Source organism: Lissotriton vulgaris, chromosome 4_1 (genome assembly GCF_964263255.1).
Source record: "Lissotriton vulgaris chromosome 4_1, aLisVul1.2, whole genome shotgun sequence".
Lineage (NCBI taxonomy): Eukaryota > Metazoa > Chordata > Amphibia > Caudata > Salamandridae > Lissotriton > Lissotriton vulgaris.
In genome coordinates, this window is record NC_141691.1 from 2,132,974,399 (window position 1) to 2,133,046,487 (window position 72,089).

The 72,089-nt window shown below is 43.3% G+C and overlaps 1 protein-coding gene across 1 annotated transcript; it reads right to left on the bottom strand.

Moving 5' to 3' along the window:
* Positions 1–10,382: 10,382 nt before the first annotated feature.
* Positions 10,383–35,492, bottom strand: LOC147725214 (vomeronasal type-2 receptor 116-like). The gene is made up of 3 exons (XM_086967139.1): positions 35,271–35,492; positions 22,588–22,711; positions 10,383–11,284 (listed from the first exon to the last, which is right to left on the bottom strand). The coding sequence occupies exons 1-3, from the start codon at positions 35,490–35,492 to the stop codon at positions 10,383–10,385; spliced, it is 1,248 nt and encodes a 415-aa protein (XP_086823265.1).
* Between the last annotated feature and the right edge of the window lie 36,597 nt (positions 35,493–72,089).

Below are 72,089 nucleotides of genomic sequence, written 5' to 3' on the forward strand. Positions count from 1 at the left end.
CTTCTGTAGAATCTTAGGGCCACACAGGCCCTAATATTCTACAGAATAGAATTACTTTCTATACCCCACCTAGATGCCTATAGTCACGCTCTTTAGCACCAGCTGAGACTAAAAAATTAGTACTTGTAGGACAGGTGGACGTTCCTTTTCACACCTCGCAGCACTGCATTGGAATGAGCTGCCTCTGGAGTTACGACTAACCAACGAATTCACGACGTTCAAGAAGAAACTTAAAACATTACTATTTCCCTAAACACCGTCTGCCATGATCCCATCAAACACAACATGTTTCACCATTTCTCTGTTACTCCTAGCGCCGTGATATCCCTATGGGATGAATGTCGCACTTTATAAATACATAAATAAATAAAATTCTGCTCAGGTCAGGTGTGGTTGTTTGGGTGAAGGGACCGAGGCTTTCCCCATCAAGAGGAGGGTGGGACATTGCTGCGTTCTTGCCCCGCCCCTTATTCACGCTGTTTGTAAATGACCTGACAACCCATCTTAGCTCACGCAGGCCTGATGCCCCAAGACTAACTGCTATGAAGGTGCCAGCTCTAATGTTCACAGATGACAAGCTTTCACGTCCAAATCCCCAATGGGGTTACAGAACCTTTTAGACAGGTTCAGTAGTTTCAGTGAAATAAGGGGCCTAGAAATGAATGTGTCAAAAACAAAATAAATACCAACCCTTCCTTGATTGGAATCTCCCTTGAGCGGATTCATACTATTGACTAGCTTGGGATTCTCCCAATGGAGTTCATATTCAGGGCCAGTCTTCTGGGTGGTACAGGTTTATAATCATCAAGCCTTGGGTCTGCGTTGTATGGCGCAGCGCTGTGGGGCCATAAGGATATGAAAGCTCCTGAGGTTGCAGAAAATTGGTCCCTAAGACAATTGCTAAGTTTCCCTGTCAGTACCTCACTGCTGTCCCCAAGGCTGGATATGGGGCTCCGATCAATCACTGAAGGGGTGGGCATTGGACCGATCTCATACTGGAGAAGGATCTGGGCCACCCCAGAATTGGAGTTCTATTGATTAGGGTAGAGGGAAAAACTCAATCAACCCAGGTCAAGAAATCTACCCGGCAAAAAGTTTATGGGTGAAACCCTGAGGGCAATGAGTACTGTTAGTCTTTCGGGGGGCCCCTTGGGAGGTTTCTGTGCCTATCCCTAAAAAGGTCCTCGAGAGACATAGTTAGCAGCTTAAACTGAACTCCTTGTTATCTAGGACAGCCCAGGGATCCCTGACTGACATTTTTCTCCAATTGAAGGATGGTCACAAAGTAGAGGCGTGTCTTGCGGAGTTGTACCCTGCACAGGTGAGGAAGCTGTGTAACTAGTCTCGGTTTGGGACTTTGCAGCCATATTCATTCACTGCTGGGTGGGCTGGCACCACAGGAGGCACACGGCTGCCTTCCCGTCTTGTGGAAGGTCTTCAGAGGCAGTCCATGTTGCATATAGGTCGGGAAGGGACAAATGGTTTGGTTCCTTTATGACATAATTTAGGAATCCGGAGGCACGGGAAGGCGTTAGGATTTTGCAGTCTGTTACAAGCCGAACCCCAGTGTACCTCATGTCAAAATTATTATTTTGGCTGTTTAAAATTAGTAGCAATCATTTATTCAAACTGAATATTAACACATGCGTCGCCAGAGGTGTCATCTCCTTTCTCCACTTGGTACCTTGACTAAACTTGCGCCGTTTTGTAAATTTACCGGGACTGCCACTTATAGTTGGTTCTTTTTAGTCACATCCTAGCTTCACATTTTGGCACTGATTTTTAGTATCTTAAAACAACTGTTTTATTGATTTGTTTATGTTTTTAATGTATAACCAAGTTGTATCAAAGTTGAATATATTAAATTGGTCTTTTATTGATGATATGCTGAAATAAAGATCATCTCGCACACTCAATACACCCAAAGGGTTCTTAAACAATATTGGAAATCTTGAGCACCCCTCATACAGGAAGTCCAAGGAAGCATATCACAAGTCCAATTACCAGTTGTCACACTTTCATGTCTATATTACTTCTCTACCAGTTAACACAGCGTGTACTCTCCAAACTGCAGACTACACAAAGGTTTTGATATTCTCTTTATTTTTGTGATAATGACGTGTGTGAAGGATTATTGCCTAATCATCTATAGCAAGCACAGAGTGATACTAAGCCCTGATGAAGTCTTGGGTGATACGCCTTTGTGACAAAACGGTAAATCCAACCACTACCCAACTAGTGTTGTAAACCTGTGCGAATAGTAGGTTTGAAGTTAGGAATAAGTTAGCTGTAAAGGAGAGGTGAGACAGGCCCTTTGCTGAAATACTGAAATACGTCTTCTCTAGATGAATATTGAAATGCCCTTCATCAGGCAAGTACACATCCTTTCAGCTTCACCCACCTGTAGCTCTTAAAGGAAGAAATCTGAGAATCTGAAGGCTGATGCCAGGGACGCACGTATGTGAATCTCCACTGTCCCTTCAAAGATAACTACAGATCAGTGTATGATCAAACACACCTGGACACAAATAGACTTACAGGCCCACATTTCTAAAATGTTCTACAGGGGAATCCTAAACTGATATTTTGGACTTCTGTACAAATATGAACCAATATTCCTGTATTTAAAATCCTCCTCTCCAATGCTGGACACAATTTTTACCAGTCAATGGAAACAAAGCACCTACATGTGACCAGTTCTTGTGCACTTTGAACCCGGCCCTTAAACTTTGACCCAGCCACTCTGCAGATAGAACATGAATGTTAAAATGTCCTGAGCTGTCATTCCGTCTTCCACCTATAGAGGCGCTATAGACTTATTGGTCAAACTCTGACCTTGTCCTAACACGTGATCTAGAACAGGCTCCAATTATGACTTCTTCTTCTGAGTACATCTTCTGCTTGTAGCTTTCAAGGCAGCTATACACACTTTGATGCAGGAACAATATGGGACTTACACTACCAAACTTCAGTACTAACTCTTGAGGCATTAGCAGAACAGTCAAACAAAATGGACATTCAAATAGATATTCTGGGATTTATGGCCAACGCAGTTGCCGGAATTGAGAATAAACTAGGTCTGAATTAAATAACCTAATAATAAAAGCACAATGGGAATCAGCACCAAGTTACATCCAGTGCTCATGTGCTCCAATAATTAACAAACTGGTAACTATACCGGAAGTCATGAAAACAATCTTGGAGGATGTCAAAGAAACTGCCTGCATAAGAAAGAAGGATACCTGTAAGGAGGATGGCCATCAATCTAACTTTAGTGAATTTACACCAGTAGAAAAACAGCAGCAATTATTACCTAAATAAGTACTGATAACGATAACATATCAAATCGGATCAAACAACCAAATATAAACCGAGAAATAAAAATTATTAAAGATAGTAAAACATTGTTGAACTCACAATATGAATTGAATAAAGACGGAGTAAAAGATGAGGACACGGTAGCCTTTGAACCAACAAAAAGACAGAGAAAAAAGCTGTGTAAAGCAAGAAATAAGGCAATAAAGGAAAATACTTTGCAAATTAATATCGAAATTTTCTCAAGCGTTTTGATGAGTTCCTCTTTGCTTCCTGTGACTGATGCGTTGTGTCCCTGTCTACAGCGCCATGAAGCCCCCGGGCGAACGAGCGCTTTACAAATACATCTCAATATCAATATCAATATCAATAACAAAGAAAGAGGAACAACAATAGACACTAAATCAGACTCATTGCCCACTAGGAATGAAGTAGGAAAAAACATATAAAAATAAAATTAATAGATGGTAACAATAATGGGATGAATCAAACAAAAGGTAACACCAATGGGATGAATCAAACAAAAGGTATAAAAACTAATGATGGAGATGACAAATATTACGAGATTTTTTCAAAACCAATAGTTTTCAGTAGTAAACAAAAACTGGCTCAAGTTAACATCAGTGCACTAACTGAAAAATCCCGTGAAGCCAAACAAAACAAAGTTCAGGAAGAACAAGTAAAGCAAAAAATTAATGGAGATGGTTGCATAATAAAAGATTCAATACCAAAAAATCCCTGTACCCTGGACGTTAGTTAGCATCTGTCTACCAGACATGAGAACATAATGTACTGGAACAATATATTATTTAACCCCAGACCCACCCCCTCTCAATTTATGGTTAGGTGTGTATTCTCTAACGCCTTACTGTCCACAACAAACCACTGTTTGTAACTGCAAGCAGGAGATTCCGAGAAGGATTCAACTCAACATATCCAATGATGTCTGCCCCACTGAGACAGTCCATCCACCCACACTTGAAAAATAAATGAAAACAAAAAATGTGTGGCGGAGAGGAAAGCACCTCACGAACAACCCTCGGGGAACTTGGCAGATGTTACCATTTATATGCCCCTTTCTCATCATCGGTTGCCATTCCTTTTCCAAGAAGAAAACAGTGTCAAAGCAAAATGTACAAACAGAAAGGTGCTGAGCAAGAAGCTAAGGAAATAGCTCCCTGATGTGACAAACAACGAAGAGTGAGATTAAAATCAACAGACACACCAATTGTACAACTTTATTACTAACTCAGGTGTGTACTGGTGAATTAAAAAGGTTGGTAGCTTACTGTCGCATACCACTACCTGTAACCAACATGTTTCACTGCCCGGTAGGCTTTATGGCAGATTCATCAGGGTTCACCACTTTGTCACCGCACCAGTGTTGGACATCTTTATATAGGAAACTGTCGAGTTGAAAAACAAGCCCCACTTAAAACCAAATCTGGACCAAACTCATCTACTTATTACAGCAAGTAGTGTTACAAAGGGAATTATAACACAGGGGTCATTACCCTCAACCAGCCATGTCCTTTCATACCAGCTGGTCAGCAGATCTATACAAAAGCTGACCAAGAAGGCGATTGTGAAATCTTAATAACCAAAACTCAAGTGGCCAGACTGATTAAGAAACAAAAGGATGGGGCCCCTGGTCCCAATGGCATCCCATTTGCACTATACAAGGAAGCACATGACTTCTGGTCTACTTACCTTACAGATGTTTATAGAGAAGCAGTCGAAAGTGGTCAAATCCCTAAATCATGGAAAGGATCGCTTATAACACCTATCTTGAAGAAAGGAAATTGGCAACTATGGGAAAACTATCGCCTAATTACCCTGTAGGATACGGATGCAAAGTTGTTTGCTGGAATCCTACTGAAGAATTTAACGGATTGGGAAAAGGAGAAACAGGTACTGCCCTCGAACCAAACAGGCTTTATCAAAGGCCTTGGTACATCAACAAACATTTTAATACTAGCAATACTAATTGACAAAGCAATAACATCTAAAGAATCATTATACCTGTGTTTTGTAGACTTTTAATCCGCTTTTGACAGTGTCGACAGAGAACTTCTATGGCAAAAACTTAACAGTAAGGAATTCTGCATAACCTGTTAAAGATGATCTGGCTCCTGCACTCGGAAACTTGGGTAAGGGTGAGGATTGGTGAGGGAAAAACACTAACCAATACAATTCCTTCATCGAGTGGTCTGAAAAAAGGGTGCGTTCTGGCCAACTTACTTTTTAATTTATTTTTAGCTGATCTATCTACTGACCTAAATGAAATCAATGCACACCCTCCAAGGTTAGCTCACAAACTAATATCTAACCTATTATATGCAGACAACGTTATACTTTTAAGTCAAACCAAAGTTGGCATACAACGATTAATCAATGGAGTTTTTAGGTATTCACAGGAAAATGGTATGCAAATAAATGAAGCTAAGACCAAGGTAATGGTCATCTCAAAAAATGTGCGTCTTAAATCAAAACATAAATGGTTTTTGGATGACAAAAATTGGAGCAAGTAGTTGAATATAAATACTTGGGTGTTACTTTTAACGACAACTGCAACTTCCAGACACAAAAAATGGATATTACAAGGAAAGCAAACTCCCTTGTAGGGGCATTTAGAATCATTCAGAAATCAATAGGAGATTTGTCTTATCACCCTTTATTAAAAATAATTGCCGCAAAACTATTGCCTGCCTTAACTTACGGTAGTGAGGCACTCAATGGTAAAGATGCTGAGGTTATTAATACCGCCGTGGCCAAACCGTTCTAGAATTTTATTCTCTCTCCCAAAGAATGCCTCACAAGCCCAGGTGAGGTTGGAGTTTGGGCTAAACTATCAATGGTACGCTAGGAAAGGGCACATACGGATAGTATGGAATAGAATAAAAAACAACCAAGACAATTAAATGTCCCGTTTATTGTGGCAAGAAGTAAAAAATAACATAAACACAAATGTCAGCACCTACTTAAATAGAGCAATTACAGAATTGGATATAACACCCTTCTGGAAGACCACAATCGCATCGGAGAGCTTAAAAAAAACAATAAACAAACTCACTAATTACCTCTCCCTGATTAAGGATAAAGATATTTTTGTTAAACGAAACCATGCGTGGGCAATTGTCTCTGGGTTTAAGAAAAAAAGGTTCAAACTTACCTGGAAACACCATGGTCTAAGAAAAATAAACACATTTTTATTAATGCTATATTTCTCTCCTTTCCAGGTTTATGTCACTTTGCTCCATGGAAAAGATTACAAGAAAATAAATTATGCAGGCTTTGTAAACTAGGACAAGAAAACATTTTACATCTATTGCGTCTTTGTTCGGATCTGGAAATCGAAAGAAAGACTGTTTAACATACGTAAGGACATGTAGACAGGCCCTGATTGCAAGTTTAAATCCAGAAGATCTGCCAATGAGTTATGCACTTGTCAAATTCCTTTGTGCTGTACAGAGAAAATGAAGCTTTCATTTGACTAAACAACTGACTGTGTGAATATAGATTTTATATAATACAGTTTTTAAATAATCATAAAGGACAGACTATTAGATAATTAAATGTGTATGATATATATTTAACTCTTTGGAAATTAATTGAAAAACTGATTGTTTTTTAATTTAAAAAATTGGTGATGTTTTAGCTGCTCTTTTGTAAGATTTTAATTAATCAAACAAATAAAATAAACTTGAAACTTGAAACTATATGACTTTATTTTCTGTAGCGATGCTGAAGATTATACCTTATATGATGGGATTTCAACCTCCCTGACCTTGGGTTAGTTTTCTTGAGGTGTATTGGCTGAGCAAACCGTTCCACTCTTTCAATGCTTAAATCATTTTTGTTTATTTGGAGCTCTGGAGCAGTTCTTCAGTGTTCACAATATTTTATTGAGTATTATTGAGACAAACAGTTAAAACACCAAAAAAATAATACAGAAAAGTAAAAAGTAGTGTACATCGTAGGTAGTTGCACAGTCATAATGATAAACATACATAGTAATGTAATACAGTCATACAACTCTACTTTGAAAAGTGAAACCTAAAAACAACTTATGAAGGCCTAGTTTTACATGAGGTATTCATAATAGTCAATATGTAGACAATGCAATTTAGCAACATAGGAATCAAGAGATGTCCACATGTTAAAATAAAGAACATGTGCGTTTTTAGGGCTACAAAATGAGGATAACTGGTGACTGTTAGGAAAAATTAGCCTATGAGTAGACAACAATTTGTTTCAATAAACTATGTTCTATTAGAAGCCATTCTGGAGGAGCAGACAGGTTATTCTTGTGAAACCTCAATTAACTCCGTGCAACGAGGAAGTAAGAGTGATATTTTTTTAAGTCAGGCAGATTATTGCCACCATTGGTTTTAGTGAATTCCAAAAATCTATAATAAATACAAGGAGCTTTGTTATTCTAAATAAACTAGATAATCAATGTATTCAGATTAGTATTCAAGGCAAATGGTAAACATAAGCAAAGCATCAATAATGTTTATAAAATGATTAATATTCTAAGTGTTTGAAATGGCTCTCTCCGCAGGGTCACCCCCAAACCTTTTGCCTTTTCCCTTTGTATTTTGCTGAGTTTTGATTGTTTGCCTTAGGGCTCTGTGCACTTTACCACTGCGCTGCTAACCAGTGATAAAGTGCATGTGCTGTCTCTCTAAAACATGGTATGATTGGTACATACCTAATTGGCTCATTTAATATACTTATAAGTGCCTTGTAAAGTACACTTCATGTGCCCAGGACCTGTAGATTAAATGCTACTAGAGGTACTGCATCATTACTTGTGCCATCCACTTAAGCAGCACTTTTAAACAGGTGCCCTGCCTGCCTGTGCAGCCTGAAGACAGCATCCCTTAGGGAAGGGTGCTGTGTAATTAAAAAGCAGGACATACACATTTACGTTTTACATGTCCTGGAAGTGAAAATCTCCTACATTTTTATTTCAATTCTGTGAAGCCTACCCCTCCCATAGGATAACATTGGAGATTCTGTATCAAATTTATCAAGCTGCAAATCCTAAACAAGAGGAGATAGCTTTATCATGTTTGGTACCTCTAAACGTGTAGTTTAATGCTAAAGTCAAAGTTATCATTACAAGTGTCAAAATGAAGCCAACCTTAGGTCACATGACTGGGTGTACCTGACAGTTGAGACTTTGTGAATTCATCCCAGACATTCACACAGTAGTAGGATTAGCCTATCCTAAATGGCCTTTCTACTGCCAGGATGGGTTGTGGAGCTATGTACAGCCCTACTTGCACCTGAATAGGCGAGGCTCTGCCACCACATAGGCTTAACGACCCTCTATTGTCTCTGCAGCCAGATAGGAGGCATGGCACTCCTGGAATGTCAAAGAACATTCTGGAAATGTATCTAACCGTCTAAGAGCAGGTCATCAGGGTCATAAAAAGGGCTCTCAGGCCCACTCTTCAGTTCACCACTGGACCTCGGAAGGACTCTGAGAGGACTGCCTGCTGTTGTGACCTGCTGTGCTTTTTGCAAGACTGCCAATGTACCTGGAAGGACTGCTTTGTTGCCTGAAGCCTGCATTGAACCCTCCAAGGCCAGCACTGCTCTTGAGCCTCGCATCTGTACATGCATGCAGGTCTATAAGAAGTGACTCCAAGGGCTAGTTTGGTGGCCTCTTGTTCAGAGCCAGAGAGACATAACAGGTTCCTATGATTTGGAGCCTGCACCTGGGCCTAGCCTGAGCGAGTCCTGAATGCCCAAGAGGTCTCCATCCACTCTTGGACCCTTGATTGTGGTGCTAAAGGTGCCCATGTGGCCATTCCCTAACACTGAACCGTAAGCTAGACACACATCATAATTCCTGTTCTACGGATTGGATGTTTGTCATTTTAGAGTTAAATCATGTATTAATTTTATAAATTGGTTTGGGATTTTGCTTGTTTTGTATTGTCACGTTATTACTGTTTGTGTGGTTTATAAATACTTTACACAGTGCCTCTAAGTTAAGCCTGAAATTTGGTGCCGCGGTACCCACGGTTTAGCAGAGGTTAATTTAGGGACCTTTTGTGGTTCACCCTGCAAGGGATTGCAGCTGTTGCTTGTGCAGGGCTCACACCGCAGTCAACCAACAACCCCATTTCTAACCATTTTGACCACTTCAATGTTACTTCACCAATTTAATGAAGTAGGAAACGCTTGATCAATAGAGGAGGAACAAGCAATATCAAGATATCTGTTATCGTACATTTTACAGTCTTGATTTGATGAGCCATATTGGTTGATAATTAGCCACTACGGTATGATTGTTATCTTGTTTGGGAAGAACAGCAATAATCACTTCTTTGAACTAAATAAAGAAAGAATGGAAGATAATTGTTTTAAAACATTGTATATATATCAGCAGAAACACCATCTGGACCAGGTATTTTTCTTGAGTTTAGGGATTTAATTGCAAAAGAGATTTACTGGAGGCTAATAGGGTTTCCTCACTTAAGTCTATCTTCTGTAGTAATTGGAGTCAATTTACACTATGATAAAAATGTGTTAACAGCATCCTCTTGTACTATTGGTCTCTCATGAAGGTTGGACTAAAATGATAAAAATGTATTTGCAATCTACTAGACGGTTAGTAGTAATTTACCATCATGTCTTGTGTGGCATGGTTTTGATTTTGAACTCTTTTGATACCTAAGTAATTGACAAAAATTCCTGATGAGTTGGAGTTAAAATAGTATATGGCTTTTCCCTTCCTTTTCTTGTTTACTTACAAGTTGGTTATATTCATACCTAACAATTTGGAGTTGAAATTTGCACATATCACTCCGGGAGGATATGAAGTGTCTTTCTTTACTTTAATCTTTGGGCCTGATTTAGAATTTGGCACAGGGGGTTACTCCGACACAAACATGATAGATATCCTGCCCTCCGAATTACAATCCATTATAGCCTATGGAGATCATGATATAGCGGACCGGATATCAGATACGTTTGTGACAGAGTACCCCGTCCCCCAAATTCTATGCACCAGTGGCTAGCAGCACCACTCCACAATGTTTCTTCAGTGACTACAAATTACATTTAATTTCTAAATGTTCTATCCTATTTCTATCCATCCTAAAAATAGTAAAACATTTAGGAAAGAATATACAGCCCAGCAGTCCGCCGCTGGAAGCCAAGATGGCAAAGATCTCCATGGCCACCATGTTGCGGCCTTTAGTGCTGAGGTAGGCAGGAATGAAGGAGACCCAGACACTGCAGAACACCAGCATGCTGAATGTGATGAGTTTGGCCTCGTTGAATCGGTCAGGGAGGTTCCTGGCGAGAAAAGCCACCATGAAGCTGGCAAAGGCCAAGAGAGCCATGTATCCAATCACACAGTAGAAGGCAGTGACAGAACCCTGGTCACACTGCAGGATTATCTTCCCAGTCTCAGACTGTGTGTCAGTGCCAGGGTGAGGTGGAGAGGTGAGTAGCCAAGACAGACAGATTGTCACTTCTCCCAGTGTGGACAAGAGGACAATAGAGCCGGACACCCGTGATCCCAGCCATCTGCTTATTCTGCTCCCAGGCCTGGTGGCATTAAAGGCAATGACAACGGTGATGGTTTTTGCTAAAACACAAGACACAGCAATAGTAAAAACAATCCCAAATGCAGCTTGCTGGATCAGACAGGTCCATGTCATGGGGTGTCCAATAAATAGGAGGGAGCAGAGAAAGGCGAACATTAGGGCAGCGAGGAGTGTGTAGCTGAGATCCCGGTTATTGGCCTTGACTATTGGTGTGTCTCGGTGTCTAATAAAGATTCCCAGCACTGCAGCTGTGGCTATAGAGAAAGATACAGCTGTGAAGACCAAAACCTCACCAATGATATCACTGTATGAGAGGAAAACAATGGTTTTGGGGATGCAGCCGTCCCTCCTGTCATTGGGCCACTTGTCCTCAGGGCACTTCTGGCAGTTTTCCACATCTAAAATGAAGCAGATATTTTATAAGTAAAAATAGAAGCCATAAATCCTCCATCAATGCTACATGTAGCAGTATGTTTACAACATTGGCAATGAGATTTTGATATTTACAGAATAATTATATTCAAGGGGGTAGTGCTTGTTGTGATTTATTTACATAATAGTATGCGTTTTTGATGTCTCATCGCTTTTGGGCCCTAAATTCAGATACTGAGTGACATAAATCCATTGGCCCTCTCTGTTTCTTTTTATTTAAACAGCAATGTATTCATAGATGATAAACAAACCTTAAGCATTCTAATTCTAATCCAATTCCACTCAGATATATCGCCAACAGGGAGTTAACAACCATGAGGACAAAGTTCAGATACTTTATAATTGTCACGAAAACAGAGCTGCCTACTCTTGACAACACAAAATGTGGCTGTGCACAGCGTCTATTTTATTTCAAATATTTTATGAAAATATTTTCCCAGCAGATCAATGTTGTCTGGCTGATTGGTTGAAGTTCAGGCAGTGATTGTTGTTGCCTTGGCCAAGGTTGCAAAGGACCTTGTTGGCATGGGTTATTTGCTTGAATTGGCAACTCTTCTGTACTGGGAATCAATGGAGTTGTTTGAGGTGGAGGGGGATGTTTTGCCATCAAGGTTGGAGGGGTTGAGCATGAGTCTGGCTGCAGTGTTCTGGATGGCCTATGGAGGAGCATTTAGGGACCCTGTACTAGACGCCATAGTTCAGCCTGCTCGTGATGAGGGCTTGTCTGACAGTGCATTTGGTGTTAGCAGAGAGCCACTTGAAGATCTTCCGTAGCATGTGTGGAATGAAGAAGCTAGTTGATGAGACTACGTCGACCTGTGATTTTACTATACAGCTTGCAATCAAGTATGATGCAGAGGTTCCTGGCGTGAACGGACTGGGAGGGTGCTGGTCCTAATTCGACTGGCCCCCACAAAGTCTTCTAGTTGGTGGAGATTTTGCAAAAGGTCAGTACTTTTGTTTTGTTCATGTTGATTTTCAGGCAGATGTCTCTCAACCAGTTTGTGATGCTCATCATGCCCCTGTGGAATCTGGCTCTCGTGGTGTTGGGGTTCCAGGAGAGGTAGAGGATAAGCTGAGTATCATCTGCATTTGAGTTGATGTTGACCCTGTGGGATCTGACAATGTTGGCCAAGGATGTCATGTAGGTGTTGAAGAAGTTGGGGCTCAGGGATTAACCCATCGGGACACCGCAGATGATTTCCTTGGGCTCTGAGGTAAACGGAGGTAGACAGATTTTCTCGGTTTTTCCGGTGAGGAAAACGTGATCCATCTGAAGTTCCTTTGATATCGATTCTGTGTATCCTAAAGGGTATGTGTGCTGGTGTCTGTGTGTACAAGAGATGTATGGCTGAGTATATGGTGTCTCGTTGTGTTTATGTGTCTGTGAGTATTTGTCTTTTTTATACTGGCCGTCAGTGTGCATTAACGTGTGTTGCAGACTAGGTATGTCTGTCAAAGTCTATGTATGTGAGTACAGGCATACATATAGGTCGTTTGTGAATGTTTATATGTCTGGAAGTAGAATGGGTATCCTTTGATATAGACAGTATGAATGTGGTTTGTTTGTGTTTCCTAACGTGTGTATTTGTGTCTTTCTGTTTTTGTCTGGGTAGATCTGAGTGTGTGTGCGTCTGTCAGTGCCTCTATTTTGCAAAAGCGGTAGCATAATATAATTTACACTTCTTTATAAACATTACATATAACTAAATAAAAAAACAACATTCATTAGCAATCAAAAAGTAACTGTGTCAAATTATTTCAGAGCCAGGTGTTCTTCTGCTTCATCAGTGTATCCTTTTTCATCTCATAGACTTTTAAATATTTTTTGTTTTGAAGATATTTTTGACAGTTTTCCTTATCTACAAGTGATAATTTAACATTTTTAAAAATGAAAGCAATAAGGTTCATCATTGGTTTTAAATCTGTGCAATAAAGGATCAGGGTGTGCAAAATTATCAATTTCAGGAAATGACTTCAACACTCCTCTGTTTAGAACCTGGGGTGAACTAATTCAAAATATGAATTTGGTTTTGCCATATAGACTAGACAATCTCAAGTGTCCACAGGCTTCAAAAGATCACATTTACTTGTGGGAAAGCATCTTCAACTGAAACTATAGAAGTTATTTGTTCAAGATTTTTCTGCAGAGATCGCTTTCCAAGTTTTTCATTTCAGTCTTTTCAGACTTTGTAATGTATGATGTAACATATCTAGGAAAAACAATGGAATTGTCTGCTACAACTTGAGGGGCAGATTTACGAGAACTGATGCATCTACGCTTTTTAGCACAGAACCATCAGTTTAATTGCGTCACGCAATAAACCCTTGCGCCACCATGGATACATCGTATATACAATGTAGTGAACCGTGGTGCAAGGATTGACAGATGCGTCACGCATCTGAAGGCGTAAAGGTAATGCATTGCTGGAGTCATGTTGCAAGCAAGACGCAACTCCAGCATTGCTCAGGAATGCCTATTCCTATTGTGCTACATCACTCCTTACGAGAGCTTCAAGCAAGTGTAAGAGTTTTGAAAGCAGTGGCGTCGTAAAAGTGACGCAGTGGAATCTTGTAGATCTTGTAGGTCACTTTTATGAGGCTTTCTGGCGTCAGAACGCCCACTCTGCAGACATTATACCTGACCCAGGTATAATGTGATGCAGGGCTTTACAATGTGATGCATCTTTCTAGATGCGTCAAATTGTAAATTTGTTACAATGTGGTGAATTGTTTACGATGCCTAAGCATCACAAAAGTGACGCAACAGCAGAAAAAAAGTGTCACAAGGGGCTCCTAAATCTGCCCCTGATTTCCATATTTGCATAGACAAAATTACAGAGCTGTAGTCATCGATTGGTTTTGAAGCCTTCCATTGCTGTATGTATTCTTTGAAGATTTGCCTTTCCCTTTATGCGTGACTGCAGACATGAAACTATTCACTGTTCCTTCTGAGATAACAGGCTTAGGAAATCCAAAACTGACCGTTTTATAATATACCGTTTGGCTCTATATCCGCACCAGCATCACTTTCCGCATTTTTGGCATTGGGATCGCTACACTTGCTGCCTAAGGGCCGGATTTCAATGTTGATGGTAATGGTCCTGCTGTCGACTTTTTGAATGTAAACCGGCCGCCACCGCGGGGATATACCCACCATGTTTAGGTGTTGGCTTTCTCACAGAAAAAAGACTTCATACAAGCCTCTGTTTCTGCAATGAAACATCGGCCGATTGATTGATACGCTTCCCTCCAGAAATCCTCAACTACTTTACCTAGAGGAGGATTTTTTTGTTGGCGATAAGTAAGTTAGTAAGCTTTTTATTGTTGGGTTGATTAAAATTACAACTATGTTACATAAAAGTCTTCAGAATGATATCAATATCAATATAAAGCCATAGAGGGCAATAAACCTCCATGGAATGTCATTTAAGAAAAAGATTTACAAAAATTATTATTCAGTATAGTAGAATCATTCCATCTTCCTATTGAACTTTAAAACCTCCATGTAATGTTGGTTGTGTTGGGTAATGGCTAGGCTGTATTATTTTTTTCAGTTATTAAAGGGAAAGTTTGTGGAACTTTAAAAACATTAACAACTTACATTTCAGTTGGGGATCTGAAGGGTTGAAACTCGGAATATTGGCCACCCTGCATGTCCTGATCCTTCTTGATTTAAAATCAGACATCTATACAGTGACACATGCATAATAAAAATATGGACAAGTGTAAATCAAAAAAATAACGTCCTCTTTTTTTGACCAGACAATTTGCATGCTGTGGGACTGTTGTATTTCCACCTAGGTTGTTTTGTACTGTTGGAAGTTCACCCAAAAAAGTACCATCAAATATTTCTTTAAAAATACCAAAAAATACCGAAAATGTAAGGCTCAAGTAAGCTCGCCCTGATCAAGAAACCCTCCAACAGTCGCACCAGCAAGAAAGCCAGCTGGTTCACTGAAGACCTCCGGACCTCCAAGCAAACCTGCCGAAAGCTGGAGAAGATCTGGCTCTGTGAAAGAACACCGGGCATCCAAACAGCCCACAATAACACTACCCGCAGACACCATAGCCTCATCAGATCTGCCAAAAGGGCCTCCTTCAAATACCGCCTAGACAACAATGCGCAAAACAGCAAAGAGCTCTTCAACATCGTGAAGGAACTCTCCAACCCCAGCACCAACACCAACGAGGTCCCACCCTCGCAAGACCTGTGCGACTCACTGGCCATCTTCTTTCACTGCAAGATCGCAGACATCCATGACAGCTTCAAAGCCATGACCACCCTGACAACCACTGAGACCTCCTCCCCCACGACCACCATCTGCACCAACCGCCTCCTCTCCTGGACCAACATCAATGACAAAGATACCATCAAGATCATGAACACCATCCACTCCGGATCTCCGTTAGACCCATGCCAACACCACATCTTCAACAAAGCCTGCACAGCCATGAAACCCCATCTCCGGAAAGTCATAAACACCTCCTTTGAGACAGCAACCTTCCCGGAGATCTGGAAGCATGCCGAGATCAACGCCTTACTCAAGAAACCCAAGGCGAACCCCAAGGACCTCAAGAACTTCTGGCCCATTACCCTGTTCCCGTTCCCGGCAAAGGTCATTGAGAAGACAGTCAATGAACAACTGACCCTCTACCTTGAGGACCCTTCCCAGTCCGGGTTTCGCAGTAACCACAGCACTGAGACTGTCCTCATCGCCGCCCCCAATGACTGCAAGTCCCTGCTGGACAATGGAGAAACGGCGGCCTCCTGGTCCTGTCAGCCTCCTTCGAGGCGGTGTGCCACCACACACTACGAACATGCCTCCACAACACCGGGATCCAAGAGAAGGCCCTGGAATGGACCACCTCCTTCCTCTCCGGCAGAACACAGAGCGTCCGCCTTTCCCCCTTCCGCTCCGAAGCCACCGAGATCAGATCATCTGCGGCGTACCCCAGGGCTCATCCCTCAGCCCAACTCTGTTTAACATCTACATGGCACCGCTCATCCACGTCGCCCATCGGCATGACATCAACATCATCTCCTATGCCGTTGACACCCAGCTGATCCTCTCCCTCACCAAGGACCCCCACACCACCAAAACCAATCTTCACTATGGAATGAAGGCCGTTGCTGAATAGATGAGGAACAGCCGACTGAAGCTGAACTCGGACACAACGGAGGTCCTCATCCTCAGATCAACCCCTTCGGCCTGGGATGGCTCCTGGTGGCCGACCGCTCTGGGAACCGCCCCAACACCCACTGACCACGCACGCAACCTAGCGGTCATCCTAGACTCCCCTCTCCATGACTAAACAGGTCAACGCCGTCTCCTCCTGCTTCAACACCTTCCGCCTGCTCCGAGGATCTACAAGTGGATCCCCACTGAACAGTCACCCAAGCCCTCTTCAGCAGCAGGTTGGATTACGGAAACGCCCTCTATGCAGTAGCCTCGGCCAAACTCTTGAGATGGCTCCAACGCATCCAGAACGCATCTGCACACCTGATCCTTGACATCCCTTGCCGCAGCCACATCACACCCCACCTGAGAGACCTGCGCTGGTTCCCGGTCAACAAGGGGATAACCTTCAAGCTCCTCACCCACGCACACAAGGCCCTCCAAAACACCTGACCAAGGTCCCTCAACAGACAACTCAGCTTCTACACTCCCACCCACCAGCTTCGCTCCGCCGACCTCTCCCTCACCACAGTCCCCCACATCCGAAGAGCGACCTTCAGTGGCAGATCGTTCTCTCACCTCGCCGCCAAGACCTGGAACACCCACCCCATCCACCTACGGCAGACCCAAGACTTGCTGACCTTCAGAAAACTCCTCATGACCCGATCACCTCCCCCTCCCTCCCTGGGGCACTGTACAACCGTTTAAAATTATTGATCAGTTGTCTAGTATATTCAGTATACCTAGTTCCATTGTGAATTAAACAATGTGGATGCATTTATTGTCTGTGTAAATAATTTTTTGAATTGTTCACATTATATCACACTCACGCTGGGACCCCTTCCTCTCAGTAGGTATAGAACCCAGGTCTAGTGACTGTGTTTGGGTAAACCCCCCTATTCATACACCTCTTCGAGGAAGGACAACTTAAACCCTTCCAATGCCTGGTGAACGAGTACGAGCTCCCCCCGGGTCAGTTCCTGCGGTATCACCAACTCCTCGAAGGCTTTCGCCCCCATCACAACCTTCATACTGGCAAACCAGCCACACACCCAGTCATACACGCTATCCTGCCTATGAGGTTGGGCCGGCACCTGGTCACCTGGTTGTACAAGGCACTTCGTGAACTCGTGGACACACCCTTGACAGCCTTACGTACCACATGGGAGGACAAAATCGGACGCTCACTACACAACTCGGAATGGGTCAAAGCCCTCGAAGCCCCCAGAAGACATCTAGAAATGCCCGTTTTAAGAACATACAATTTACCATACTCCATAGGGCGTATCTGACGCCGGCACGCCTGCAAAAATTCTATCCAGATACTCAGTTCCTTTGTCCCAGATGTCACTCCCCAGACGCAGACTTTCATCACATATTCTGGAGCTGCCCTACCCTCCACTCTCTATGGCGGGCTGTTCATGATACTCTGAGAGTTCTCACGGGACTCCAGACCCTAGCCACATGGGAAGCTAGCGCACTAGGCATATTCAAAATACAGAAACATCTTAAAGTGCATAGGCGGTTCATCTCCCTAGCGTTATTATTGGCAAAAAAGAGTATAGCCATGCACTGGCGGTCCCCCGCAGGCCCCCCCGGCAGCATGGGTGGGAGCAGTATGTAAATGGGCAGCGGCGGAAGAAGATTCGCTACGTGAGGAGGAGGTTAAAGGGATCCGTAAATATCTCATCTCCATGGAGTGGGCCATGCTGTTGCAACATTTTAAACAAGTGACACACGAAGAAGACTCAAACGCTCACCCGTCCAATCCCGCCACCCCTGACCCCCTAACGCCAGCATGACTACGGGCCTTGCACTCCTGAGGTCAGCTCGGCTGAGCTGCCCACAGTTTCATCCTACACCCTGTCCTCCTAGCCACTTTAACCCCACCGATTACCCTACGCAGGCCCCCCTCTCTAACAGCACTACTATACAACTACACAATCCACTGCATCCCATATCACCCAACCTGTACCGCCCTCCCATTGCCCGCACTCGACGCCTACATGCTCCTTTCCCTGGTTTACACCCCACACCTTTCTCGTTGCTACTGGTACTTGAATTATACAGACTCGCTTCACGCGCCATCAATATTCTTCTCTGGCCCCCTGTGAATGATTGATTGCACATGTTATTGTCTACAAGCCTGAAGATATGATCTGTACTCTTCAATGACAAAATGCTAATAAAAATAAGTAAAAAAATAAATGTTGTCCACTGTATATGTTTACATTTATTAAATTATATATTTAATATATAAAAAATATATTTTTATTATTAATACTATTTTAATATATTTGTCAGATACAATTCAAGTTATATATTCTTTCACATTGTTTACACATTTTCAATTTTCTTTACCTAATATGGTATATTTATATTTTCAAAACATATACATTTGTGCAACATATTTTGTTTTTCCAACAGGTTTAAAAGTATTTTATATGTGTTATAAATAATACTAATTTCATAGTATTATTTACTTTACATGACTGTTTTATATTTTTTCATTAAATATTAGGTTTTTTAAATGAGTTTAAACATTTGTACACAATTTTAGTCCTATCATTATGTATAGGAATATCATCATTTTCATTTCATTTAGCAGTATTTTTTTCTTTTTTTTTACTGTTCAAAGGGCTTTGATAGTATATTTCTGTCATTTTTCAACACTTTTTTTGGGACTATGTCACGGTAAGCTGTTTGCTGTTCATTGGATAAGTTAAGACTAGTTAAAGATTAGTTGTAGTGTGCAGTTATTTTATATAATTGTATATTGAATGTTTTGTATATATTTAATGTAATGTTTATATAATATTTAAAAATAATATTTTCTGTGAGTGAGTATTGTATTTTTTTCCAGGTTTAGAGATCTGAAGTTATCCTATGGATGTGTGGATTTTGTGTTTTTTTTCCAAAGGAAATGTATTTGGTTTCTAGCAAACCAATATTTTAAAAATGTTTATATGATTTTTCAGGTTTTCCTGAGGGTCCCCTTTTTGAACTTTTTTTGTAATGTTTCCTTATGACCGTGGATTGCTTTTAGACCTAATTCATTTGAGCATTTTTTTAGCTTTTTTGGATTTTTTTTCTGTATTTTGTTGATTATATTGTGGAGGAAAATGTACACCCACAGCATAGTACGTTTTAATTAGATAATTATCTTTAGAGGGGAAATATTATGTTTTATTATGTATGTACTTTTGCTGTAATAAAAATGTCTTTTTTATATTTCTATGTGTTGCATTTACTGATTTTATTTTATTTTTAATTTTGTGGTTAGTGGTTGATAATTACAGCATTTGAATTTATCAGTCTTTATTTTCTATTTTCTATTTTACTTATACGTTGTTTTGATAGATGTCAAAAAATAATTTGTTTAATATTTAGTTAAAAATATTTTACTTATGTTGGTGCTCACATTTGCTAAGGTTTATTGATTAGTGTGTACATAGTTTGTGTTTTTGCTATTGATTCTCAGGCAATTTGGAACAGTTTTAGATATTTCAATGCAAGTGGAGGGAGTCCTTGTTCTGTTTTACTGCATTTTCTATATTTTTTTCTAGGAATATAGTGTAAGTAGTAGTGCTGCACTCAAAGGCAGAAAATCCTGCTTAAGCTATGTGTACTATAAAGAATAATTAGCTCAATTTTAGGACTGCTCAAAAGTTTCCCATGCATCATAAAGGGCCATATTACGGGGTTAACGGTCCGACTGCCATAGCACCATGTCCACCCTTGCCAGCAGCTCACGCTGCTGGTGGTCCAAAGACCTCTGTATTAGGAGTTGACCACTGGCTCAGTGATGTGGAGGCATGGGTCTTGCAGCAGTGGTGAGTACGTTTCCAAATATACATATGCCTGTGTGCCTGTGTGTGCATTTCGACTGCATAAGTGTCAGATGCACACATATGCATGATACATGAGGAAAACTACCATATAGCCATTCCCGGGGATCAGCCCATAAATGACTCACCTGTAGATCATCAAAAACACAGTCGTATTCCTTAGGGTGAAGATCCTGCTCTGTGGGGTTGGGCTGGAGAAGGGAATCTAGTTCGTCAAAAACAGGGTCATATTCCTTGGGGTGAAGATCCTGCTCTGTGGGGGTGGGCTGGAGAAGGAAATCTAGTTCGTCAAAAACAGGGTCATATTCCTTGGGGTGAAGATCCTGCTGTGTGGGGGGGGGGCTGGAGAAAGTGATCCAGTTTGGACTCTGCCTAGAAGAACAAGAAAGGGTTGAGTAGACACCACAAATCCTTTGTCACCACCACATTGTAGCAGGCAGTGGGACTGCCAAAGTCCGCTCATGGAACAGGCAACTTGCAAAATGTGCAGCTGTGCAGCTCCCCAGTACCGATCTATGGGGGCTGCCTTTCCCTGATCACGAAAACAGCGGTCTGCTGGCCATCTTGTTGGTCCAGCTGTGGTCTGCGACATGGCGATCTACCCAACTTTCGATACTGTGGTCGGCAGACGAGTTCTCCATGTTTGGACTGTCTTCTCCAACAGGGTGGTACACGGGACTGCCAAACTCATAAAAAAGGCCCTAAGTGTTCGCGTTTGCCAGCAAATAGCATTAAGTGGCAGATTTTGATGATTGGTCATGGAAGTGTTCCATTGTCATTGGCATGGCCTTAGGACAGAGGTGATGATCCATCATTATGGGGAAGAGGTAAAAGAGGCAGAGGAGGTAGCCTGCTACTCAGGACTGCACTTATCATTAGTGCAGCAGGTATAGTTGCATTGGGGGCAAAGAGTGTGAGGGGCTCACAACACCCCAGTTATGGGGAGCAGTTTGTTTAGGATATCTGTTTTTGTTTGATGCATTTGCTGTTTTATAAGTCTCATATTTGGTGTGGTTGATAAGCTCTAGCTCTGATGCCCCTTTTTTTAAAGGTAGACAGTCATAATTGTGACGCAGTGGGCCCCCCAAATTCCTGGGCCCCAGTCCTGATGCATCTGCTCCTTTATGATAACCGGCAGTGACCACTTTCACTTGGCAGCAGTACCAGTTTCACTAATGAATGTCCCTTTTAAAAAACCCAAAACACTTATATTGTCCCCTTCTTTGGGGTATCTCTCTGAAGAAGTGGTCTCTGGCCATTTGTAAACAAAACAATGAGTCTGTTCACAGTGCTCCCTATTCTGGGTCGTCTCTTTGACAATATCTATGAATCTCACTCCTTTCCTTTGTCTCCTAAACCATTTCTGTGAGGCCCAAGGATCGGATTAGGGCTCTGCATCTGAATGCAACCCTGTTGGCCTTCTACCTGCCACCCCATGGACTCACCTTTCACAATGCACCTGAATGGTAAATACTGCCTTTGAGATGCCTGTGCCTGAAATTGAAGTGTGTGGCGGTAGTGCAGAAAGTTCAAAAAGAAACCAGCCTTCTTACCAGCCATTAATTGATTAAGTAACTTAAAGCCGGGCCACTGGAATTATGAGTTTCTGCAGCAGCAGCGTTTTCCACATAATTATCAGTTTAATGCATTTGCTACATAATCTACAGAGTCTACACTGATGTAGTGTTTGAACAATGACTGTTCTCAGTGAGGACACATTCTTCATTTCTCTGCTGCAACAAAGACAGATAGCACAAATGCCAGCAGTCGCATAGCTAATTCATCCATTTTAACTACTGCAATGCTTGGTCAGTACTCTCCAGCCCCTTCTCCGGATCGAGAGAGAAGAAAAATATATTTTAAATCAAATCTTAAAATAAGTAAACTACTGTGCTGGTTTAGCACCAGAATATTGTCACCCTCATACTGTTAAGATATCTCTTACACAGCATTGCTCCATTGCAGTTAATCAAACATAATCTACACCCACAAGAGGGATATGTTTGTAAATAATATTTATGCCACACTATTTATGCTAGATGATATTATCTGGCATGAAAATCTCTGTGACAACACACCAATTAAACTCCTCCTAAACAATATTGACACAAGAGCTAGCAAAATAACACCCTACTCAGTCCATTTGCTGAGACTACTTTCATACATGCCTGTGTTCCTGCTCATGTGAGTACTTTACACAACTGGCCTCTGGTCTGTAAGAACTATAAGGTGTTCACTCACCTGTCCTGTCTGAAAACTCCCCTTCGGCACACGGCACACAGTCAAAGCAGCAGATGGGCCTCCCTTCTATTGGAGCCTTTCGGTACCCAGGGAGGCAGCTCTTAGTACAGCCCGAGGAAAGAATCTGTGAAGAAAGAGGGAATAAAATAAGAGATGAAGATTTGATGTAAAGTCTGAGATGAGGGCCCAGGGAGGCAGCTCTCACTGCAAACAGAGCGAGGAATCTGTGAAGAAAGAGGGAAAAGAGGACTCAGATTAGACTGAGCTGAGGGACAAGAGTTTCCAACACTCACGAAGGCAGGATGTGAAACACTTCAGTCTACACAGAGGGGACACTGCAAATCTCACAGTATGAACAGGGTTTATTGTGTTCCTTTCTTAGTTATTACCTGAAGGCACCAAGCTTTTAGAAGAAATATTACCTTGTACCAAAAATGGAATGAGGAAGATACTACACGCCTGTTTAGAAGTTTCTATTTGGTCCAAAGTTAAACTGAACACGCATTTATCAGTATGATTCAGAGAATACTTGAACGTGATCTGCGGGCTATTACAGGTTGGATTGACAAGTGCGCATCTAATTTTGTGGAGGACAAATCCTCAGTGCTATATTGTGAATACTAAAGATGTGATCTCTGTGCCCTGGTACCTACTGTGGAGCTAGGCCCAGATACCACGTTCCCTCAACACACACATACATCTTTGACCAGCAGCTAAATCTTATCCAGTGCATCAAAAAAGTATTGATTTTATGATGTCAGTGTTTATCCCAAAATCCACTCCACCCGCTGAACATGAGGACTAACAAGAGAATGAATAGTTCCCTAAGAACAAGGTGGGACTCCCACAGTTAGCCCGCCTGCGAGACAGAGATGTAGGCTTTAAACCCTACTTCACACTCTGTCACTGAGGATGGTGGGGAAAGCCTGCTAGTTACAAGAGATGCTACTGAAGGAATCAGTAGATCACAGGAATAGACTCATCTGTCTCCATGACAAGCAACAATTTCAATCTACTGAGGTCCACTGTCTCCCATTGTAGCCATACAGGCACTGGCTGTGGGCACTGTTGCCCTCTGCTACTGTCACATCCCTCTGTAGTTAAATATCTAGACAGAGTATGACTTAAGGCGAGTGGGAGGGATAGTATCGAGGTGAGGTGAGACAGAGACCTCAGAAAAAGCAGGAAGGGTTCATGTAAAACCTCAAAGGAGACCTGTGTGAGTAGCATCACTGGAATGAGTCTTTGAATAGTTAGTGACCTCTTTATGTGCACCATTGAAATTTGACTAAACATAACTCATTTGTCTCCATATTTTAGTTTGTGGTCATAATGTAGAAAATGTTTACAGTTATTGATGATAAACTACTAGCGTGTATGTGTCCCATGTCACGCTTCCCCCAGCATATCAACCTATGTTATACTGTGTAGCTGAAAATATGTATTTTGTTGCATATATGTTCAGATGAGTATTCACACTTAAGTAAAAGATCAACAATTCGCATGAGATGATTCATTTGAAAAAAACTTGTCTTCAAATTAAGACCAAGAGGCAAAGGATCCAGGAAAGGGAATATGTAAGAGCAGAGAATGTAACATGTGGGATGCAGTGTAAACATGCATTTTTGGAGTAAGAGGCACCCCTTCATCTAGGAACTTTTAAATGGCAGCTTGCATACTTCAGCTTGTATGTCAGAGTATCATACACATTATTTAGGGCATTATATTTATGCCAGATGTTCCTCTGACAATGGTGTTATGGTATGAGGCACTTTGCTTCCAGTCTCTTAGAGCCCCTGAGATGTACTGAAGTGTGAGGGACTCTGTGGACTGTGCTCTTGGACTCTAAGCTGGGCACCAGACAGGCTATCGGGGGCCTCAAGAAGCTTAGTACCAGTGCACGGTTAGAGATTCTCATCATGGCCAAGCAGGGGAGACCTCCCGGGGCCTGATGAACCCCAGTCCAGGCTTTTTGAGACCAGGTCAGAGTTTCTTAACCAACAAAGGCAGGAGAACCCTCTCTGGGCCTGCAGGATCCTACCCAGGGGACTTTGAGGCAAGGCTGAGCAGAGTATGGCAGGGCATGGCCGAGGGCTTTTACCCTCCACAGATGAAACACAGCGGGTCCAAAAAGGATGACCAAGGCCAGCGGCTTCCACCACAGATTCAGTTAGGGCGCTGACTCGAGGCCTGGTCACAGATTCTTAATTGAGAAAGGCAGGGGGCTATCCTCCTGGGCCTGCTGGACTCATCCCGGCCACTTTGATACACAGCCGGCTGAAGGACAGAGCCCAGGGCTGGAAGCTTTCATCCCTCACCCAGTCAGAACTCAGACCTGGGAACTTGTGAGAGATTCTCAACCCAGCCAAGATTGGAATCCACCCTGGGCCTGCTGGATCCCATCCTCAGCTTTTCAACACACAGCTGGTCAAATCATTGAGCTCAGGGAAGAGAGTTCCACTTCTAAGCATTCCAAAGCTGTGACCTAGGTGTTCGTTGCTGTGCTGTTTCCATCCCTAGCTTAGCTCCGCCCCCCGCCCTCACAGACCGTCCGGGCTTCGCTCCGCCGGTCCAGCGCCCCGGATCACTTTGCCTGACTGCAAGCCCCAGGAGCCACAGGGGCAGATCGCGCATTTCACATGCACCAGGAGGCGCATAAAGACTCGCCTGCCGCAGAGTCCCTTGGTGTTCGTTGCTGTGCTGTTTCCTTCCCTAGCGGCCGGGCTTAGCTCCGCCCCCCTCCCTCACCGACCGGCCGGGCTTCACTCCGCCGGTCCAGTGCCCCGGATCACTTTGCCTGACTGCAAGCCCCAGGAGCCACAGGGGCAGATTGCACATTTCCCACGTGCCAGGAGGCACATAACGACTCGCCTGCTCCTTCGTCCCGCGAGGACGCGCGCAGGACACGCTGGGCTAAGCCCGGGCAAAGGGCGGGCCCTCTGTGGCCCTTAGAGGCCTGAGGAGGACGGGACGGGCCACCCCCCTTGGCTTTTCATGAGGAGGTAAAGCTACCAATTGACTTTTTCGTACTGGGCAGTAGCACCTGCCTCGTAAACTTTATTAACCTTATTACCTCCATTCCATACTATGATCCGCAAGGGGGTTACCACTAAAACAGCTTTCTGGTTGGATCCTTGCCCTAGGACGATAGACATGAATACAATTAGTACACTGTTACCTACGCGCAGAGATGTTGAAAAAAATTTCAACCAGCCTATAGACAGCCTAACCAGTAATCAATCCTCCTCAGAGATAACAAGTACAGGGTGTAGCCTCTCATTGTTGGAGGAACTAAACAGTCTATGTAAGACTAGGTATGCCCCAGCAGGATTACCCTCCCCGCCAAACAACATTAACCCGTCAACCCCTAGTGAGAGTGTGCTGGAACCCTTCTCTATTTTCACAAAAGTCAATACTCAAAGTATAGTACCCGTTCGGGCTACCTCTGCCAAAAGGAAGCATGACGGGGAAAAATATAATGAGAGGCAATTTAAAATACTAAAATTACAAAACGGGCCCTCTAGTCCTACCTTGTCTCCTCCCAATTCCCCCCCAAAACCAGAGGTGGCTAATAAATCAGACTACCTTGCACCCATATCCCAGATGGCTTTATTGTCTATGATCGAACAATTGATCAAATCTATCATATACCCCCTGATTGACAAAATTAACACCTTGGGGGATAGACTGAGAGGGATTGAAGAAACAGTTAAACTTAACTTGTTACCTTCTACCAAAGTTGCAATATCTAATCATCCCTTGTCAATTGCCCCCGTGAACGTACCTAAACCAACTATACATAATAAAGCTGCCCAAACCCAAGTAATAGTTTCCTCCTCTTTGTCCCCAAATGTTCCTAAAACCCCTCTTAAACGCACAATAGTGCACCATATTGTTACCAGAGTAGACCGTAATAGGGTTTCTCGAATTCATCTACCTCCAGAGGCCGCTCCTTTTGTGTGCGTCCTCTCGGGAGTCCCACAACTCGAACAGGGAAAAATAGAGACACAAAATGACCTGTTAAATAAGGTCAAGTTTTGGCTAACAAAAAATAGACCCCTGCCCCATGATCTTGATGGAAGGATCTTGAGTGCGAGAAGAGTGGGCTGGTTAGGGTCCCTCCCAAAAGACATCACTGGTGACTTGATACTAATTAGATTTAGGAGTAGACATATTGTTCCAAACCTCCAAACTTGGACACCCAGAGAAGGTGATGGTCCCATATCTATCTGGGACCTTCACGATTTCTACCGAAGCACTTCATATATCCCAGCCCCCGGACCAACGGCTGAGGATAATATCAGGATGGGCAGAGGTGTTTGCGTACCCCAGTACCATAGTATCCCCGCGCTTAACAGTTTTGATCTACCGTATAACAATCTTAAGTACTGCTGAGGAAATAGAAATTTTTAGGTAGCCAATGTGTCCCCCACTCGCACCACATCCATATACACGTGCCCCATGTATGTCATGTAATTCGTTTTCCGTGCCTGCCAGGAAGACGCATATGCATTTGCGTCCAACGTTAACATGTCAGTTATCCAGTTCTCCAAGAAAAGCCCGTTAATTAGGCTTCTAGGCCTATGGTGCCAACGTCTTTACATGGTGCACTTTTGAATAAAGCACACGTTCTCTCCATGTTTTTCTGGCTCAGCCGAGTCAGGCCCTTAATTGAGACTCCAAGTCTCTTCTGTCTATGAATAACTGCAGTTTAGGTATGCATCCCTGACCTCTACCTTACATCCTGCCCAGACGAGCGGTGCCCGGCTCGGCCTGGCCTGCCTGCCAAAACGGTATTTTGCCTACAGTTATCTGCTCAGCCTCTGCGAAAACACATTCCAGTCTAGTGAAATAGGTAAAGATATTCCCGGCTGCAGAGCAAAGGGCCCTGCCTTCCTGTCTCCATGCAAGTAATTTACTGCACCCGTTACCACGGTAGGCCCATGGCCCCCGTACTTAACATGAAGATTCATATGCACGCACTAGTATTCAGTGATGAACGGCCTCTGCCAGAGAGACCTTTTACTTCAGACACTACATCCTCTAAACACAAGATACCAGATATGCTATAGGTACAGGTCGTTCTGACATCCCAGACATTAGTCTCCTCTACTAGTGCTAACGTCAAAGCCCCCAGCTCTCCCCAGTTACACGTCATGCTCAGTTGCGCGCGCATACGTGCCAAAGGTTTCTGCTGATTTTGCAAACTTTCTCTAAGCATCCACCCACTTGTGACGTTTCTCTGACTCGTCAAGTGCACACCTACGTGTACGCCTTTTTACACGCCTTCTGTTATGCACATGTGTTCTTATCTCTCTCTTTTCAATTGTTACGCCTACTGTATTCATTTCAATCATATGGTTTTACTATATATAATGTGTGATGTTAATAAAATGTTGAATATCCCTTCCTGAACCTTAGTGGTGATGGAACCCGATGTCCAGTGACTCGAGCCACTTAATTAAAGCCCGTATGACTCAGATACCACGGACTCTGCCTCTCATTTGATTGAGCTATCCTTATTGTCATTTAATGTATAGAAAAATAGTCCGGTAATTTTATTTACCACATAAATCTGGCGCCCGAATAGGGACCCCTCCCCTTCCCCACTCGCTGGCGATGTAACGCAGGCCCCTGATCCCTTCTACAGCCGTGACGGATCCAGTGCATACCTGCGGGTTTTCCTGCTATCTCCCTCAGGCCCACGGAGGAGACGGAGACTGCGACCCGGCATCCAGACGAGGCGGTGAGGAATGCGGAGGATCCCGACCAGAGCCCCAGGCCGAGAGAGCAAGGTCCGAGGTATCCAGATGCCCACCTGTTCCGAAGCGCATGCGTAGTAGAAGTAGTAGCAGCCCGACGCAGTAGCAGTACACTCCAGTCCAGTTTCCGAAGCCTTCAGTTTCTGCTTCCCGGTGAGTACCGTTGTTGGGAGCGCATCCAGACGGGTTCATTAATTTGTGCCCGGTCAAGACGGGTCTGGGTACACAGACCTGGTCCAGACGTGTTCACTTAGGTGAATACGGTATGACGTGTCTCTTTATGTGACCGGTATGTCTGTACTGTTCTAGCAGTGCATCTAGTAATTCAGTATTTTAGAATCTCAAGATTTTCAGAATTGTGTTTTCATGTACTAGGTAGCATCTGTTCGAAAATGTTTTAATGTGTTTCATGTCGTGGTATGAATGACTGTTTGCAATTCATTACTGTGTTTATTGTGTTCACGTTCAAGTCAGTTTAAATATGCCACTGTTCTCGAAATTACGTCAGATAGGAACCAGGAAAGGGATACTCGAAGAAGCAGTTCCCGTCCCGCCTAGGGACACTCCCGGACATTTTATGTACCAGAAACATGGCTTAGATGCCATCCTGTATTTAGACTTATGGGTTGACTATACTAAGGACCTGGAAGAGAAGTTTAGATGGCCCATCTCAGGGACATGGGATGCTGAATGCATCATGAGAGTAGAAGAAGCATTATGGAAAAAGAAAGCCAGACAATCCCAGAAAGATGCCATAGAATGATGGCGTAAAGAGGCGCATAGACGAACAGAGAAAGAAATCAGGAAAGCAGAGAGAAGTAGAGAAGAATCCGAAAAAGCTAAAGAAAGAGAGTTACTAGAAGAAGGTGAACGAGTCAGAATAGAACAATTAGACAGACAAAGAAATGCTCTTATTACAGGTCTGTATCCTGTTCTTGCCGAGGGCCTGCCCAAGGCGACCCCGGAAGTACCCCGTAACTTGCCACCACCATTGGTCCCGACTAAACTCCGTCACAAACAGACCGCAGCAGACATTTTCCTTTCTTCCTATTTAGATGACGTTGCTCCAGAGTATACCAATGTACGCGTGCCACCTGCTAATAATAATGTTCAACCCCTTGTTCAAGACACGATTCCCCCTATTGTCACTACCCCCACCGTCTCTCCTGCCACTGGTCCTGGCAATCCTTTTTCTACACCTGCAACCCAGAGTCTGCCTACATTACCTACACCTACTTTACCAGCTATGACATCAGTAGCGACAACACAGCCAGTTGACGGTCACGCTTCAGCTTCAGGAGGTGCAGTAGGAGGTCTTCCTGTCACCCCGCCTCAAGTAAAACGCATAACACTTAGAGAAGCAGCATTACAACGCACACCAAAAGTAACTACATACGCAGCCCTTAGACAGTACGTTACTGATTGTAGATATGATCCAGTACCAGGCAAAGACCAGATGATACTATACTCATTACGTTTACGACGGGTTACAAACTATTTGGCTATCTTACCAAATATGAAAGAACATTTAGATAACATATATCACTTTATTAGAACAGGGGAGAGACCAGAATGTATTCACGAGGCCATGGTCCACAATAAGGTGGAGACACAAAATATGATCTTACAGTTTTTGATAAATTGTTTAATAAGGGAACGAGATCGGCCAGGTAAAAGTAAAGAAGAGATGCAAGTTCTGATGAAATGGAGTGACAACATAGCTGATGGTAAACATAGTAAACAAAGAAAGATTCGTAAAGAAATCCTAGACTTACACGCAAAGGAAAAAGCGGCTAGGGAAGCCGAGAAAGCGGAGGAAGAAATCTCAGAGGAGGACGATATAGATGATACAGAAGACCCAGATAGAATAGCGTACGTAGGTAGAGCAAGACCTTTTGACAGACCCATACGCCCAGAAAGCAAGAAACGTTTTCTTTCTCCCATACCAGAACAATGTTCTCTTGAGCATTTATTTCAAGCCACTGATAAAGTACTGAAACAACGAATAGGTTACAGAGAACTTAGTACTATGCATGAACAGGAACTAGCACGGTCAGCAGTTCAATGGGCTGGAAATAACAGCGTATATAAAGATGATTCGGTAGCGCAAACATTTTTGAGTCTTTCCCCAGACTAACAGCGATTGGCTGGTATGTACATGATCCAGCATCTCATTACACTATATGAGAGTCAGCATTCTGATCCAGGTCCCCTATATAATATATTGGACGAGTTACTCCTAGGTCGATGGAGAGGCCTAGGTACCGATTTAATTAATGTCATCCTAGAACAACAACACAAATACAGAACTTTCCTGACTCCACATTTCGTTCCTGTTCCACCCCCAGTAAGGAAAACCTTTTACATAGACAGACAGAATCCCTTACGAGAAGTTCATCCCGTCCGGAAAACAGACGGTGAACTTGAACGAGTATTTGTTTACACACCCCTGACCAAAATGGAATTATTGGAAATGAAGAAATTAGTGCCCTGTCATGATAAAGATCCAGCAGGGTTTCACCGTGAATTAAAAGACATGCTCCTCATGGGGGAGTATACATATCCCTATATCCTTAAAATGTTGAAAGTATTGTTGCCTGCTGGTATTTACGAAAAACTTAAAGAAAAAGAATGGGAGGTGGGAGAGAAAAAGATTGATTGGACAGTATTAGAAAACGAAGAAAATACACGAGTTCCAGGTACTGGTCTCTGGGAGAAAGCCAAAGCATTACCCGAGTTATTAATACAGGTTTTGCCAAGATTACTAACTACGAAAAAGGAAGACTGGGATGCAATCTCAGCCTGCAAACAGAAACAAGACGAAGACACTAGTGATTTTTATTCCAGATTCGAGAAATGTTTCATTATTAATAGCGGCCTGAAAACAAGTAGTGAATCATATCCACATCTTTTTGTTACCAAATTAGTGGAGAATTCCTTACCACAAGTCAAAAATAGAGTACTGAAAGTCGAGAGTACATGGCAAGCTAATACCCCTTCTCAAATGTTACAAATGTTACAGTACCATCAGAACCGAATTAGAGAGGAACACGATCATGAACAGAGACGCATTAAAGACACGAAAATGAAAGTACTAGTTGCTCAGTCTATTCCAGCTGACGGACAGAAGAAGGGTACGGCACCGCCAGGTCATTCTGCAGCTCCCGTTAAAGGGAATTGCAATTATTGTAAGCAGCCAGGTCAATATATAAACAAATGTGCCGTTCTGAAATACAATATTGCTACAGGCAGGACGAAAGAAAGACCGCGTCCTCCTAGACAAGAACATGTTCCACAGCATATACCACAGAACACGCAACCTCCACAGAATCCACAACAGACAGTAGCAGTACCCCAACCCATTGCTGCCACGCAACATGTCACGCAACAAATGTACCAGTATGCACAGTCCGATAACCCCGATTATCAGCAGTACTCATGAAACAGCCTAGAGAGGGAAGTTGGCTTGCCTCTTATCGAGTTTCCTGTAGATCAAGAGGGTCCCTATGTACATAGTCAGGTATTAGCGAAAGACAGAAAAATTTTGATTGACACAGGGGCGAGCAGAACTACCATCAGTCATGACGAGGTTCCAGGGGCACCCCTCTCAGGCTCACAGAATGTTTCCCTGGGTTTTTCAGGAAAGCCTATTGTTAATGAAGTGTCAAAGCCAGTTTCCCTAGAAGTTGGTCCATTGTCCCGTACTACAGACTTGTTACTTACGAAAGCATGTCCAGAAAATCTGCTTGGTATTAAAACGTTGAAAGCACTAGGAGCAGTAATATGTTGTTCTCCGGAAGGAGTGAGATTGTTTTTACGTGATTTTAAAGGACATTATGTGTTGAGAGATTTTGATCCAAGATTACAGAATGTACCACAGCATTTATGGGCACAAGGTCCAACTGATGTAGGTTGTATGCACATTACACCATATCATGTTACTCTAAAACAAGGAGTTGTACTACCCCGAATCCGACAATACAAATTGCCACCTGAGGCTGTAGCAGCCTTACTGAAAATTATTGACGAACTGATTGCCCAAGGAGTAGTTGTAGAAACAGACTCCAATGTATGTAATTCTCCGATCATTCCGATTCTTAAACGAACTGACCCAAATGCACCACCAGTCTACAGATTGGTGATCGACCTTCGAGAATTAAATAAATGCATCATACCCCAGTACCCAGTGGTGCCAGACATTTCTTCCTTATTGTACATACAAGAACTGTGCACACGTCAGATAAACAATTGTGTCAAATTTGTGTAACAGGACAAAAGAAGATGAAGCTGTAGTTTTGAAGAAGGCTTTATAAAGTTCTTTTTTATAGAATATAGACGCCAGCCGACACGTGTTTCATCAAACAGGACAAAGCCTGTGACTCATCAGGGCTGAAAAACATGTATATGATAATTGTCAAATGATAAGTACATAAGTTAACCACAGAAATAACAAAAAGGGAATAAAACTCAAGAGACAACATGTACAAAACAGAAAAAATAATACAATATTATTCCTATGCTCATTAGAACTCATGCGCAAGGAATTTGGAACATGAGTGCTCCAAGACAAATGGTGGCTAGAATAATGCTACAAGGTGATGTGTAAAGGAAAGCAAACAAACCTCTGGGTGAGATTGTGAGAATAGTGAAACGTCACCAAAGTCGGTGTAGCCACAGATAAATACAGATGTAACAAGGGTGCAAAAAACCGTTGGAGATTGTAGCTGATGTCAGGGACCCCTGAGTAATAACCATGGTGAGTGTAGATTCAGAAAAGTCTCTATACTCTATCAGAAATGTTATTAAAACGCCATGGTATCGTGGCATAGTCGAAAGGGTCCTGCAAGGACCCATATGGTTTTACTATATATAATGTGTGATGTTAATAAAATGTTGAATATCCCTTCCTGAACCTTAGTGGTGATGAAACCCGATGTCCAGTGACTCGAGCCACTTAATTAAAGCCCGTATGACTCAGATACCACGGACTCTGCCTCTCATTTGATTGAGCTATCCTTATTGTCATTTAATGTATAGAAAAATAGTCCAGTAATTTTATTTACCACACTGCAACCCCTATTAACTCTCTTTTTGATGGATTGTAAGAACTGTTATCACAAATCCTGTAAAGTATGTTATTACTAAGATAGTCATATCTACAGGGTGAGCAAATGTTTTTTAATTTTTTTAACTCGCAGATAATTTGTGACTTCATATGTATGTTTCTTTTTAATCATGATTGTATTTTTTAACTGTACGCTTTTATGATTTAAAAACAAAAATCGAATAAAGCAATTTAAACTGAACTGAACTAGTACTAGTACACGGTTAGAGCTTCTTATCATCGCCAAGCAGGGGAGACCTCCCGGGGCCTGATGATCCCCAGTCCAGGCTTTTTGAGACCAGGTCAGAGTTTCTTAACCAACAAAGGCAGGAGAACCCTCTCTGGGCCTGCATGAACCTACCCAGGGCACTTTGAGGCAAGGCTGAGCAGAGTATGGCGGGGCATGGCCGGGGGCTTTTACCCTCCACAGATGAAACACAGCGGGTCCAAAAAGGATGACCAAGGCCAGATGCTTCCACCACAGATTCAGATGGGACGCTGACTCGAGGCCTGGTCACAGGTTCTTAATAGAGAAAGGCAGGGGGCTATCCTCCTGGGCCTGCAGGACTCATCCCGGCCACTTTGATACACAGCCGGCTGAAGGACAGAGCCCAGGCTGGAAGCTTTCATCCCTCACCCAGTCAGAACTCAGACCTGGGAACTTGTCAGAGATTCTCAACCCAGCCAAGATTGGAATCCACCCTGGGCCTGCTGGATCCCATCCTCAGCTTTTCAACACACAGCTGGTCAAATCATTGAGCTCAGGGCAGAGAGTTCCACTTCTAAGCATTCCAAAGCTGTGACCCAGGGTCAGGTCAGAGCTTCATAACCTGGCCAAGCAGCGGAGCCCTCCCAGTCTCTGTCTCAAGTGCTTTCATACCCAGTAGAATGGCTCGTATAGCCCAGATGGGGTATTTACCCCCTGCTAACCAGAGAACTGTCCCGGGGTCTGGTCAAAGATTATTCACATATCCAAGAAGGGGAGCCCTCTCCTAGACTGCAGGATCCTGCTCCAAGCACACCTTATGATACTCTTGACCGGAACAAAGGCCCCAAGTAAGAGGGTCCTCACCCAGGGACCACCAGAACACTACTCTTTACCCTCTCCATGACAGAGTGGGACATTCAAGAGAAACAATCCAGCTTCCTAGAACCCCTAAATGGGATTGAAGCTTTAAATGACTTCCGGGGAGTTCAGAACTCATATCAAGGAAATTATGTTTGTTGTTCATGTATCTATGTTAGGTACAGAGATATTGTTGGCCTGGCACATTTTGCATCACCCATGTAGGTGTGGTAAATGTTACACAGGCATAACTTCACACACCCTCCTATTATAATTTAAACAACCCTATTAACCCCTTCCCTGTTGCCGTCGGCCGCTGGCCATCGTGAGCACTACCTGGCTGGTGCTGCGAACGGCCGATGCGGCCTCGCCCACTCGTTCAAACCGCCGCACTGCTGCAAAAAAACATTTGCGGCTAACGGGTTAATAATATCTGGGCATTGACACTACCAACATCGACATTCCAATCAACCGTCAATCTTATTTCTCACTCACACAATTCCTGACTCATTATTTCACCCACTTGTTCATTCACACATGCACCTTATGAATGTTGTCTAAATTTTAGTCTGTACATGACATGTGGGTATATTTACTTACTTATCTATTTAGACATGTAAACAGCATCTTTGCAAAGCTTTGTCCTAGCAGTTACAGAGCATGAAGTTATTTAAGCCTAGTGCAGGCATGATACAGGCACCTAGATGGAATATTATGTGAAGATATACCCAGGTGGGAGTCTCACACTCACCATTTCCACGTTGGGTCCCTCAGAGTGCCATAATATGGAGCTTTGGTTGATTGAAAGTTGGTGTCCTGGTGGGGCCGAGAGGTCAAAATGTCCAACCTTGATGGCAGTTATTGATCCATTGGGAAACTTAACCCAGTTTAAAATGTCATACTTTGCTGACATGACACTCGTTTCATCCAAAAGAATGTTGTCACCAATTGGTATCTTAAAGTGTGACTTCATAAGAAACTTGTTCAGCTGTTAAAAGAGAAAAGTAGGTATTAGTTAGCATGGGTATAGAATCATTGGGAGAAGATCTTTTAATAAACTGGATGTGTGGGAAGGACATACGTGTTTGACGCTCAGATGCAGTTTATCACAGTGATCACATGTAATAAAAGTAATACCTACCCCAGGTCGATTGAAGAAAAACGGGCATTTTAGAGATATCCCCTCACTTTTGGCCCCTCTTTTGACTGATTCTGGTGTTTGCTGAGTCTAATTGTGTCCTCATAGCCCTGCTAACTCGTGCTAGGGTGCATGCTCTGTTTACTAAGATATGGAAATTAGGACTAGTCACACTTGGCTCTGACAAACTACCTACAAGTCCCTGGTATATGATAGGAATACAGGAAAGATTTTGTTCTTATTCATTCTATCATAATCTCACAAAACTGCGTATAGCATAGGGGGATGTAGTACGACGGTCATCTGTCGATATGATGAAGCGCATTGAAGACCTGTCAGCTTTAAGGTATTTTTCACCTAAACTTTTTACCTCACTCCTCCTATTTTTAGCTGATTCCATTTTTGTTTGCCTTATACTTCTGCACAGTTTACCACTGCTAATTAGTGCTAAAGTGTTTGTTCTCTCTCCCTTAAAGTTGGTGCTGTTAGCTTACACCCATTTAGAATATTAAATGTACCTGTAAGTCCCTAGTAAAGTGCCACTACATGTACCCAGGGCCTGTAAACTAAATGCTACTATTGGGCCTGTAAACCAACTTGTTAGATTTGGGAGTCACTAGTTGGCACAGGTAGTTACCTGTGACAAATAGGGACACTTGCCTCTAGTAAGGTTGAGGGGCTACACTCCTAACATAACCCCTGCTCTCCCCTTTGGTAGCTTAGCACGAGCAAACAGGCTTATCTCGAGGCAGTGTGTAAAGCATTTGTAAACACATTTAGTAACCGAGTGACAACAATACAGATGGACACCACACAAGTTGTATACTAAAAATAAAAATAAGTATCTTTTAACTCCTTGGCTGCTCGGCATTTCCCCCTGCTGTGCTGAGAAATCGAAAATCCCCCTTATCATGACGAGCTGTGCTCGGCATGAGCGTGTGAGCACCCTGCTTCATGACGAGCCCAGCTCGTCGTGAGCCTGGAAGGGGTTAAATAGATTTAACACAAGACCACAAATGGTAGAATTAGCTTAGTTTTGACCTTAAAATGCAACACTTTGAGTCAATGTACCTTAGGATGCGTAACTCTTCAAGAACGAAAGTGTTGCAGGGATGGTGATGCAGTAGTTCCTTACAAGCAAAGACTGTGAAGTGTTCAAGATCCAGTGCAAAGAAACAAAGATGGCGTCTTCTTCTTGATGCAACACGCTATTCCGATGTTATGAGATGTCTCGACTCAATGCGACAGCTGCAGCGGTGACACCCTTATCCAGGGATGTGACAACAGCAACTTTGGCAGCAACACTCTTCTACGACAATTCGAGATGCTTCAGCTTGATGTGACAACTGCAGTGGCGACACCTTTGTTCAGTGATGCAACGACAGCGGCCGTGGCACACTTCTCTGTGGATGTGAGGTGCTTCTGCGATGAGACAGCTACAGCGGCGACACCCTTGTTCAGGGATTCAATGGCAGTGGCTGCGGCGGCGACATGCTTCTTCGATGTTGCGAGATGTTTCTTGTGATGTGGTGCAATGCGACAGCTACAGTAGCGACACCCTTGTTCAGTGACGCAGCAGCTGCAACGGTGACACACTTCTTCGTGAGTCACGCTTCCAGCTCTTTGCGACACACAGTCCCTAAGAAGGTCCACAACAACTGCAGGCACTTCCAAAGAGCTCTTGGGGAGCTTGTGGTTGAAGTCTGTTGTCCCTGAGATTTCAGCAGGAGGCAAGCTCTTCTCTCAAGCCCTTGGAGATCCTTCACAAAGTGAATAAAGCACACACAAAGTTATTTTCTCCTTTCTTTGGCAGTCAGGCAACCACTTGAGGCCAATCCCCCAAGCAGCACTTTAGCTTAGGGATAGTCTCTCCTCAGACTCTCTGGTTCCGCTCTTCAGCGAAAGTTTCTTCTTGTTTCCCAAAGTGATCTAAAATTCTGGGGTTTGGGTCCCCTCAGGAAGCAGAATAATATCAAAACGCCTGCAGCTAAAGTCAGCAAAACAGGGAATCCGCCTAACAGACTTGAAAATATAGAATCGAAGAAAGCGGGATGACACCAAAAATCCTTTCAAATGTAGTCACGAGACCACTGCTAACCAATTTAAAAAAATGAGCTAAGCCAGACGTCGAGGAGGCATTAAAGATTTGATGAACTAATTCGCAGAAATGAAACGGCAAGTCAGTATTTAAAAGACCCGGCACCTCTGTGCGTGTGTTAGCTATGTGAAGGACATAAGTTTCACAGGCCGAGCTCAGGGCCACTTCCGTTTGAGACAAAAGAGCCCTTATTCGGCTCATACCATTGAACTCCGCTTTCATGGTTGGGATGCGCGGCCAGATGGAAACATCTGAATTCCCATGCGTGGGTGGATATAACACGTTCTTGCAACACACCACACGTTCCCATACAGCAACCACATAAGCGATACCGACCATTAACCCACAACACTCCTCGTTATTCAAAAGTAAATAACTACCGTCTGTCAATAATGTAAATGTGGGAACTATTGCTGGCACCGGTGTGCCTTTTAAAACACAGGCTAAAGTAGGCCCGTCCTGATTACAAGAACCATGCAACTGGATGTGTCTGCATATCAGTGAACGGTCAGGCTACTGTGTGCATTCTTCACCATTCAGATTCACTTCCTTTCCATCTTTTAGACATCTGTACGTGTATGGTAAAGACCATGCCTCATGGAGGAAAGCACTGCCAAGTGGTTCATATCAAAAATAAGTGTATTTTTTCAGAAATGTATTTGAGCTGCCTCCCAATGGAGCTGGGCAATGTTCCCACTGTGTGTAATTTACAGCAACCCTCCAAAAGGCAGAGAGTCCTTTTCCTAGTCCAAGCCACTGCTGGTCATTCCTGGAGCACTCTGTTTACATGACTCCTTCTTTCCTTTCACAGCGCAGGGCAGAGACATCAGACGCACCAAAGGAGGTGGAGCCAGCATTGTGGAGGGAAGGCACAGCCCGAATCAGGTCCGAATCAGGTCCCAGGTGCAACTCCTCCCTCCCATTAGATGCAGATCTCTCTATTCACCACCGGCTGACTCACCCTGTCTCCTGGAATCCCCCAGCCCCTGTCACTCAAACTCCAGACAAGGAATACACAACCTAGCAGAGGCAGGCTTGGATAGTTAGACAAGAAAATAGCTACTTTCTAAAAGTGGTATTTTCAAACATAGAATGTTAAAACCAACTTCACTAAAATATGTATTTTACCATTCTGAGTTCAGGCATACTAAACTCGAATTTCTACCTAGGGTCCTGAGTCAGTTAGGATTATAAGGTTTAATAATCTAACTGCCCATTCTGGCCTATGGGAAATAGGTAGCCTTGCAATAGTGAAATACGAAAATGGCTGTAATTCACTATTAGGACATGCCACATACATCAGGGCTGTTCCTACCTTATACTTACAATGCACTCTGCCCTTGGGCCTACCGTCGGGTGTCTAATATGAAGATAAGGGAAGGTTGAGGGACTGGCAGGTGGGTGCACTTGCCCAGTCAGCATGGCAGTACCAGACTGCATGCAGTCTCTGCAGTGGCAGGCCTTAAACACACTTTTACGGACTGCTTCTGTGGATGGCACAACCAGTGCTGCAAGCCCACCAGCAGGATTTGGATTACCAGCCCTTGGTGCTCCTGACAGGTAAATGAAAAAATCCAATCCTGAAATCACTAATCCATACATCAATTTTACAATAGGGGCACTTTCACTGTGGCACTGGACAGAAGTGGCACAGTGCCCAAAACATTTAACACCAGCAAAAACACATGAGGCTACGGCAAAAATAGAAAGGAGACCCACTCCAAGGTGCAAGGTCTAACACCACCTAACAAGCATTTCGAAACAGTCTTGTGCCTGCCATTTCAATCTGTCAAAATAAACCTCTTGCCAGTCCTAACTGTTTGTTAAAAAAAATATAGGTTACCCCTACGGTACTCCCTAAATAGCCCATTGAGCAGGGTGCACTGTACTTAAAAAGTGGGACATGTACGTTTAAGTTTTACACATACTGGTATTGAGAAACTCTCTCCCATAGGATAACATTGAGTTACCCTATTACATTTACTAAGAAAGTAGGAATGTTGAGACTCGTCTCTAAGGACTTGTAATGTTAAGCCCTCTTTAACTGTAAAGCCAGAGTCTATGTCAAACATCTGAAAATGCTACTTTTATAAAGTTGCCATTTTCTTGTCCTAATCAATTGGTACCTGCGGCCTGTATTCTGGGTCACATGACTAGGGGCCTTATTATGAGTTTGTCTGCCTGTCCCCATTTGCAAACCCGGTGGTTGGCAGTCTGCTGGTGGCTTCAGGGGTCTAGCAGTGGTCTTTAGGGAGCCTATCCAGCCATCTCGTAATATGGTGGTTGGACCAACGATATCTCTAACCTCAAACCATCACCACCGATACCGCCGTCCAAGGGACCCCTAAACTCGTAACAAGGCCCTTCAAGTCGTTGGTAGTTGGCTTTTGTGTCTACCTTCCAGATATTGACACAAAAGAAAATTGGTGTTGGCAAGATGAGACATCTCTGTCAGGATGACGGGGGAGCTGTAACCTACTATACTTCCACATCAAAGGAATTGATCCAGCACACTCAGATAGAATAGCACCCTAATCTATTGTGAACCCAGACAATCCAGAGACAGGGAAAAGAGAAGGGAAATTACAAACACATCTGTGGGAGTTAACTTGAGAAGCTTCTCTCACTTCAAAGTGGGTGCCACGCATAACTATTGGACACTCAGACCCGATGCTTCAGATCACCTCTGGGTCTGTGCAGCCAGAAGGTGAGCCCAGCTGCTCTCCTATCATCCTGCTCTGCCTGTGATAAGAGCTGCTCTACTGTCCGTCTGCCTGATGAGGAAGTACTGATCCTGTACTTTAAACCTTAGACCACCAAGGTGACTCCAAGGGCTTGTTGACTCACCTCTGGTTCTGAGATACAGGGACACAACAGGCTCCTTTTAGCTGGTACAGTTTGACTCATCCTGATGCAGGACAGCACATTGCCCCTTCAGTTTGATGGCTCTTTAATCACTGACACAGCGCAACACATCAAATGCAGACAACAGCTTTAGGCATTTGAGTAGGGTTTCTTCCCTTCAGCCAATAACCCATCACCCAATTTCTCACAGACATGAATTGAGATAAATGTTTTCGTACCAGTGACTCCTTTGTCAGTGCAAGTCTGTTCATCTGCTCTCACAAAAGCCACAAAACCATATCTCCTGTTGCTGAATGAGCACAACTTTCAGAGGCTTGTCATTAACTTGTGATCAGCAGAGCTACTGCTGGGGGGTTATTTGGGATATTCAACATACATTTTTCACCCAAGCCACAGTTGTACTTACTGTAACTGTCCCATGCAGGAGCTACATGTGCACAAGGTTCCTATCCCACACAGGAGATATGTGAGCATGCTGATATTACCTGTTACTGCCCATGTAGGAGCTACAGGAGCAGGAGGCTTCTATCCCACATAGGAGATATCTAAGCATGCGTTACTGACCCATATAGGAGCTACATGTGCACAAGGTTCCTATCCCTCATAGGAGATGCGTGAGCATGCTGTTATTACCTGTTACTGCCCATGTAGGAGCTACAGGAGCCGGAGGCTTTTATCCCACATAGTAGATATCTAAGCATGCATTACTGACCCATATAGGAGCTACATGTGCACAAGGTTCCTATCCCACACAGGAGATATGTGAGCATGCTGTTATTACCTGTTACTGCCCATGTAGGAGCTACAGGAGCAGGAGGCTTCTATCCCACATAGGAGATATCTAAGCATGCGTTACTGACCCATATAGGAGCTACATGTGCACAAGGTTCCTATCCCTCATAGGAGATGCGTGAGCATGCTGTTATTACCTGTTACTGCCCATGTAGGAGCTACAGGAGCCGGAGGTTTCTATCCCACATAGGAGATATCTAAGCATGCGTTACTGACCCATATAGGAGCTACATGTGCACAAGGTTCCTATCCCACACAGGAGATATGTGAGCATGCTGTTATTACCTGTTACTGCCCATGTAGGAGCTACAGGGGCAGGAGGCTTCTATCCCACATAGGAGATATCTAAGCATGCGTTACTGACCCATATAGGAGCTACATGTGCACAAGGTTCCAATCCCTCATAGGAGATGCGTGAGCATGCTGTTATTACCTGTTACTGCCCATGTAGGAGCTACAGGAGCCAGAGGCTTCTATCCCACATAGGAGATATCTAAGCATGCGTTACTGACCCATATAGGAGCTACATGTGCACAAGGTTCCTATCCCACACAGGAGATATGTGAGCATGCTGTTATTACCTGTTACTGCCCATGTAGGAGCTACAGGGGCAGGAGGCTTCTATCCCACATAGGAGATATCTAAGCATGCGTTACTGACCCATATAGGAGCTACATGTGCATAAGTTACAGCTAAGAAAGGATGAAAGACGGGGGTTCCATCAGTGCTCACCTGATAATTAACACATTATATTTAATGCAAAAAAATAGAAGTGATCCACACAAAGGAGGAATGTTCACCGTTCAACCACAAATAAAAACCCTAAGCAAGATCCTGTGCATATTCGTATAAATCCAATTGGCACACATTGATCGTTTAAATGTTCATTTTGTAATCACAATAAACTCTTCAGTTAAAACATTATTTAACATTTTGAACTCCCCACATCAATTATTATTTCAGTTCTTGGACTCCACAAGTCATTTCTTTTGCTTGTTCACAAAGCTGATTCTTCCCAGTAGCCAACACGTATTTCGACGAGATTATCAACTTCGTCAGGGCTACAAAATGAGGATGATTTTCTAAACTAGACATTAACATTTTTTATATTATAAGGCAACCCTAATTGCCACGATTAATAAATGAAGGTGTATTTTACCGCATGTCTACAATGCGGACTCGTGCATGCGCAAAACGTGGGCAGATGTGAAAAGACATATATCACCATACAATTACATCTATTAATAAAGTCAAAGAGATTGCTTCATAAGTCAAGGGAAGATGGGTGTACACAGAAAATAACAACACCTTCTGATATACCATTGACTAACCAATATATTGCTGTATTTCATAGAAATCACAGGGCCAGGGTAATCTAGTTCTAGAACCCACATGCAGGGGAAGAGCAAAGATGGGGCTTTAGACCCTTTACCTTGTTGTCTCTAAAAAAGTCAGACTAATGGCACGGCTGTGCCATTAAAGAAGATCTCATGTCCACCTGTGCAATGTAAAAGTTATTTTTGTCAGTAAACTCCTCTGTCAAGATACATATATTGGGGTGTGGCTTGGGCGCTGTTCGGGATGGCAGTGGGTGATCTTGCTTCCAACCGAGATCAAGACCAGATGCGAGTAGCGGCTTATGGTGATCTCTAACGTGACTACTGGACTCATCTTTCGTCATCAGAATGCCTACTCCTTTCAGGGACATTATTTTATTTCCACGGCGAGCCCGCTTACTCCTGAAATCTGCCTTTGTTATGCAGCGCGCTCCCTGTGTGGATCGCGGCTGCCATCTTGTGCCTTTTTGCAGTTTTCTTTTTGCGCCGATACCTGCACCATTAACTATGCCTCCTTGCCTGCAATGACTGTGGTTTCTTTAAGGAGGAAAGGAGCCAGCTAGTTTCCTCAGCATTTATGCCTCACTGTATTAAATTCAGCTTTTCTCGGTGAAGTGCATCATTTTTCCAATGCGACTGCCATTTTGTGTTTCCTGCTTTACTGTCTTCAGCGCGACAACCAGCTTCCTCAGAATATTTCGTTTTTGCCTGCAATGCCTGTAACTTTTGTGAGGAGGTCTGGGGTCACTTATTACCTCATGTATTTTCTCCCTTGGCTCTCAACTTTGCCTGTGAAGTGATTACTTTATACATGAGACTTTCACTTTCCTTTTCTGCATTATTTGACCCTAGGTGATGTTTTTTTTAGGTGGTTTTTCTACCTGAGCAATACTTGGCAGTACTATTCACTGACATTTTCTACTCCACATGTACTTTTGCATAATATTTCTCCACATGGAATAATCTCTTTTGTGCCCAGTTTCCTGTAATTCCAAATTCTACATCACATCAATGTGTGAAGACTTTCATATGCTTGGACTCATTTGCTAATCTGGATATACTCCTTTTCACAAGTTCCTCCTCTTGAACTTTATCTTTATGATGGGGTGCTCATCTGTTAACAAAAAGCTTTGATACGACCTCATGTATTTGTCACCTTACAATCCTCACATGTCTGTTCAACTGAGAAAATACAACCATTCAGTTTGCACCACCTTGGTTTGTTTACATGCAACTTTTTCTCAATGACTGAGTCAAACTCCTCATGTTTTAACTGTTTTTTTTGGCTGACTGGCAGATATCATCTAGTGCAGTGTGGCAATATTAGTATTCCTGTTCTCTCACACAGCCAGCAGGTTCAACGGTTATTTTTTACATTTTCCTCACTAAGAGACCTGTTTTTGTGGCCTCCTCTTACTCTAATATTACTGCAACTTACATGGTGCCTTTTTCTTCATTGGATCAAATGAATCCCTCAGTAAGTATGGCTTCCTCCTGCATGGACACCAGTCCAATCACTCCTTCAATAAGTAACCGGAAGGAGTCTAGCTCACCTACCAAGCCACTATTACCTATGTCAATGGAGGATCTTGGAGTTCTGGACTTTTTGGTTCCGTCCAGAGGTGTCAGGGATAACACCCGAAGACCCCGGAGTTCTACCTGTCTCGGTGCACAAATAAACAGAAACACGGGCTTCTCGATGGTGGCGTCAAAGACCAAAGGTTTATTACTGCAGGGACACAGAAGTCACAGAAACTACACACGGGCAGTATCTAGGAGCCTGTTCGATTTGTTCAAAGTGGGTTGCTCCTTAAATACTAAATTTTCAGCTCGGGGCAAATTCTTTACATGCTAGTACATTTCTAAACCCTTGTGTCCTAAACAATAAATATTTGGCGTTACACAGGAATCGTCAACAATATCTGATGTCAAAACATTACGAACGAGGGGTTCCCACTGTTCCATCATAATCAAATGTCAACTTTTCATTCAAGAGCCGGACCGCCTCATCGTAAATTTCGTTACCTCCCCCTAATAAAGGCCCAGAAGAAAAGGAGCAGAGCCAGGTGCAGAAGATAGAAAAGCAGGATAAGAGATGTTTGTGGGTCGTAAATGGGCAAGGCTACCAGTTTCGGCCGCCTAATCATGATCAGGCCAATGAACACGAGAACCAGTATGGCAGGACTGGCCTCAGGCAGAGGAGGCAGTTTCTGTCGAGTCATGCAGCCATGGCGTTTTCTGTCTTAAGGTGCACGTGTTACTAGAGAGATGAACCGCCGGCCAAAGCCTACGTGTCCTTAATTGAAATGAAGTGATCAGAGGTCACTGCGTGTCCATTGACTATGTGAGGGCAAGAAATACAAAATGGCTGCCGTAATCTAAGATGGATGCCATGGGTAGATCAGAAATGTGTTCATAACAGGAGTGCTCTTGCTCGTAGCATAGCGAAAACACCAGGATATGCTAAATGGATCATTTGCGGTTCATTGATACCAAAATTATATATTTACGACAATGTTGAAAACACGGGTTCAAATCGTCACGGAACCTCAGACCCTCCTTTTGCCCTTACATAGGCAATTACTATGTCGGAATCTATCTCTATGCTCATCAGGTCAGTGACATGTTGTTGCATCATCATCCTTTCTCGTACCTTGTCTCCAAACGCAGGTGGTTTTCTGAAACAGGTTGCAGCACAGAGACTACACAAAGCGGGACCACATTGGATAATAAGGCAGCACGAGAACAGGAATACTAGATGATACCAATGACCATCAGAACCTTCCATCCCCACACTGATAGCAGAGTCCAAAGCCATTCCACTAAGGACCAGTTTCCCTTGTTTACGTGAATAGAGTCGGAAATCTTGTGTAGCTTAGAGATCGCTTCGTAGACAGTCGGAGCATTATTGGGAATAAAAACACAGCAGCTCGATTGGATCATTCTGCATACCCCACCTCGATCTGCAAGTATTACGTCTAGAACCATACGGTTCTGCAACGTCATGAGACGATCCGCCTGAAGCTCAGCTGTTAAATTACTAAGGGCACCAGCAGTTTCTGTAATAGTAGATTCAACTACCCGTGTTAGCTGACGTATATTTCTTCTATTGGCCATAGGCCCCCAGAACGGAAGGAAACCTTTGAACAAGTCTCCAGCTTCCTGACCAGCGGTATCTTCCTTGCTGAAAACACCTCTTGCTACTCTGGTCTTGTGATAGTCTGAAGAAGCAGTGTACGTTGGAGGTAACAGTCGAGCAATATAACATGAACCTGAAAAGTCAGCAGGCAGCCATGTATATGCTCTATCTTGACAAATGAAGTAGGTACCCCTAGCAGTAAGAAAGGCAGGGGAAGAGTTAGACGGATACACATAAGTCTCAACGCACTCACTCTTCCCTAGCTGAGCTCTCGGATTTCTCCCATTTCCTTGCAAACAGACTTGACCTCGGTGAGGTACGACCCAGACTGGAGCGGAGCTCTTACGCTTGCTTTCTCCCAAACTAATGCGGTACTCTGTAGAATTCCAACTCAAATATACCCGTAATTCATCTCTAGGGTAAGAGGGGGTGTTATTGACGTCTTTAATCATGTCAGTGATTCCCTTGACTAAAGCTTTATTGGCAGAGTTATATTTAGTGGAACGTGGTGGACGCGGGGGATAGGTCTCAAGAGCATAGACAAAAATGGTCTGAAAGGCCTGAAATGATCCATTATAGCTAAAAGGCAAGACCAGATAAGGGATGCCTTTGTCCATAGTGTGGGGTATCAAACCACACACCCAGCAGTCTGTTGTGTTAACTACCAGTTGGTATTGATGCAAGAGCTGTACAAATGGGTTATTAATGAATTCTGAGCGTCGAGCTTGTTCGTGTTCAGGAAACGAGTGAAAAGAGTGATCAGAAGCAACAGTAGAAGAAACAGGATCAAGGGGAGGTACTGTAGTTATTACCGGTGTAAAAATTAAATGCACACCAAAGATGATTCCACCCACCAACGTTATTAAAACAATCAAAAACGTAATTGCACATTGCATCTGAAAGCATTTGCTATGAAGAATTTTGTAAAGTCTATTTCTGCGAACATAAATTACATTCTCTCGGTGCAGCTCAGGAAGCTCCATCTTCTACGACCGCTCGCGACCACTGATGATGTGTACGTAGATGAAAATACCTCTATGAGCCCTGGGAGTTCCCAGAACTAACAGAAAGATCGACCTTGTGTCTGACCCCCGCAGATTCAACTAGGCACACAGCCACGACCCTACGGCTACCCAGACGGCAAGGCAATTTAAAACAACATAACTATACAAAGTGTTAGCAAACTTCCTGGCTGGAGGCAATGTATCAAAATTCAAATGTGTAAAATAGGCAGTTTCCTGCTTTATTTGTCCTTATTGTGAGACCGTAAGTTGTATCTCAGTTTTGCAGGAGCTGTTTGATCCGGAAACAGTGTATTTTCAGCAGGGGTTGCAATGTTCAGGTTCACAGGTGGCAAATGTTCTTTTGATGCAGAGGACAAATGTTCAGAGTTCAAAGGAGCAGTTTCAGAAGGGGAGTCAGAGTTCGATGAATCAGTGATCAGTTCTGCATCGCTGAAAGGGATAAACCTGGGGACTTGTTCAGTTTCAGAGGCACCGATTCCTTTCTTCACCCAGTTGTCATAAGGAAGCGGCAGGGGCACACGCTTGGCGTGCGTTGCATGGATCCAGTTCTTTCGGCCAGCCACACGTATAGCAGTCCTCGTCGCCAACAGGACTTGGAATGGTCCGACGAATCTGGGTTGGAGATTTCTCGTCCGTCCAAAATTTCTTATAACGACTTGGTCACCTGGTTTCAGCTGATGACCTGGACTCTCCGGTGGCTTTGGCAATGCATCGAAAACCTGTTGGTGAATAAGACTCAATTTAGCAGTCAAGTCGAAAAGGTAATCAATTAACATTGGGTATTCCAGCTGCTTAAACTCCTTCGGTCTAGGTACCCCCCAAACATTTGCAGGGCGACCAAATACAATTTCATATGGACTAAGCCCTACTCTAGAATGCACAGTCGCTCTTGTGGATAACAGGGCCAAAGGTAGTGCATCTGGCCAGGACAAACCCGTAGAGGCCTGTATTTTAGCAAGTTTCAATTTGAGGGTGCCATTGTAACCCTCAACCAAACCAGCAGACTGGGGATGATTCGCACTGTGGAACTTCTGTTTTATCCCTAAACCGGCACACACACTCTGCATAACTTTCCCTACAAATTCACCTCCATTATCTGACCATACAATCCGTGGCATTCCAAACCTGGGGAAGTATTCTTTGAGAAGGATTTTGGCAGTGGACAAGGCAGTGTTGTCCTTCAGTGGATATGCTTCGATCCATCTGGAAAAAGCACAGACTACCACTAGGACGTACTTTAGATTATTGCAACGATCCATGTGAATGAAGTCTAATTGAATCACTTCAAAGGGGCAAGAAGGAGGAGCGAAGTGACCAGCGGGTGTGGGGATTCCCTTGCCAGGATTATGCATCAGGCATATCATGCAATTTCTCACCACTCTCTGTGCACATTTACTAATCCCATAATTCTTCCAAACTGGAGCCAACATCTTACAGATCCCTTTAGAACTGATGTGCGCTGCTCCATGCGCAATCGTTACTACTGCAAGCACATACGCATCAGGCAGCATCCAACGCTGCTGTTCTGACAAATGAATCCAACACCCACTCGAGTCCAATTTACCCGTATTCTCTTTCCATGCCAGCTTTTCCTCCTCTGTCGCCTCTTTCTGAATTTCTTTCACAGTTTCCACTGTATCCTCACACATTCCAGACTCAGAAATCCATCTTGCAGACGTTGCAACATACATTCTACTCATCATATTCCTAGCTGTCTGTTTAGCGGTCTCATCAGCAAAAGCATTCCCACGACCAACATCATCCGTGATTGCTTTATGAGCACTACACTTCACAATCGCAACTTCAGTCGGCAAGGTTAGAGATTCCAACAAGTCGTTAACTAGCTGACCATGTTGAATCTTAGTCCCATGGGACGTAATGAAACCTCTCTCTTTCCACAAACGGCCAAAACTATGGGCCACGCCGAACGCGTACTGACTATCTGTGAACAAATTCACTCTCTTTCCCTTAGCTAAAACACACGCTCTCGTTAGTGCGATCAATTCTGCAGCTTGGGCAGAATTCTGACTCACTCTCGCAGTCTCCACAATCGTACTTAAAGTCGTTACTGCGTAAGCAGCAGTCACATCACCATTCTCCAATTTAAAACACGACCCATCAACATACAATGTGCCATCTGGATCTGGTAACGGAGTGTCTTTAAGATCAATTTGTCCTTTTGTCTCTTCCTCGGTTCTGAAGCAACAGTCATGTGGTTCTGAATCACTCGACTCCTGATTAGTCGGCAACAATGTTGCTGGATTCAATACATTGCATCTTTTGATCTGAATATGACTCGCTAGCAGTGTCAGCTCGTAGCCTGATAATCTAGCACTGGTAAGGTGTTGTGTCTTGGTTCGGTTCATGAGTGTATCCACAGCATGAGGAACCATAACCACTAGCATGTTGTTCATAACCAAACCAGCAGATTGTCGAATGGACGCTGCAGCTGCTGCTGTAGCTCTCAAACAACTAGGCAACGCTCTAGCTACCGGATCGAATGTTGATGAAAAATACGCACAAGGGCGTTTTTTATCACCAAATCGTTGCGTCAGAACACTCAACGCGCAACCTTCTCTCTCGTGAACATAGAGCGTAAATGGCTTACTGTAATCGGGTGTACCCAACACAGGAGCTGAACACAGTGCATTTCGTAACTCAGAAAAACTACATAGAGCGTAAATGGCTTACTGTAATCGGGTGTACCCAACACAGGAGCTGAACACAGTGCATTTCGTAACTCAGAAAAACTCTCCTGACATTCGGCAGACCATGGCACCGGACTCAGAACACCTTTCCCAGTCAAGGCCACCAATGGTTTTTCCAAAAGAGAAAAATTTGGGATCCACTGCCTACAGTATGAGGTAATACCTAAAAAGGCACGTACTTCTCTTTGTGTGCTAGGAACACTCATCTGCGTAATTGCTTTTATTCTCTCTGGGGTCAACTTTCTTCCCTCCTTTGACAAGAGATGACCTAGGTAGGTCACTTCTTGGCAACAGTATTGCATTTTCGATGGTGACACCTTGTGATTCAAACTAGACAAATGATGCAATAAGGAAATTGTAGCTGCTTTGCAAGTTTCCTTGTCATCGGCAGCCACTAGAAGATCATCGGCATATTGCACCAAAGCAGAACCAGGAGGAAGTACAAAGGAATCTAGCTGACTTTTTAATGCCTGACTGTAAATGGATGGGCTCTCACAATAGCCTTGTGGAGCACGTTTAAACATGAAGCTTGGACCTCCTAAAGAGAAGCCGAAAATATCTCTGCTCTCCTCGGCTATCGGAATGCTGAAAAAGGCATTCTTCAAGTCGATAACTGAAAACCATGTGGCTGTAGCAGGAATCAACGTTAACAATGCAGTAATGTCTGGAACCACAGGAAACTGCGGAATCACAATTTTGTTAACCTCTCTAAGATCGATTACAAATCTATAGACTGGAGGCTTTGAAGGATCAGTGCGTTTCAAAATTGGCAATACAGGACTGTTACAGACATTTCCTCTAGTTTCTTCTACTACGTCTTTCTTGATCAAATCTTGCACAATCAATAAAAGTGCACGTTCACCTTCACTAGAGATTTTATATAGTGGGATTCGTGGAAATTTGACATTCGCTTTCAAAGTGACTACATAAGGTGGAATTTCTAAGAGACCTACATCGTTAGGACCAGTCGCCCAAAGAGTATCAGGGAGTGAACGCAGCTCTGTTGGGAGTGCATCCATTGACAAGTACATCGGAGAGGTGATTCTCTTGCCTAATGTAAGCTGTACTCCTGAAGGAAAACAGTACAATGTCGCGTACACGCGTTTTAACAAGTCTAAACCAAGCAGATTTTCATTACAACCGGTCGTCAAAATCAAGGGTGCTTTCAATTGACGGGGTCCAACAGAAATAGACAAAGGACCAGATACGGGGTTGTAAACAGGGGCGCCTGAAAAACCTACAGAAACATTTGTTAAGCCAGACAAAGGGGCGCCAGGGAGTTTCGCATGAATGATAGAACTTTTTGCGGCACCAGTATCCAACAGAAACGGTTCGACTACACCTGATGTTGCTACTGCGACATAAGGCCCACTCTGATCTACTGGAACTGATACTACTCCCTCTCTTTGTCCATGGCTGTCCTAGTACTCATTTTGCTGAAATTCCTCACCAACTTCACAGTAGTCTTCAACGTGATACTGTTGAGATCTATTTTGTTGGGCAGACTGTCCATTTCGCTGATCAAAATGATTAGAAGGACGATCATTCGTTTGTGGAGGCATAGTACCTCGTCCTCGACCTCTAGAATTTTGCATAGAACCACCACGACCTCTCTGAGCTGCTGCAGCATTATTTTGTGCTAATACTGGACAGTCATTCTTATAATGACCTTCTTTCTTGCAATAAGCACACTGATTCCATTGATATTGCGGTCTCTGAGAATTATAATCTGTCCTCTGATATGACCCTTGTTGTGTATTAGTCTGATTCGTGTGAGGCGGATATGCTTGCTGCAAAATAACTTTAGTTTTCAAATCTTTCGTTTTCTTATCTGACTTTTCCTTCTCCTCTTTATCTCTATTTTCATAATACTGGGCAGTTGCAAGTATTTGCGCAGTTGTAGAGACAGCCCACGCACTTTCAGAATCTTTCAATTTATTACTGAGCTCTGGTAACAGATTGTGTACAAATTTATCAACAAATAGTCTCTGTCCTCCTTCCGTGCTCATATCCTGACCACTGTGATCCACGAAAGTCTCTTCAAACCTTGTGAAAAAGTCGGAGACACTTTCGTCCTTTTTCTGCCTGCATGCGGACAACTTGTCCCAGTTAACGAGCAATGCTGGCATCAGAGTTTTCATTAAATCAATTATTCTACCGGGCAAATCAGTAATTAGAGGTTCGGGTTTAGAACCACCTATTTGTTGACCATCTGCCGCTATAATAGCTGCCCAATCACCACCTAGGGCAACTGGATGATTCTCTTTACGTATTTTAGCCCAAATTGGTTGCGGAACTACATTCCCAAATAACATGTCGATGTCCGCTAAATTCATCACGCAAGCTTCAACTGTCTGCGCTAACTCTTTATAGTATCCGGCAGGATTTTTACGCGGATCTGGCAAGGCCTGTTTCACTGCTAACACTTCGGCTCGCTTCCACGGAATGTGTATCCACACTCTCTGGAATTGGGCCGGAGCGGCTGCAATACCACGTACTGCATCTGCTTGCACAGCTTCGCGCCAAATTGGAGGAACCTCCCTCATAGGATATTGGTGACCTTGTTTCGTACTACTTTTCTCCAACTCCCTAGGTGAACGAAGGGATGGATCTTTCCTATAACTTAAAATCAGTTCCATCGCTTCCTTTATATTCTGACCAACTATCATACCTGCAGCAAATTCTTTTTGGACATGAATTAATTCGTCTAGATTTGATTCAGAGTCATCTTCTTCCAATTCCTCACGCAAAAGGGAGCACATTTCATCAAACACATATCGCTGTGTCGGTTCATTCCATTGCATAAATGTATCTAATACATCTCTAGTACTATATCTTCCACTTTTCGAAATCCATCTAAGAGCTGTGGAATCTAATATTCCCCGTTCTTCAGTACTAGGAAGCTGACTACGTCTCTGAACGGAGTCAGAAGCAGGAGTCTTAATTAAAGTTTTATAGAAGGGAGATAGAATATTAGAGACAGAGTCAGTGATTCTCCGACGAACAGAAAGCGGAGTCATAATACTAGCAGAAGCCGAAAATAGAGTAGCAGTCGGAACAGATAGAACAGGAACAGTAGGAGTAGCAGGCAAACTAGCTTGTGAAACAACAGGCGTAAGTGGAGCAGGTGTAGGCAAAGTAGCAGGAAGAGGGGGTGCCGGAGGAACATTAACATTGACCACAGGGAGTACAGGAGCTTGATTCAGGGGAGCAAGAGCAGGAATACCAGGCTGTCCAGCAACCGGTAATTGAACATTCGGTAAAGGTGGAGCCGTAGCACCCTTTGCATACGGTGGGGGTGACCTCAACAGGTAAGACAACAGGGGATCCTTTTCGGGGTCCTCTATTATCTTAGCTGTACTCGATGGCAAGGCAGTATAGCACTTATCTATCGCTAAATTACGCTCTCTATTGGCCACCTCCATCGCTTTCTCAGACTCATTGAGTTGCAGCTGCTTAGCAGACTGTTCTAAAGTCAACTCTTGTTCTTTCTGTTCTTTCTTCGACTTCTTAATTTCTCTCTGTTTAGATTCTTTTCGCCAATAATGGAAAGAATCAAACATTGCCGGCCGGGCTTTCTTCTTAAACAATTTTATTTCTAAATTATCAAGGACTTCGGGTTCAAAACTACCATGCAGTGGCCAACTAAGGACACCGTCTTTCTCTGTATATCGGATCCATACCTCATTATAAGATATAGGACCCACTCCAAACTTACAATACAGATCATAAAGAGGAGTCCCAATCGGAGGAACCAGACATGAGTCCTCCAACCGGGAGTCACTGTTGCAACCAAAACACGACAACATACAATTTTTCCGACTTACCATTTTATAATCCGGAACACAGAACAGACAAAACACAAACAAAGGTGTGCGCGCTCGAACCAAGAACTTAGGCCTACCAAAGTGAACAAATGTATCGATACCCAAACGAAACCAAATGATTATCGTAACCAGAACAACCAGTGATAATCTTACGAAACCAAACCAAACCAAGAACTAAAAGGATTATCCAAACAGGAACAACCCTTACGAAGTAACCAACTAGCAACCACTTAATACTTAACTGAGGCACTGAAGACGTCACCAAGGAGAAACCCGTCACGTCTCGCCGTACTAAGGTCTGCACCTCGGGTCCAAGACAGGGCGACGGTCAAGGCAACGGCCATGGCGTTTTCTGTCTTAAGGTGCACGTGTTACTAGAGAGGTGAACCGCCGACCAAAGCCTACGTGTCCTTAATTGAAATTAAGTGATCAGAGGTCACTGCGTATCCATTGACTATGTGAGGGCAAGAAATACAAAATGGCTGCCGTAATCTAAGATGGATGCCATGGGTAGATCAGAAATGTGTTCATAACAGGAGTGCTCTTGCTCGTAGCATAGCGAAAACACCAGGATATGCTAAATGGATAATTTGCGGTTCATTGATACCAAAATTATATATTTATGACAATGTTGAAAACACGGGTTCAAATCGTCACGGAACCTCAATCTCATGGAGGAGATAAGAATTGTCAAACCCATTGGTATGGACACTTTCGCCACTCTTCAGAGATTAGACGAGAAGTGGTCTAACCTGGATTCTGAAGTGTCTGCTGTGGAACAGCGTGTCAGTGATACTCAGGATGTTACACCTCAAGTTATGGCTATGTCCAAGGTAATAGAGCTCCTCAAGGAGCAAACAGAGGATTTGGAAAATTGCAACAGACGCAACAATCTCCATATTTATGGAATTCAGGAAGGAGAGGCAGGATCCAATATGCTGGTCTTTTTGAAAACAGTAATTACCAAGATTTTTGGTCTGAAAGATGGTACATCTCTCAATTTACAACGTGCACATCGTATTAGCCCTAAAACTGGTGGTCTTTCTTCATCATCACTAGCTGGTCGTCCTAGAGGAATCATTGTTGTTTTTCTTGGAATACAGTGAGTTGTTAATGGTTCTTTCAGTGGCAAAGTCAAGAAAACAGATGTTTGGGTCTGCCCAAAAAGTCTTCTTCCCTCAAGATGTAGCCTGTACCACTGCAGCTCGTCGCAAGGAATTCCTTTCACTTTGCCCGGCTCTTCGATCAATGAATGCTAAATATGGTTTGGTTCACTCCTGCTTCTTCAAGGTTTCAGTTTAATGTTCCTATTCTAGTTTGTTGAGGTTAACCATCTTTCGGGATGTTGTCGCTTATGTAGTTTGAGTGTTGTTTTTTATTACTAGAGTCTGTTTACCCTTTTTTTACAATCATTCGGTATTGTGATTGTTCTTTGTTTCTCCTTGTAGTTGTCTTTCACCTTGTGCCGACCCATTCACTAGATGTAATCCTCCATCCTGCCCCTTCACCCCTTCCCCAAGGCCTCATTGTTTCTTCTTAGTCTGGTAAGTGGTAACCTTTTGTTTGATATTTTTGACCATGATTGTTTGCGTGTTTTATTCGTACACATGTAGTTGGTCTCCCCTGATTTGTTATTATCTATTTCCTCTTTTCTTTTATGTAGTAGACTTATCTGATCTCGGTCTCCGGGGTGATTTTGCTGTCTGTCCTCTCCCGCAGCTCCCCTCGCCCGATGTCATTTACCTTATTCTGGTTATTTATTGTGTTCTTCTTGAGTGAAGTCTCTCGGCTTCTGGTCAACTGTTCTCATTTTATCTACTATTCCCCTTATCTCCCATTTCATTTTTCTTTCTTTCGCTCTGCTTTTCTTTTCTTTTTTTTCTTTCTTTTACTCTCCCATGTCTCTCCTCTTGTGCTACTTATTTTTCTTTGTTCTTGTTTTCTACTTTTGATTATCTGATGATATCTTTGCTGTTTTTTATTCTGTATTCACTTTTTAAATTACCATTTTGTACCTTTTTCTTTTTACTTGTATTAAATCTCGTATTTTTGGACACCTTTATAGTGATTCTATATTCTTGTGGAATTGTATGATGATTGTGTTCGAATTCTCTCTTGGAATGTCAAGGGATTGTGTAACCCAGTTAAAAGGCAACGTGTTCTCACTTTCTAAGCTCCAGTGTAAAATAGCAAATCTTCAAGAAATGCATCTTAATGAAAATGATGCTAATTCCCTTAAAAAACAATGGGTGGGGCATGTTTACAGTTCATCATTGAAAGATAGAAAAAACAGAGTAGTTATACTATTTCATAAATCCTTATCCTTTACAATTGATAAAGAAGAAAGAGAAAATGATGGTTGTTGGCTTCTCCACACCACTATTAATGGTTCTTAGGTTTACCTGCTTCATATTTATGGCCCCACAGGCATAGATTCACAATTTTGGCAATCCATGTTGCACACCCTTCATGCATGTTGTAGTTCTAATCTCGTAACCAGATTATGGACCCTTTTACAGATAGGAAATCTTCCTCTAGATATATTCCAAATAAAATGCAAAAAACATTTGTTAGGACCATTAATACAAGGGGCTTAACTGATGCATGGAGAATATGTAACCCTGATAGTTTATAATACACTTTTTATTCCCCCACTCACAATTCTACGTACAGAATTGATTATTGTTAGAATTGGGGGTCTCTGGTTGGCGCAGGTATGTACACGCGACAAGCAGGGACCCTCTCCTCTACGTCAGGGCAAAGGATTACTCCAATAAATAACCCCTGCTCACCCTCTAGGTAGTGTGGCGCAAGCTGTCTAAGCTAAACTCTGGAGTACATAGGGTTAAACATTTGCAGCATCACACACAACAAACACTAATCCACCACACAATGACACTAGACTGTAGGTTGTGTAAAAATATATCTCTTTTATATATCTTTCAGCAGGCTTGTAAATACAGTCTTTTCAATTTCAAGAAATGGTTCCAGTTACTCTTTATCTCTGCCACAGTTCTTATTCTGCTTCTTCTAGTCTTTCAAAGGTGTTCTTTGGGGCCTTTTGCCCAGTTCCTTCCAAGTATAGTGCCCCTTAGCGCTTCTGTGCGCTTCCCCACACCTCTGTGCACTTCTGGTGAGGAAATCAGACCCGGCCTGCCAAAGCTCACGCTTCTCACGTGAGCGGCGAAGGGCACGACCGGGTCTGCTCTAAGATTGAGTCCCACTGTGTGCGACTTGATGAGGAGGGGGGCCCCGGCCACAGAGAGTGTTAGGGGAGACTCGGGGGGGGCCAGGAGCGGTGCGAGCCTTTCTGGAGAGGGGAGGCTCGTGCCGAGGTGCAGACTGCAGCTGCGGGGCTCCCGGGGCATGGAAGGTCACAGAGGGCGGTGCGAGCTGCAAAGGGGCAGGATGCTCGCACCGCGAGGGGGCAAACACAGTACCTTTAAAGAGGCGGCAATGTCGAGGGTCAGCTCGCGTTCATGAGCGTGATTGGCCTATATGAGCCAGGATCCAGATGCGATTTGTTCTTTTTCAGAATAACTATAATACTTGCTCCAGCCCATGATTGTGGTATGTTTTCCCCCATCTGTGCATGCCTTAAAATTTCTAACATATCAATCCCCAAAGTGTCCCAGAAAGTCCTATGAAATTCCGCCGGTATTTGGTCGGGGCCTGCGGCCTTCCCTGAGGGAAGTTTCATTACCACATTATGTATTTCACCCAGTGTTAGTGGTAGCTCCATAGCCTCTTTATCCTCCAAAATCAATTCTTTGTGAGGGATGCCAGCCAAGTAATCCTCTATCTCCTCGTCCCCAATTCTCAAGTCTTGATCATATAGTTCTGAGTAGAACTCCCTAAACACCTCCCTCACATCTTCCACCTTAGTTACAATATTCCCCCCTTTATTCTTAATTTCTTTGATTTCCCCGGCTGCCAGGTCTTGCCTAGTACGGACTGCTAACATATGTCCAACCCTCTCATTAAATTCGTAGCATTTTTCCTTTTTTGCTAAGTAATTACTCGCTGCTTTGTTAGCCAATCTTTCACCAGTCTCTGCCTTTTTCAACTCTATTTCTAATAAGATCTGCTCAAGAGGTTCTTGGTTCATGACCGACTGAATAAACCCAGAGGGGCTTGAGGCAAGATGGCCGCTATGCTGCTGTAGAGAGCAGTCGCACTTACTCCTTCTCCTGGACCCATGGACTATGAGGCTGGATGTATGAGTAAAGTATGCTGAGTTTCCGAGGAGTTTCCTGCATTAAAGAAGGCACTAAAGGAGCTACTGGTATCAAGGTATTGCAGAAGGTGATTACAACCCTGAGACTCTATTATGGTGAACATTTTAAAAAAGCGCTCGCTCATGGTATCACTACAGTTTTAAGGATGTCGCAACGTACTGGCGCAATCCCCAAATCCACGCTGAGCAAGCGAGCCACAGCAGCCAATATACCAAGCAATACTGCCCAAAAGATGCAAGCTAAGAAAGGAGAGAAATCTACTAAAGAAAAGGAAAAGGCCGATTCTAAGGCCGAGTCTAAAGCAGCATTACAAGCGGCACAACAACAGAAGCGCTCGCAGTCGGATAGCGGAGCGCCAAAACATACGAACACTGTACCTGCCTCGAGCAGAGATCTGCGGCAGTCCACTGTCACGGAGGCATTTGCGGGGAGAAGCCAGCCTTCAATTGTGGTCACTGGATGCACCTCAGAGCCAAACACGAAGGCAAACGCGGAAACTGTTCTCGCCGACCGCGAGGACGCAAGCACGGCGGTTGCTAGGCAACCGGGGCTGCAGACGTGTACGCCTCAAGCGGGAGCCGCGCAGAGAGAGGAGATTGCTGCGAAGGCTGGCGAGGACGTGAACAGAGACGGAGATGCTGATACAGAGACAACGAACAGTATCGGTAAGCTTAGCGATGGGCAGCTGAAGGAGTCGGTTGCACCGGTGAACAATAATAATGCTCTAATGCTTGAAGCGCTGATGGAAGTAAATGTGGCACCCACGCCTGTTGATAAGAATGTTATGGCACAGTCGAATTGGGGAAGTATGAAAAGCTTAGAGAGCCGCACAACAAAGGGGGCTAAAGGAAGGAGAGTACGTTCCCCGGAGGTAGAAAAATTTTACTCAGTGACTGAGGGCTCAGACTCTTCTCTGTTGGGGTCAGAGGAGGAGGGCACTACCACAAATCTTTCATCAGGAACCGAGTCAGAAGGATCCCTCTCTAGTGAACATAGAAGCAAGGAAACACAAAAGAAAAGAAGAAGAACTATGATAAGGCGAGAAAGAGATATAGACAGAGCAGCGTCAAGCACAAATAGGAAGCTTCTCTGGGACTATGGTAGCACCGCCAAAATGTATCAGGAACAAGACTTGGGTGACGCACCTGAGAATTACCCCCTAAATGCTTCTCAAGACGCAACTGATATTCCACCCCAAGCGACTTTGGATGGAATGTTCTCCATGTTGAAACAAATGCACCTAGAGGCTCGCTTAGAAAGCAGAAGAGCGAGACAAGATACTAAGAAAATACAAGCGAGCATTAGGAAAATGAATAGGAAATATATGGAGGTGGAAGGCAGGGTGGAACAAGTCGAAGAGAGAACTGGAAGACTGGAGGACGAAGTCACAGACTGGCAGAATGTAAGAACAGAGCAAGGAAAGGTGATCGAGGACTTACAGTGGAAGCTGGAAGATTTCGAAAATCGCCAAAGGCTGAACAACCTACGCTTTTTGGGCCTAGAGGAAGGACTGGAAGGGAAGGACCCAAGGGGGTTTATGATTAAATTACTAAAAGACGCATACCCAGAGGCGCAGTGGCAGTGGGAACTTGAAGTACAGAGAGCGCATAGATTCCCATTGACGCAGAAAGGAGGAAGAGGCAATAATCAGAACGGCCTACCCAGGGCAATGTTAGTTTTTTTGGGAAATTTCTTGGCTAGGCAGGAAATTATGGAGTCTGCGAGACCAGATAGGAAAAAGTCAGCTGAAGGAATTACATTTTTTACTAGGCCTGACTTTTGTCATACGACTGTGGAAAGGAGATGGAAACTCAGGCAGCTTATCACCCCTTTCCAACGCCAGGGTTCTGAAGCATACTTGATGTATCCATCTAAGCTAAAAGTTATCACAGGGGGACGCACCAGAATGTTTTTTTCGGAAATAAAGGCAGGTGAATATCTCGCAGAGATTACAGCGACTCAGAAAGGCAGGAAGAGTAGGGAATCAGAACCAGCATAAGATGCATACGAAGATACTAAGAGTATTGAGTATGTTAATGCGAGTAACTTAGGTGGGAGAAGGAGGCGACACTACAGTAGAGAGCAGCCACACATAGGTCAAGATTGACCTATTTGCCTGTAACAGGGGGGGGTTAGCAAGGGGAGGCGGGAAAGGGGGGTGGAGGGAGGGGGGGGGGTGGGAAGGTGGTGGTGAGGAATTAAGGGTATGTACAGCACAAAGTAAGAAGATATGTAGGCACAAACAGGTGGCAATAAAAAATCTAGAGGAAAGTGATTGCGGGCTTTATTTCAAAATCAGATGGCAATAAGACTTGCTACCATTAACATTTGTGGTTTGAATGATGGCGGGAAAAGGCAGAAAGTAGCGGCCATCTGTAGATTATTAAAACTGGATGTTATATGTCTTCAGGAGACACATGTAAGAGGAAAAGATAAATATCTCATGGACCAGTTAGGGTATGAAGTTTTAGCACACACACAGCAAGATGTTAAATCAAAAGGAGTTGCTATACTTGCAAAAAAAGGATTTATGCTAGTAAAGAGAAAGAAGGAAGACGCTGAAGGTAGATGGGTAATGGTAGAAGGAGAAACAACTGGAGGCAGATATACAATTGTTTCTGTTTATGGCTCTAATGAAGACGAACCTGACTTATTTGATTTTTTAGACACCGAATTGGCATTATGGCCAGAACCAGTAATCTTTTGTGGAGATCTTAATATCAATGGTTTATCAGGGTTGGGTATGACGGGAGGGGGGATGAAGGGAGATCACAAGAAAAGAACAAGAAGGGCTATTGCTAATTTAATGAATAATAATGCACTGGTAGATGTTTGGTTGGCATATATTCCTGTGGGGACAGGTAGTACTTTCTACTCTGCTCCCCACAAAAGTATAGCCAGGCTGGATTATTTCTTAGTTTCTAGTCCCTTAGTACCAGAAGTGAAAATAGAAACGTTACCTCGGGTCTTCTCAGACCACAACCGACTGGTGTTGTCTATCTCCCAGAATTGCAGCGCCAGTCACAAAGAATATAATTGGACATTCGAAAGGAGGTTACTCAAAGAACCTGACTATGTCAGCAGAATGAAGGCATGGATTAGACAATTCTGGGAGGTAAATAGAGGTACGGCAGCTACAGGTATGGTTTGGGACGCATTTAAGGCAGGGGTAAGGGGGGAAACATTGGCTTATACTCTACATAGGAGTAAGAAAGAGAAATTGGATTTAACTAGTAGGCTACAGGATCTAATGAACTTATTTCAATAAGAAATCTACGGAAGAAGCCCCAGAGACTTTGTTAAAAGTTAAGTCTAAATTTTATGGTGGCTGCAATCGTGCTGGTAAATTACTGGCAAATTACTTAAACGTTAAATCGCAAAAATCTAGAATAGTAAAAATAATTGATGATTACGATATTCCTGGTCTTAAGGATGAAGAAATATTGCAGTGCTTCACAGACTTATACAAGACTCTTTATACTCCTGAGTCTTCTCCTTCAGATGCTGATTTGGATTCATTTTTAGGTCTAGCCCACGCAGCACACATGCGCGCTGCATAGGAAAGAGACCTCTTGACATCGACGCAGCTTTCCAGGCAAAAACGTGCACGTGTTGCATTGCTTTCAATGCAGCGTGTGCAAGTTTTGGCGATTTCCTTGCGGGAGTGTGCAGCGTCATTTGGTCGAACGCTCCCGCAAGGGAAACGTTACTCGCTTTGGCCGCACCCCCCTCGTGCGTGCCTGCACACAATGCTTGTTTTTGTAAACATTGGCCGAGCGTGCACACAACTCCGGCTTCTCCGCCTCCCCCCTTCACACACAGCCAATGCTTGTTTCATTTGTTTTACTTTCTCACGTTTTCGTTTGCAACTTTATGAACATTCTGCCTTTAAGGACGGATTACCACACTACTTCCGGGTCGCGTACGTCCTTTGAGATTTAAAGCCAGCACGTCATGGGAATAGTCGTGGTTCGTTGAAGCACTGCGCCTCACACAGTTGAAGTTCAGTCTAGAATGCGGGGAAGCTGCGACTACATTGGTAAGCGTAATTGCTTTGTTTTTTTAATAGTTGATGACATTTGTAGAAATCAGATTGGAGCATCATATAGCTATATAACTAACATCAAAGGACACCAGCGGCTCCGTAAATCCTATCCCCCCTCAGGTAAGAGCCGTAGCATCGCGCCACCCTTCCACCCCCCCAGAGACCGTCCGCTCCCCAGCCCTCTGCGCAAACCCCCTCCCGCCTCCCCCGCATCACTCCTTGCGCTGCATCCTACCCTGCAGTGCCACAGGTATCCAGGTGTCAAAGACACAGCAAAACCACAGCATTATACCCAGCCCCAGTTGTATTACTGCGGCATCCTGTAGTTGAATTACCATGGCACCCTATTTGTACCCGGTACATTGCAAGCCAAAAGTGATTCATCTGCACCTCCGGCATCAAGGAGCCACCGTGCTCGGGTCTGCACAGAATGACAGACTGCCGACCCAAGCCTGTATGCACCCCCATGTGTGCCACCTCCGTGCTGTTGAGCAACTTCAAAACCCAAACTCTACTCCCCTGATCCAACATAGGCAGATCCGAGCCTTGCCCCCACTCTGCACAACCACCATGCGGCCCTACGCCCGATTCCAAACCGCACATGGGCCTTCTGCATGCCCCCTCGCTGCTCCCATCCGTGCCCAACACCCCCCAGCGCCATGCACTGCCAAAAGGCACTAACCCACCCACCTAGGACACCATCTCTCCTAAGGCCTACGGCTCCCCTAGCCCACCCCAACCCCCGCCCCTCTCCTCACACAATGCATCAGCACATCTCTTCTCCGTAATATTCCCAGGAGAGAGGGGTGTGGCGTTACAGCCAGAGATGCCAACTAGGGAGCTTGGTTATAGTCGCAGAATTAGCTCAACATCCTGTCATTCTGGACAAACTACATTATCTACCTTGCCTAAACAATTAACATGAACATGTTTAGTGTAAACGGTGCAAATGTAAAGTGATACAATTGGTTTGTGCAGAATAAAGCTGGAAACAAAGCGCTGTCCCTTGGAACGCTTGTTTTCACTTGTTAACTATCTGTGTGATTCTATGCAAAGCAGGCTAGCTTGCTGAACTGACAGAAATTGCAAGCATTTACAGACCAGCATAAAACCTGGATTAAGATATGTATAAAAACTGAGCAGTTTATTTTCAATTGATAATGGGTGTTTGCATACAAGTTCAAACATAAAAGTGAAATTGGCATATATTCAAGCCACAGATGCCCCAATCCATAACCCCGAAGACAGCCCGTGCAACGCCAAATTTGCAATTTAGCTCCATGTGATGTGTACTTTTATAATACATTTGATACTTATGTGTTAGTAGACCGGCCACTTTGGGAGTGCTTGGGGAGTGACATGCATTTCACCTTGAAAAGATGACGTCTGGAGGAGAAAATTACTTCCTGCCATCATAGAAACTATGGGAAAAGTACAAGGCAGGATGTATCCACTGTCACACAGCCATCTGAGTAGTACTCTGCCCAAAAAAGAACACCAGCATTAGCCTTCTAGGGCAGGAAATATCATGTGTGATCCGCAAACGGAAACCTCACTAGGTTAAGGGTTATAATGCAAACAGACAGGTGTGAACTTTGAGCAGGGCTAATGAATGTACAGCCAATTGCATCAGAGATAATACAAGATCCATGAAGTTGAGGGAGTGGAAAGTGTAAGCAGCCAAAAAGGGACAACAACCACGCCATCACCAGTCATCAGGATACAAGGGACTGTAAAGGTCAGTACAAGCCTTCAATGTTCCACCCCAAATCTCCTTATATATTGCAAATTAACTACGTAACTACACAACATCATTACACCCTACTAAATGCAATGCACACCCCACATAATACCACGCAAAACTACATAATTACATGCCACATATTTACATAACACATAATTACATTATACTAAATCTAACACATACCCCACATAATACCACTCAGTGCCTCATAATTACATAATACATAATTAGACCATACTCAATACAACGTCAATACAAACCACATAATATCACTCAGTGCCACGTATTAATACGCCACATAATTTCACTCTACTCAATACAATATAAATGCACTCCACACATCAACACTCAAAACCACATAATTACACGCTACTAAATGCAACATGCACCCCACATAATACCACTCAATACCATAATAATATAAATACACTACACATAACAACACTCAAAACCATATAATAAAACCACATAATTACACTCTACTAAATGCAACATGCACTCCACATAATACCACTTACTAACACAGAATTACATGCAACATAATTACACTCTACTCAAAGCATCATAAATTCACTACACGTAAATCAAATCAGTACCACGTAATTACACTCCACATAATTACACTCTCCTCAATACAACACAAAATCACTCCGCATAATACAACTTAGTGCCACATAATTATATGCTCCATAATTATACTGCACTCAATGCAACATACACTCCAAATAATACCACTCACTGCCACATAGTGTCATACCACATAATTACACTCTACTAAAAGCAACATACACCCCTCATAATACCACTCAATAACACATAATCACATACCACATATTTACACTCAACTCAATACAACATTAATACAAGCCACATAATATCACTCAGTGACACATAATAACACACCACACATTTATAACTACACTAATTGCAATATACATAAACTACACATAACAATACTCAGTACCACATAATTATACACCACATAATTACACTATACTCTATGCAACATCAACACACTCCACATAATACCACTAAGTACCACATATAACACGTTTTATTAGTACTTTTCTACATAAAACACATCAGCCACAATACTCAACAACATGGCCAAAACTTCAAAATAAACACATAAGGTCCCAAAAGCGAGACCTATTGGCTATGCCAATGCTTGTTTAACTTGTTAGAGAAAGACATATCTCTCTTAGAGATTAAAACTGCTTTGTTTTTGTTACCTAAAGACAAGGCCCCTGGTTCTGATGGTCACACTGCCAAGATCTATTCTTGCTTTTCTTCTGTTCTTTTGCCTCATCTCTTATCTCTTTTCCAATATTTTCTCCTTAAAGGTGAGGTCCGAGGCTCTTCTCTTGAGGCTATTATTTGTCTTATTCCAAAAAAATATAAAGACTCTTCTAGGTGTTCCAATTATCATCCTATATATTTGATTAATCTTGATTGCAAGCTCTTTGCTAAGGAATTGGCCCTTCGTATAAATCAGGTCCTTCCCGATTTAATTAGTTCTGAACAAACAGGGTTTGTAAAGGGAATGAATATTACTGATAACTCCAGAACTTTCATAAATATTGTTCATCTTGCCTCTAAGTCCTCTTCTCCTACAGCGGCCATAGCATTGGATGCCTAAAAGGCTTTTGACCGCGTTCATTGACTCTTTATGATGTGCTCTCTTAAATGGCATGGTTTTGGTCCTTCTATTTTATCCCATATAAAACTATTATACTCCTCACATTCCACCTCAGTTTTCGTTAATGGTTCCCAATCTTCTTATTTTCCTCTACAAAGAGGCACCTGTCAAGGATGTCCTCTTTCCCCATTAATGTTTATACTCTCTCTTGAACCCTTTCTCCATTCTCTGCGGCATTCCAAAACTTTCTGAAGCTTTAGACATAAATCTGTTGAAAATAATTTTACTGCATATGCAGATGATATTATGTTATCTTGTTTCTGAATCTTCTTCTTTCGATGCCCCCCTTTACCGAGCTTCTTGTCTGTGAGTCTATCTGGCTATAAATTAAATGTTTCCAATTCTGAAGTTCTTCCCTTAAAATAAATTTGCTTAAAAATCATGTTTGAAGGTATTGATTTTAAATGGAACACCACCACTATTACTTGTTTAGGAATTACATTTTCTTCTTCACTTACAAAAACGATTCAGGTCAATTTGGATGAGGTTTTATCTAATAATATGTCTGATAAAGGTCCCCCCTTTTTTGTCATGGTGCGGTAGATTGGATTCAATTAGGATGATGATGCTCCCTGTTATCAACTTTTACTTATCCATGTTACCGGTTAAAATTCCATTGATATTTCCCAACTTTCAACAGTATCATTCCTCCTTTCTACTCCACCAAATGTTACCTTATCTATCTACTTTGGGGGGACTTATACTACTGTATGGTATAGACTGGAGGAATCGTTGATTTCTCCTTTCCCTTTTTCCATTTTGGCCGGCTTTACTCATCCCCCTCGTTCTCTTAACGACCCAACTATTTCTAAACTTATCTCCACTTTCCATTCTATTAAGTGTAAATCTCATAGTCCTTTACAGCTATTTTTGTATTCCCCTCTTTGGCATAATAAGTATATTAAAATTTAGAGCCGCACCATTTTTTGGAAAACATGGGACACCAAAGGGACCTTTCAGGTTAAACAACTAATACAGGATTCTCGCAGTCCTTCTTTACAAGAAGTCCAGTCAACATTTGACTTACCCTGCTCTTCCTTATTGAAATACGAATCTTTACGAACAAATCTAATGGATCAACTTTCTATATTATCTAGCTTTCCAGTTCCTCCTCAAGATCTTCTGATTGAACCTATAACCATTTCTCCTTTTATTAGAACCTCTCATGTTTATAAATACTAACACTTTCCCACACGTAACTGCCCTAAAAGTAAAATTGAGCTGTTGTAGGAATCTGAGCTACAACATACGCTTTATGTTCAAACATGGAACACCATTTGGACGCGCATATATCACAACTAATGTAATTCGAGCATAACTCAGACTCTTTCTTATTTTTATCCCCAATATCACTCTCCAGGTTTAATTCAGATTTATCCCCAAACTGTTGGGTATGTCCTACCACTTTTGGCTCATTTATGCATTCCTTTTTTCTTTGTCCGAATATTACAAGTTTTTGGACTAACGTTTGTGAGGCAATAGCCTCTATTTGCAATATAACATTTCCCTTTGACATCTACCCCATTTTTCTGGGTAGTAATTCCACTAACCGGTTGGGCACTCACAAGGTTCGCACATTTGTCGATTCGTTAATTGCTATTACTTTTCAGGTAATTACCTCTAATTGGAAGGATGCTTCTAAAGTCTCTTTTTCTGTTTGGTGGAACCTTCTTTGTTATCACCACAGACTAGATAGAGCCTTTTCCAAAACGTCTCAGCAACTTATTCGTAAGGACGCTCTCTGGTCGCCGCTTACTATTTATCTGCTTCTGCACTTCGTAATCAAGTCAGTTCCTTCATTTTTCAACCACCATAAGCACTGTATAATTACACTTTTGTTCCGATTTAGATTAAATCTGATCTCTATACTCTATACTTTAATCTTTTAATATATTAACAGCTGAATATATTCTTCTGTCTTTGCTCCTGTTTCTTCTTTCTTTCTTTTTCCTTTTTCTCTCTTCTCTATTTCCTTCTTTTTCTTTTCTTTTCTTCTCTCTTTTCTAGTTCTTCCCCTTTTTCTGCCCCAAATTCAAAAATGTAAAATGCTATTTTGTCTTTAGGTACAATTTTTATATTATTGCTTTTCCTTTTCTTGGAATACGTGTAAGTTTAATGTAGAGTTTTATTAGTCATTTATTCCATCAAATCATCTATTCAATCTTTCTATAAGCATTGCTATATATTGTACCTATGTTTATAATTCTTTCAATAAAGCCCCTTAAACTAAAATATATATATATATATATATATATATTACCTACTGGCGGTCGCCAGTAGGTAGTTATAGTTAGGACCTAGTTTCAATAGGAAATCCTCAACATTCTATTTGGAATAACTTTGGCCCTGGTTGAAGAATCTTAGCGAATTTCTCAAAGAAGATGGCTCGGTCCGCTGCGCTCCTTCCCTAAAAGTTTGGGGGGGATTGGTCAAGTGGGGGCTGAGATAAAAGGGGGGTCCCAAAACGTGTTTTCTCCATGTTATTTTCCATAGGACCTTTAGACTCGGCTACAGGTCGAACGGGTGAATGGATTTATAAGAAATTTGGCAAAACTGTACAGTCCGGCTCGCAGATTACGCTTTTTTTGGAATGGTGTAAATCCGTTCAGTAGTTGCTGAGGAAATTAAAGTTAAAGTCAATTATATATCTATACGCGCGCACACGTGCGCGCACCCAAACGGCTGCGTGCGTGAGCGGAATTTTGCTGCGTGACGTCTGTTAACGTTCGATTCGAAGGAAATCAGGAAGTGTTGACCGCCATTTTGTCATTGCGAGTAAATATATTGTTGATTTCAAAGCATTGGAATATGGAAAGGGGAGAAGGTAGAGATTGTTTTGCTGCGTAGGTTTTCTCAGGGTGTGCAGTAAGGCCCTTAAAGGCGAAAATATATATATATTTTTTTTTTAAAGTTGCGTGGTGCGCGCACTCGGTCGCGCACATCTTTTTACAAGAGTGTGAAAATGGAGATAAATCAGAAGTTTGAGTGCTTAGATATAAGGTGGCTCTGAAAAGAGCCATTGTGTTAATTGAGTGTTTTCTGCATTTATAAGTAAGTACCGATGCAGAGCCTGATGTTGCAGAGGAAGATTCTGTTTCCCTCATTCGTGAAATGAACACCGTCTCTCCTATAGACGTCTTGCATGTGGTATCGCAAGTTGTTGTGGTAAATAGAACCCATGCTATAATCTCTGAGGAACGCAGAAACAGATTTATTTACATGTCTCCTTGCTTTCTCAAATTGTGCACAATGGTGATTGGACCAATTCCATTTCTGTCTTTGGCATATATTGGAATATACCAAGGCAGATCGAGGAAAAAGTGTCATCAATTGTCGAAAGGTGTCTTTTAGAAGCATTTCCAGACCTACCCCAGTGATTGTGCCTAGATCGTTCCCACCACAGTGCACAATTATAAGGTCTGGTTCTGGGAGATGCATAAAAGTTTTCACCAATGGAATCAATTGGTGACATTTCAATCCTCTTTTGGAAATCCATGTTATGTGTACATTTGGTAAGCTGAGGTTGCAAATTCGTCTGCTTACTGCATATTTTTCACTCCAGTGAATATAACTGTGTCCTATTAGCCAGACCTTCATTTTCAAGGGATTTGTAGTCGTCCTCCGATCGGTTCTGGAAGTGGAATGGTAGTTAGAAGTTGAAATTCTAAATAAAGAAAAAGGAAGAGGCTGGGTGTGGTTTAAAAAATAAAAATGATTGGTTGATTGTAAGAAGTGGAGATTGAACAGTACGTTGCATGTTAAACAGTGTTGTTACTTTGCTGTAGAACGTTGAGATATGAACTTTTGACCTCAGCCAGAGATGGCAGTGGGTGATGGGTGACTTTTATGTGACATTGAAAATATTGTGAGGAAGAACCAACTGAAATGTAAATGCTTACGTTACGCGCTCCGCATTGCTTCCTGGATGCTGCGCTTTGCGCCTCGCGCACCGGAGCACTTCCGGGTGCGCTAACGCGGCGCGACATATGACGGATTACGCAACAACGCGATACGTCGTTGGGGCTCCACCGGAACTGATCGAATTGGTAGTCTACAGTGTTTCTGGATGCTTCAGACTGAAGCTGGCGTCAGGACGAGAGCACCCCGTGGCTACGTCGTGGCCATTCCGCGAGCAATCATGGCAGTCGCTCCCCACCGGAAGTCTGCAGGAGTCGGGGGCCTCGGTGACTCTTGTAGAATCTTCAAGGCTGAGGGGACGCTTTTGGGAATGGGGCTCATGCCCTAGCAGTCAAGCGTCCGAGTTCCAGGGTTGCCCAGAGCCATCCTTGCAGGCCAGGCCCAAGTCTGTGGAGCCGACCGCCATTTCCTGAGCTCCGTGGCAGCGGCCTGTCGCTGTATCGAAAGAGTGGGTGCAATTCAGCCGGATGGCGGGTGAGACGGTGTAATAGCAAGAGCAGGCGTAATTCAGCTGGCCGAGCGAGGCACTGTGCCGCAGGAGCAGGCGGAACTCAGCTGGCCGAGTGAAGCGCTGGGGTATAGCTAAGAAACCTCCACCTGGTGAGGTGGGAGAGGCTCGTTCGCGCCGCCTCTCCCTTCCAGTGCACGGCACGCCGTCTCCTGGCGCAGGTATATGTGATGGTCGGACCAGGGCACCGCAGGACGTGTCTTCAGGTCAAACGGATTGTGGGACAAGGTCCAGAATGGAAGAGGCATCAAAAGGCAAGAAGTTCCGCCTGACCCCGGGAGCCGGCCGCCTATGTCGGGGGCGATCTCAGGCCATACCAGGGGAACAAGACTTGGGGAGGGGGCAGGAGCCAAGCGCCCCCTCCGAGTCCGCGTTTCTTGGACCCTGAAGTATGGCACTCAACATTCAGAACTTATGACATTTGTGCAAGGCAGGGACATCGAAGCCTCTCAGGGACCAAGTATATCCTGAGTCCTTCCTACAGAAGGTGGTGGGGGTGGCAGCATTAGCAAGGCATCCCCCCACACAACTTGTCGGACCCTGAAGTATGGCTCTCAACATCCAGAACTTATGACATTTGTGCAAGGCAGGGACATCGAAGCCTCTCAGGGACCAAGGATATCCAGAGTCCTTCCTACAGAAGGTGGTGGGGGTGGCGGCATTAGCAAGGCATCCCCCCACACAACTTGTCGGACATGACCTCTGGATGTACTGGGTGTTCAATTTCAGAATTGAAACTACTAAGAAGCAATTAGAAGTGTTGTTTTCATGTTGCAGTAGGCTGCCATGTAAATAGTTATTTAATAAAACGTTTTATCCTGTTACTTTGCTGGTGTGTTGTATATATTTATAATATTTGCATAGTGTTTGTCGTTATTTTGGGCGGGGTGGGCGGCGGAGCCGAGCTGTCTTGCAGCCATCATGGCGTCGAGCTCGGTTCCTCTCTCTAGTTTCATGTTTTTTCTAACGATTTATATGTTATAGTTTGCTAGCACGATACAGCGGATAGTCCGCATTTTATATATATGTCCTTTTTATTAGGGGGGTCCTCCGGTGGAGTCGGACGATGTACCTCTAATAAACGGTCCGGATTGAGCCAACTACCAACAAACGGGGCAGAGATAGGCATGACGGGTTACAAAGGGGACAAAAGTGTGCACTACCTATCCTTCACTATCTGCAAAAACTAAACAGAGTATTGCGACTTTATGCTTATTTGTGAACAGAGAATGACCCAAAGAGAACCAATTTCGAACAATCATAGGCTATTGGCAGTGGGCAGAGAGGCCATGACACAGAAAATGTCTGTTACTTACGTGCATGATGGGGCCTAAAAGGGACTAGATGGCGTGGCCACTGTTTCGCGACTTTCACTTTACTTTTAACAATGGCTGTGGTGAACATAAATAAACGCCGCTTATGTATACCTAATTTTAGTCATTTTCCACAAAAAAGCTTTTGATATTTGCTATTAAAAAACCAAAGAAAATCACTGAAAAAACCATAGGTTATAGACCATATATAGTTAAATATCTGAAGTCCATCTCTGCACTCGATGGAGATACAGGTCGTCGATCAGAAGATGTGCTGGCCACCTCTAATGGTAATAGCGTGGCCAGGGCTCTTGTCGTTGCCTCTGCAAATTGCAGAGGGTGCACTTGTTTGACATGCCGCACCATGGTATGTATGGAAAAGGAATATTTTTTTGCTGGATTTGTTCTTGAGAGAACCAAGTCACATATCGTGCAGGTTACTTTTGGTGCATTCACTTTCTTTTGATCTTCAGGATAAGTGAAAAATTGCCAGATGAAAGATTTATTTTTTCTTATTAAAGGTAGTCGATCATTTTGGTCAGATTCGGAAGATGAATGAGATACGGTAGCCATTTCACCAAAGTCTTCCGAAAGATGTAGGACGTTGTTCTCTCTTGAGAGTAGAAAAGATAGTGAGGGAAGTGGGTGGAGTGCTGCGTGTAAATTCCAGAATTGAAACTATTAAGAACCAATTGAAAGTGTTGTTTTCATGTTGCAGTTGGCTGCCATGTAAATAGTTATTTAATAAAACGTTTTACCCTGTTACTTTGCTGGTGTGTTGTGTATCTTTATAATATTTGTCGTTATTTTGGGTGGGGTGGGCGGCGGAGCCGAGCTGTCTTGCAGCCATCATGGCGTCGAGCTCGGTTTCTCTCACTAGTTTCATATTTCTCATGAGGGGTTGTTCCTAATTTTTCTATTTTAGCGAGGTCAAAAAAAGATCTCATCAGTGGCCTACTGATTTTGCTCGATTCCTTTTGTTTTTTCTAACAATTTATATGTTATAGTTTGCTAGCACGATACAGCGGCTAGTCCGCATTTTATATATATGTCCTTTTTATTAGGGGTGTCCTCCGGTGGAGTCGGACGATCTACCTCTAATAAACGGTCCGGGTTGAACCAACTACCATCCTGATTTTGTATATCATCTGAGCTGGATTTAAGCACACAATTGTT

Excerpts from the sequence above, each read along its gene's own strand:
- LOC147725214 (XM_086967139.1), bottom strand. The coding sequence starts at position 35,492 with ATGAAGTCACACTTTAAGATACCAATTGGTGACAACATTCTTTTGGAT. Across the intron at positions 22,712-35,270 it reads AGGGACCCAACGTGGAAATG|ATTCTTTCCTCGGGCTGTAC; the intron begins GTGAGTGTGAGA and ends CTTTCTTCACAG. Across the intron at positions 11,285-22,587 it reads GGAGTTTTCAGACAGGACAG|ATGTGGAAAACTGCCAGAAG; the intron begins GTGAGTGAACAC and ends GCTTCATTTTAG.